This window comes from Phragmites australis, chromosome 2, assembly GCF_958298935.1.
Source record: "Phragmites australis chromosome 2, lpPhrAust1.1, whole genome shotgun sequence".
NCBI lineage: Eukaryota > Viridiplantae > Streptophyta > Magnoliopsida > Poales > Poaceae > Phragmites > Phragmites australis.
In genome coordinates this window covers 11323166-11395254 of record NC_084922.1, presented here as the reverse complement: position 1 = coordinate 11395254, position 72089 = coordinate 11323166, and the positions used below count along the sequence as shown (strand labels likewise).

Genomic DNA, 72089 nt, shown 5'->3' with positions numbered 1-72089 from the left:
CATCCCCATTACCTAATGCTTTTGATGATGAAGGCTTGGCTTCTTTAGTGGGGAGCTTTTCACGTTGCAACCCATCGGCCTTTTCAATTCAAGGCCGTTGGAGCTTTACTGGCTCGGGAAGTTCTCTCCCGTTCCTCAAATTCATATGTACCTCTTCCATGTCACCCTCCTCAGTAGATGCAGCTTCCGCTTCAAGAGCCTCACGCTCTTCGGGAGTAATAGCGATTCCCGAATTTGAGTCCTCCTCATCCTCACTCGCAGTGATAGCATTGCATGGCACCACCTCGAAGGACGGAGTAGTGTCGAGAACGTGTTCATCTCTTGACGTCGTTGGCTGCCCCCAGGTCTCAGGGAAGAATTGACCTAGTGTAGGCAACGTGGTGATTCTTCGTGGGAAAGACTCGTCTCCCTCCAACTCGGGAATGAATCGGGGAGGCATACGTCATTGACTTGGATCACGCTGTACACTTTGCATCAGCGCTGAAGGAGGATTAACTTGATAGCTTGATCGCCGAGCTCTTGGAGGGTGCCTTTGCGGTACCTGCTGCCACTGTTGCTCCTTCTCACGATGAGTGATGGGCGTGAGCCGAAGCCTCTCAAACTGATCTTCTACTTGGATGAATGGCACCCAATACTCTTCTTCTTCGTTTATATGGACGGACGATGACACATCATGCTTCACCGTCACCATGTTAGCAGTATGATAATCAGGGTTCATTGCTTCAGGTTTGAGGGATCTTTTCTCATCAACCGCTCTTTGCAACCATTCTTTGAAAGCAATACAATCCTCAATGACATGCCCTACATACCGATGGTATGGGCAATACAAGGGATTCTCAATCATGGCGACCTGCTCAGGCCTTGCCGGAGTAGGTAAATTTACAAGCTTTTGCTCGTTCATTTGTTCAAAGAGGCTCTTGATAAGGTCCTGTCGGAAGACATACTGTTTATTTAACATTTCCCGGACATTAGGGCGTACCGCTGGTCTTGGCCGCTCATTTTTTAGACCAAAAACTGGAACGGTACTCGTAGCATTTGACTCAATGGGTGCCTTCCCTTTGTTGCCATTCCCTGTTGGCTTGCTTGACGTCCCAAAGCGCCGAGTGTTATCAACAGAGCCCGCGTTCTTGTACATCTCCATGATATGGGGTACCTTTTCAAACTCCAACTTGGTGGCTGCAACAGCATCACCAAGCGAGCTAAACGTCTTGGGGTCATGTCTTGATACGCCGACCAACCAATGTTGCAACATGCCGTGGATGCACATTTGCACAGCATCTTCTGGATGCATCTCTCTTGCAAGTCGGACATAGTTGTTTCTGAAGCGGACGATGTAATCTTCAATTCTCTCGTCCCGCTTTTGTCTTATTTGAGACAACTCTAGAATCGAGATGTCTTTCCTCATGGAAATAAAATGTGATCTAAAGAGCTCCTTCATGGCAACCCAACTAGATACTGAACCTGCAGGTAAACGACTATACCAGTGGAAGGCGGCTCCCGTCAAGGAAGCCGAGAACTGGCGCAGTAATAATGAAGGGTTGTTGGCGGTATCTCCACATACCGACTCAAAATATACAAGGTGCTCAGTGGCGTCCCTGGTTCCATCAAACAGGCGGAACTTCGGCGGATGCCAACCTGCAGGGAATGCAACTCGGTCGTGCCATGATTCATATGGCTTATCTAGCTCGCTTTCTAATGTTCTTGGAGCCTGATCGGTTGCCAGCTGACGCATTCTCCTGTTAACCACATCTTCTGCAATACTGTGGTAATCTCTTAATGTTAAAGCCGGCACAGTGTGTGTAACTGAATTTGCTGGCGCTGCGATAATAGGCGGAGGAGTAGCGCCTATCTGGTAGCTAGGCGCACCCCCTGCCCCTAATGGAGGAGGATGGCGGGGCTGAGACACAGCCTCCATTTCCGCAAATTGCGGGTCAGCTTGAGCAACCTGTAGTGTATGAGGGTGCGGTGGCCGTGTGCCTCCTGACGTGAAATGCATCATCATGGCACAGAGTTGGTCCACTCTTGCAGACAGCTCACTCACTTGTCTTCCAAGGGCGCTATTTTGCTCCTCTTGAGCACCCGGTTGTGGTGGTACCTGCTGATTCTGCTCATTTGTTCCCGTCCCCGCGGATGGCTCTTGATGAGTACCATCATTTTCATTAGCCATGTTTATAGGCACAATGTTGTTGCCTTCTAATTCTCCTTCATCCCCAGACAAAGCGGAATGTGCTAGCTGGGAATAATGCGGCGACTGAGAGCGGGTTTCAAGAGAGTCCACTGTATGAGCCCCCGAGCTATACTGTCCCTCGTCTTCGGATGTACCGGGGCTACTCTCTATTCTTTGTTGAGCAGTTGTCTTCAAGCGTGTGTCGGGACCAGGACGTGTAGCCACCGTGTGTAACTGCCCCTTATCTTGTGGCAAGTGTGATGGAATACTCCTGTAAGTATTGTGGTGATCACGCGGAGATGACCCCCCGTCAAGTGATTTACACTTTCCAGATACCGAAAAGCAAGGGGCAATTATGGCCTCCTTTTGTAACTTTGCAACAAGTTGTGAGGATCTGTTGAACCATGCCTTGGGATTTGGCACAATCTCTTCATCAGAGGAGTACTCTAGCTCGTGTGTGATGGGCAGAGGCTCCCAGTCAGAATCCGACCCTTCGGGACTCAATACCCCGATTGTGCCACACATCAGGACATCTGCATTATCGGACTTTTTAGAGCTCTCAGACGTAGTATCATAGTTTGTCGAAGCATCTGAGTTTGGTTCTATAAGCTGTCGGGACCCTTTAATAGTAGATGGTGGTGTCACTTCCTCAGGGACATTTGCAGGTTTGTCCTCTGTTACTGGCTTTTCATTTTCTTTAGTAGTGATGACTTGAGAGGGCTGAGGTGGCTCAACCCTTTGCTGCTGCCTGGCAGGCCCTGTTGAAACAGGGATAACGCCATTGTCTTGTGTTTGACGCGGCTTTGGAGCCAGGCGTTCTAAGAGGAAATTGTATCTCGAATTTTGCTCGAGATTCGGCGTTACCCGAACGCTAACTCTTCCGTCCTCTGGGTGGACTTGGCCATCCGCCCGAACGCGGACTTGTACATGACGTAGAACTATGTCCTGTAATTCACGGAACCAGGCTTGCCAGTTTCTCTTCCTTCGCTTGCGCCTCCGTTGATTCTCGTTGAGAATATACGGGGCTGAGTATCTAGCTGATGAAGCGGGACGGCGTGCTGGTCGTATAGGAGCCTCATGCCTCGGGGCTTCGTAGCTGGAGGAAGCCGCCTCATAGGGAAGCCTCCGGTCATGCCTAAAGGTCCTTCTTGGATATGCGTAGTCTTGGCGATGCGACTCTTGATCCCAACGAGTGGGTGGCCGCATTTGTCGTGGCCGATATGTTGTAGGCGGAGGGCCTCTTTGTCGAGAAACCTCGGCGCGGTGATCTTGATGATGATTTGGAGGACGAGGATTGCCCCCAGTCCTTGGAGCTTCTAACGTAGTTGTACTGCGAAGTTGTCTTTCGAGACTGTTCATTTGGTTTCTAAGTTGTTGTAGTTGTCGTTGTAGCTCATCAGGTCGAGGTGCCGGTACTTCACTTCGGTACTTCACTTGGAAGCACGGCAAACTAATTTGTGTCTTTAGACGAAGAAGGGTCAGTCGTCACACCGATGTGAAAACAAGGCACCCAGTGCTGGCAGCCAGCGAGACTGGGGTTGTAGAGCCTGCGCCTCCTCTCAAGGCAATGAGACAAAAACTCCTCTACTGTGGCCTCTCGAGCGGGGAGTCTGGCTCGTGTTGCATGATGAGTCCATGCACAAGGCATGAGCTCATTCGAAGTCGCTTCTTCATCTGTGATGCAATTTGAAGTAAAATGGGAGGCGATCCGTTGTCGGAGCCTCTGAGTTTTAGCAATCTTTCGCCGGCAATTCCGGCGTGCGTGCAGTCTTCCATCTGAACGAGCAAGGGTCACACTTCGACGCAAATTCTCACAAACTGCGTCTAGTGCTACGACCAACTTAGCTTTTGTTTTACCAGTGAGGGGAAAACCCATCAACATGGCTTTTGCCTCGGCAATAATGTCGTGGCACTCCTCCTTGATCTGTGAAAAGGCTCTCTTTTGAGCCCTGTTTGTTACGGGAGCCTGAGCTGGCTCCTTCATCATTTTGGAGTAGATAGTACCCTCGTGTTGGATGATGACCACCGGCGGGAGTGTTCCGAACTGCAGGATCGTTGGAACCGAGTCGCGGGCAGGGATGAATCCACCTGCAGCCACAGCGTCTCTTGGTTAGTATTTTCCCGACTATTTCTTTGCAAGTAGCACTTGTAGACTCGGGAGACCATCTTGACGACCAGCGCAGCGCATCAAAGATGGGAGGAGAACCATGTCCCACCGAGCGTGCCATTTTGTTTCGCGGATTCGAAATACACTCTGGCACGTATACTTGAATTACTGTATATTGTAATTGTACTTGTATTGCAGACGTGCCAGTATACTGTCGTATACGAAAGAACAAAAGACAAATGTAATTGAAACACATGACTTTATTCATTCATTGCTGAAATCATAAAGTACAGTTTCATATGATTACAATGTCATACTCTGGTACAAACACACGCGCTATCTGACTAAACTTCCTGCGACTGTGTCCTGGTTCCCGGGGCCTCGTGAAGCCTCTGGTTAATTACATCTGCAGTGCAGAACTGCAGAATACCTCCGATAAAACTGCGCTGCTGGTCATCGTGTAAAGGTCATCTCCGAGTCTGCAAGGCTGTAGTCACGCGCATCACAGATAAAACAAAGTGAGCATTAGACAATAAAAGTAGAAGACGGGACAAACAGTCTAGCGTAAGCTTTATGAACTGTTTATACATCCCGGGTCATCATCGGCCGCACAGGCCTCAGACATGATAGCCCCTCATCATCGGCCATAGCCTCAGGAGCCAAAGGGAATAGAGGGAGCGAGAATTTAGGTGACTAGCAGTTTATCAGCTACAACCAGAAGGGAGCCCGATGAACTGCGCAACATCTAAAGCCTTTAGCTACAACCTCTATCCCTACCCGCATCCGAATCTCAGTTGCAACCCCACAAAGGCCTCACAAAGTCATCAACCTTTAACCCAAGGCAACAGGCAACACATGGCTGGCTACTATCCTGACAGAGGTGAAATCATCATCATTACCAGCACACATCACAAAGGGTGAATAATATCACCCAAGCTATCAGCATAGCAACATGAACTCGGGGCCTCAGTACCATCACTGACCATTCCGAAAGGCAACATGCAATGAGCCATGAAGGTTATGAGCCACAAAGGCACTGTGAGCACAGTAGCATAAGGTCCCAATATAGTTCAGAATAGGGGACTGAGTAACAAAATGTGACCGATCAAATAAGGGGCAATGTCAAAGCCCACAAACTAATGAAACTGAACAGCACCAAGCGCTAGAACCAGGGAAACAACCTCATGCCATCAAGGTGTTGAGCGACAGGGAAGGCCACACTCACAGGGCCATATCAGTAGCAAGTAAAAGGCCACAAAGGCAAAATGACAAAAAGGCAAGAATACGATCAATCCACTGTAAGCATCACAAAAGGGGCTAACAGCTAGACATCACCATTTGTCAATGGGAGCATAATAAGCAGGCCATCATAGATGTAGTTTAGCTATTATCAACACAGACAACAAAATGCCACATTCCCTCTGATCATCATGGGCAAGGAAATAGAACTCCAGCAACTAGAGTTCACATGCCTCAAACTACCATCACTAACATATCCTCAAGAAAGGCATAACAAAAGCTTCAATGGCGCCATTAGCGGAAGGCATGGACTTACTGACACAGCACTAGGCCACCAACACTAACACATGCCCTATTATCAGGAAGCGGTAAGATCATAGGGCCAGAACTTTACCCAACACCACAACTACATTAGGCTGGTCTTCACCTAATCATCAAGGTACCAGAACAACCTAAGCTTCCCAGTCGAACCATGTCACCAGGACACCAAAGCACCGCCAGCCATAACACGACCAACCTCGCCATCTTTCATACAAAAGCATCCAACCGGCGTAACAGCATATGCGCGGTGGCACTCGGTCCCTGGCCGGCGGTATACACACGGCAGCACCAACTCCCTACCGGCGGTAGAACCTAACAGCCCGGACAGAAAAGGGGCAACCAACCGAGCACAAAACCAGCCAAACAGAATGACACAAAAGGATGGTCAGAACACCTGGTGACCAAGACATGGCACAACTTCACCTCTTCTGCTATGGCGCAAAGGCTGGCCGGATTCGACCACCACCCAGGAAAACTAGTCAACATATCCACATCACGGACGCGGCACAAGGCCGGCCGTATCACCAATTGCCGGACGAAACACAGCACAAACTCCACCAATGAACCACCACCTTCAACAAGAACAGCACAGTACGAATACGGACGCGGCGACGATGCACCGGCCGGCCACCTCAATGAACGCGACTCAAAAGCCGGCCAAACCACACAAAGCCCCTGCATGGCGGCGCAAGCGCCAGCCGGCTTCACGTGCTCACTGCACGGACGTGGCGCGAAGGCCGGCCGGCCAAACCTATATGGAGGGGGGGGGGGAATAGATCACTGCGGGGGACCCACCGGTGAAGGCGGTGATGGCCATAGAACACCGGCGACGGTGAAAGCCGACGGCAAGCAGTGGATTTCTCTCTCTTTCTTCTCTCTAGCTTCTCCTTTTCTCTCTTCTCTCTCTCTCTCTCTCTTTCTCTCGCAGATCCGGCCTCCTTCCTTCTCCTTCGTCGCGGGGCACCCCTTCCCAACCTTTATAGCGGCGGCCCGGGGTCTCCTTCCGCGGCGAAAACGGATCGGCCGTTTGGATTTGGGGGAAGAAGAGATAAGGATTGGGGATAGAGATGGGAGAGGTGGCGCTCGGCTCGGCTAGAGCAGCAAGGGGAGCGGTGGAGCGTCTCAGGCGTGGTCGGGCGGCACGGGTGGCTTGGCCTGGAGTGGCGCGGCGTGGGGAGCAGCAAGAGAGGCGGCGGCTCAGTTGAGGCGGCCAAGAAAAGCAGGAGCAGGCATCGAGCGGATAAGAGAGAGGGAGAGAAGGGAGCGGAGGGGATAAGGTGGAGAGGCACGGGCCGGGCCGGCTGGGAGAGAAAAGGAGAGGAAGAGGAGAAGGGGCCGGGCCAGCTCAAAAAGAGAGATTGGGCCTGCCAGCTTTTTTTCTTTTCCTTTTCTCCTTTTTTTTTAATGTATGTATGCGGGGATCGCACAAATACACGACAAAATACCATCGTACACCATGAATGCTTAGCCTCTACAGGAAAGCTTAGCCTCTAATACATCATAGTGATTTATATTGGCCATGTGTTTCCAAATGTGAATGCTACAGACTGCATTGGCGATTGGAGGTATTGCTGCTTCTCTCGTCCGTGTCCCTACAGAGGTGTGCAATTAGGCTTTATTTTTTCTACACCAAATAGTGTTGTGCTTCATTCAAATTGACGTGTATTCGTGTACATTGCTGTGCTGTGCTGCATTCATTGCATTCAGGTGGTCAAACAAAGAATGCAAACTGGTCAATTCAAGTCTGCGCCTGACGCCGTTCGTCTCATTGTTGCTAAAGGAGAATTTAAAGTGCTCTATGTTGTATGTATATTATGACCTTTTGTATATGGAATATTATTTCAATTTAACTGATGTAACATTAACTTTTCTTTGAGGAATGGTGATTGCTGAATTGACATGTACATTTTACACCACCTTACGATAAATCTTGTCACATTATCCATTCTGACTCCGGTTTCTTTTGGTTTGTAGGGTTATGGTTCCTTTCTACTTCGAGATCTGTTGTTTGATGCCATTCAGTTCTGCATATATGAGCAGCTTCGAATTGGTTACAAACTTGTCGTACTCTCTTATATCTATTTATTTCCACGTCTGTAACAACTCATGAACAACTTGTTCAAAGCTGCAAAGCATTTCCTGATTTAATGTAAGATCGAGCATTCACAACTTGCTACATATTGTCCCTGGATGTCTTTTGTTCAGTAGGGTAAGATTTTGTGCCATGATGGGGCGATCAACATTTTGCTATCTCATATGCATCAGAATATTGCAGTGCTGATACAACCTGATGTCAATGCCTCACGCATGTGATTTGATGCTACTGTATTTTCATCAAAATGTGACTGAATTATGAATATTTTGATCATTTATTCATAGTATCCAGTGTTCCTAAAGAATTAATTGTTTGTAAACCGCTGCCCAATGTAACTGTAACTGAAATATTCAAGAAGTTTTAGTATTTATCACATTCTTTTTCACAATGCCCAGGCAAAGAGGGAGTTGAATGATCCAGAGAATGCATTAATTGGTGCTTTTGCTGGTACATACGAAATTCTCAGCCTAGCCGTGCTAACTCTCATGTTGCTTCCTAATCATCTGACTGCCCTGTCTTGGGTTCTTCTATTTCCTCTTTCTGACCAAAACACTGTTTTTTCTTTTACTTAGGTGCCATTACTGGAGCTATAACAACACCGATGTCCTGAAGACAAGATTGATGGATCAGGTGGATACCCTTTCTCACAATAAAACTTTTCACGCTGAAATCCCCATTTGTATTCTGCAGAAAAATTTGCGCAAAAAAAATCCCCATCTGTATCACTGATCATTTCCATATTGGTTGCACTTTCAGGGACAAGGAAACCAATACTCTAGAATAGTAAGCTGTGCTGAGACAATCCTGAGGGAGGAAGGCCCCAGGGCATTCATGGATATAAACAACTTCAATACTTCTAACGACAAAAAAAAACAGTATATGACCTGATGTGAACTTGAAACTTTTGGATTTGTCGTCGAATAATTTCTCAAATCTGACTTGTCGCTTCAGTTTGGTTTAAACTATGTTTTGGCCTAGCAAATGATGCACAACGGTATCTGACTTGCCGGATTGGATGATAAACTGATAATTGTGCAGACTTAGTGGTATATTAAACACAACAGTGGCAGCATAAGATTACATCTGAGATGATAAAATGGTTTGTTCTATCTATTGAAAGACTTTGAGTTAGCAACTTTGCATTCCTTGAAATAATCTTTAGAATTCAGTTCCCCTCTGTTGGAAACTGTCCTGTTTACATAGTACTCACATTCAGTACTATCTAAGTCATAGTTTTGACCTTTTGAACTCACGGTGTTCTTTTATGTAATATAGACAGTTTCTCCAAAGTATCGACCTGATAATTTTTTCTGCTTATAATATGATGCTGCCTTCTTACCTATGCACCACTTATTTTTTGGTTTCCTCATACATATTCCACCTACACTATAAAAGAAGCCCGTAATCAACTGCGGTTATAGCGTGTTTATATTTGAGCCTTCACTCCTCATGGCATCTGAAGCAAAAGAACTGCTCATCTTTTAGGTATATTATCCAGGTTGAAGACAGGCCAAAGATAATGTGAGGTGATTATGTAATGTGAAGCAGAAGCGCAGCTGGTTAGCGCTGGACTTCGCCATCTTATGGTTGCAAATGTACGTGAGGGGATTATGTAATCTGACGCAAATGCAAAGCTGTGTTGATTTGCTAGTCGAAAAATGGTTTACTTCAATGCTTTGTCCCAACCATGAGAGTGGCTTTAGAGGTCCCGCCAATTCTTGAGCTGTTGTTGAACTCTTGGACATCAGCAGGAGCTAGTAATTTTTATTTTGTAACTGTTACATTGACAAAATTATATGCATGTGCCTGAGGTAGTAATCAACAGGAGCTAGTAGCTAGTATATGTATGCATATAATCTTCTTTTGTAACCATTACACTTGGACATCGGTAGGAGCCAGTAATCTTCATATCAGCAGGAGACAGTACATGTATGCCTAGGTTTCGTTTTTATTTTTTGTGAGAGGCATATGTATGGATAGGTATTAGAAACCATGCAGCAACGGCACAAAGCATATAGCCAAGTATGAAATGCACTATTGTAGCGAAAATAATTCTATTAGGTTATGATTGTGATTTTAGTAATTAATGACAATATAGTTATTGGGACTAACATGTTTATCAATTATATGCTTTAGTAAGTCTCATGGATGAAATAAAAAAGAAGTCGTCAAAGCCGGAACAAAGAGGAATGAATTAGACTTGTTCCATGAATTTTGATGTGATCAAATGGAATGGATTTCTATATAATCTTGTAGAGCTCTTCACAAGCTTTCTATAGAGCCAAAGATCATCAAAATCGAAGTTTGGAGTGAAAAGTTATGTCCAAAATACATAACGCTGTTCTGCTGAAATTTGCCTAACTCGGTAGTGCGGTGCTCACATAAAAATTAGTCCGGTGCTACATAGGATAATCCGGTGAGTACAATAAAAAATAGTCCGGTGTTCACAGAAAATTTGAAGCGGAATCTTTTGCCTCACCGGTTGATCCGATGTTCACAAAATAAACACACCGGACTATTATTTTCAGAGAGCTCCAAAATGAAGATATGCACATAGAATAGTCTGGTGCATTTGTCCGGTGTTCAATAAGTTATCACAGGATAATTCGGTGTTCACAGATGAATCTGAATGGGTTCCAACGGCTAGTTTCTTCTGCTATACTCACCAGATGATCTGGTGTTCACAAAATGAACACACCGAACTATTATTTCCAGAGAGTATCAAAATGAACATATACAAATCCGGTGAATTTGTCTGGTGTTCAGTGAGTCATCGCAGGACAATCCGGTGTTCACAGAGGCTTGAGTGGGGTTTCAACGGCTAGTTTGTGAGAGTATACTCACCGAATGATTCAATGTTAATACTACTATTCTCACTGGATCATCCGGTGTTACGTAGAGCCGTTAGGTTAACAGCTAGTGCGTAAGTTTGAGGCTATAAATACCCCTCCACTTAGTCATTTGAGCATGTTGGAGTTCAGAGAAATTCATATACACCTGAGAAGACATCCAAGCCGCCAAAGTGCTTAAAGTAATCATCCAAGGTGATTAAGCACAAGATTAGTGAGTGATTAGTGTTTATAGGCCTAGAAAGTGAGTTGCTAGGTGATTACTACCTAGAGAGTGGATCAAGGAGTGATCCAACAGTATACCTCTTGGTACACCGGCACCTTGGAGTCTTGATAACTCGCTGGCAAGCTTGTTGACCCTCTGACTTGGTGTGGAGCAGCAGCAAGGCGATTGTGCGGGGACGCGGAGACCCTTGCTTTTGTGGCTCAAGCTCCGAAGTGATCACGGCAGCGAGAAACCGAAAGAGATGCTAGTGGTGAGACCTTGCCTTGGTGGCTTGGTGGCTCATCTGGGTGGAGGCCTTGTCTTTGTGACTTGGTGGCTCAAAGGCCGTGACCGTATGCCGCCCAGGAGCATATCCTTTGTGGAGCTCCAACGTGGACTAGGGATGACATTCATGCCATTGATACCATGGGAAAAAATTATTATGCTGAGTTTGCTCTCTCTACCTTATTTACGTTTTCGTATTTACTTACTTGCAATTTACCTTCTTAGATAGTTTGTAAGCGCTTTGATCGGTAGAGTAGAAACACTAGATAAACTTAGAGCATATTTAGATAGAAATTGATATAGGTTTGTCTTGTATTATTTTTGGAGCCAAAATAATTTTAAGTGTCCTAATTCACCCCCTCCCCTCTTAGGATGTCACCAATCCCTACAATTGGTATCAGAGTCTCGTGCTCTTGATAGGCTTAAAATCCTAGAGTTGTGACGTTTAGGGTTGAGATGGATTCCTATAGTGCACCACTTTTCGATGGCATAAATTTTCCGCGTTGGAAAATTCTAATGTCTTGTTATTTGCAAGCTAGAGGCTTAGGTGTTTGGAGAGTCACCGATGATGGGATGAAACCTTGCATCACTAACAAGGAGAGGCAATTAGATGCATTGGCAAAGAGTATCTGTCGGAGGATTAACTCCTGTCGCAGGGATCCCGAGAGACCCCTTTTTAGAGATTCGGCCGGGGGGATGATCCTGAATAAGTTCGTCGGAGAAATGAATGAGAGTAAACGCAACGGCCGGTGGTGGGGGTGATGACCTAGTGCAGAAAGAAGTAAATGCACCAGAAACTTAGACAGGTTCGGGCCGCACGGGGGCGTAATACCCTACTCCTGTGTGGATGTAATAACTGTCCTGAGGAAGTCCCTCAAAGATGTTGTTGGTTACAAGAATGTTTGTCTAACCAAGAGCTTGAGGCTCCTTGTTCTTGGGCAGGGACTATGCCTCGAGTTGGTCTATGGTTCGATTCTTGCGGTCTCTTGCTCGATTGCTTGTTCGCTTGATGGGTTGTTGGGTTCTTGGGTTGTTTCTTCTCTGTCTGTCTCAGGGCCTCCTTCCTTCTTGTGTGTGCTGACTTTTTTATGCACTCGCCGGCTGAGGCATGCCCCGAACGGGAAGGAGGGGGCACAAGTTCCAAGATGCCACGACTGGGAAAGGCGTCATCATTTCTTCTGGGCGAGGTGACCGGGGGGTGGGAAACGCGGCGCACGCCCGGTCACCTGTCACCATAAACGCCCTAGCAACGGGCGCCGTAGAGAGGGCCCACCGGGCAGCCACAGAGCAACCCGGCGTGCCCGCCCTGTCTTGTTCTTCTGCCACGGCAGGGCGGCAGACGGAATGCCTTGATCCTGGCGACGTTATCCCGAGACACATCGGGTGATACGGGACGGGACCCGTGCAATTAATGGCCCCACGCCTCTCTGCCAAAATGTGGCAGGAACTGACACTGCGGTGGGAGCAGTTGGGGATGTCAGGCCGCGCATACTCATTAAATGCAGCCTCAGACCTCTGACTGATTGACACCTCATCGGCGGGCCCCTCGGGGGCCTTTCTGGGTCGTCGGGGCACCGAGCGCTTGGGGGTACTGTTCACCTCCCCGAGCACTCTCTCCCGGGAATGCCTATCCTTGTCCTCGGGGCACCGGATGCTCGGGGGTGCAGTTTACCTCCCCGAGTACTCTCTCCCGAGCACTCTTGCGCGAACCTTCGGGGAACCGAGCGCTCGGGGGCTGCCACGTGCAGCCCCGCGCACTCTCTCCCGAGCACTCTTGCACAGATCTTTCGGGGAACTGAGAGCTCGGGGGTTGAGGGTGCTCAAGGGTGACCGGGCACCTCCCCGAGCACTTTCTTCCCGGTACTTAGACTCTGCGGATCATCGGGGAACTGGGGTTCTCGGGGACCAGGGACTGTGGCCCCGAGCACCTTCTCCCGGAACTTGGACTTTTCTCGCCCCACAGGAGGGACCTCGCGGGATGGTGACACGTGGCGGACTGCTGGCCTGGCCTCGGGACTCAGGGACCCCCGGTTCCTGATACACCGACAATATCCTTTTATCATCGATATGTGTTGATGCATTCAATCATGTTTATTCTCTCACCAATGCACATGATGTTTGGAATAGTCTCATTGAAATAAATGAAGGCACAAAGGATGTGCGCAATGAGAAATATCATGTGCTTGTTACCAAGCTTAATGATATCAAGCAACTACCCCATGAAAGTGCTAATGACATGTACTCACATTTGAATATTCTTGTCAATGAGATCAATGGGTTAGGTTTGACGTAAATTGAAGATGATCAAGTGGTGAGAAGAATACTTCAAGCTCTTATTCCAAAGTACAAGTTGATCGTCTCCATCATCTACGACAACAATGACATCAAGAAGATGACTCCAAGTCAAATGCTCGGCAAAATCATCGCCCATGAGATGACAATGAATATGGAGGTGGAAGCTCATACCTCATCCGACATCAAGAACCTTGCTCTCACAAGCAAGCAAGCTCAATGTCAACACATGAAGGCAAGGATGAGGAGACAAGAGTAAGAGTCAAGCTCAAGCGAAGATGATGGAGATCAAGATGAAGAGAGCTATGAAGAAGATGAGCAAAGCACCTCAAGCGATGAAGAGATGGATCCCGAAGTTGCCAAGCTCATCTTACAAGTGGAGAAGAACATCAAGAAGATTAATACCAAGATTGATCACCCAATCTCCATAAAGGACTTGGTTAAAATAAGTGATCATATCAAAAAGGAGAAGAAGAAGACCAAGAACAAGAGGAGACAAGGGGAAGAGCCAAGACATTCGCAAGCATATGAAGATGGGTGAGTAATGATGAAGATTCAAACTCAAGTGATGAGAGCATCACCATCCATTCCTCCAAGAGAAGCTCTTTCTCAAGGTCATCATCACACAAGTCATCTCGCAAACCATCTCACAAGTGCCTTATGGCCAAAGGTATGGATAGAGATGCAAGTGATGATGAATCCGATGAGGATTCTCCTTCCTATGATGAACTCCTTCATTTGATCAATGAGCAATAAAGGGCTCTTAAGAAATAATCAAAAGAGCTTAAGAAATTCAATGCACTTAATGACATTCATGCTACATTTATTTCTAATTATGAACAATTATTGTGCAAATTCAATTTGCTAAATAAAGAGCATGAAGAGCTTAAAGCTAAATTTGAATGCATTAAATCTTAAACTAAGGTCACTTTGAAGCAATCTACCTCTTTTTTCAATTACAATCATAAGGTAGATACTTCTACTTCTTGTGATGATTTATATGTTTTATCTAGCTCACCCCTTTGCAATGAGATTTGTGTTGAGAATATTGTTGTAGAACAATCTAATGAACACATTGCACAAGAAAATGATAAGCTCAAGCAAGAAGTGGAGAAGCTCAAGGAGGACTTGGCGAGATTGAAGGGCAAAGGACATGTCCAGCCTCCTCAAGATAACCATGCTTTCATGGTGAAGAAGCTTGCGGAGGGGTCAACCATGACATGCTTCAAATGCTATCAAGAAGGCCACAAGTCCTTCCAATGCAAGCAAGTGAAGAAGGAGACCAAGGAGAAGAAGAAGATGGAAAACCTCTCCAACAAGACCTCTAACCTCTACACCAAGCCCAACTATAAGAACAAGATCAAGAGCAACCACTACAAGCTCAAGAAGAAGAAAAATTGCAAGGTGGTTACACACATGGTTGGGAAGAAGAATCGGAGATGGAACCAACCCATTTGGGTGCCCAAGGAAGTCATCACCAATATGAAGGGGCTCCAATCGGTTTGGGTTCCAAAGAAGACTTGAAGCCCAAGGTGGCTATAGAGATTTGGACGTTTGGCTTACCAGATGAAGTGAAGATTCAAGCAAAGAAGCCAAGTGTACAAGATGAGTGTATTGATGAATATCATAATTATCACATACCCAAATCCCCATCCAAAGGTAAAAAGAGTTAAATGAGCTAAATGCAAAAATCTCTTAATTATTGTCTTTTTACCTCATCTAGGGTTGCATGTGTTTATTTCAAGTTATTGCAATGCCTAGTGTAGGTTTTCATATAGTAGGTTGCTTGTGTTTATCTCTAACCCATGAGCAACCTACATGGTTCATTAGTTGTAGTTTATTTACATGGCACTTGTCTTTCATTTGGTATCTTTTACGTGACATGATCCAATGTATAGGATAAGTCCCCATTGTTATCAATAACAAGTGCATATATCTCACAAGTATTCAATACTTGTATGCACACATTTAGGGGGAGTATATCCTATAGGTTGTGATTTTGAGACTAGCATGTGTTGCAAGTTGTATCTCTTATAGTCTCATGGAGCAATCAACATGTCCCTAGAGATATGCAATGCTTAAATACTTCAATTGGTATCACTGTGAAATCTTTGTTCATTTAAGCTATCTCCATGCATAATATAGCTTAAACTTCCTATCTTGACATATTGTCTAGTTGTGCATATGTTTCTTTCTCATCATATGTATGCACACATATAGGGGAGTTTAGACTATATTATGTGAGTTTCATGAATTATGATCAATGTGCTTTCATAGCTTTCAATTGGTATCATTACAATTGGTATCATATTTTTTGATCATGATTTGTGAAGCTCTCTCCCAAGTGCTCTAATGTTTTTCCTTTTAAGTTCAACATGTGCATACAGTCCTTTTTGGAAGATTATTGACAAAGAGGGAGAAGTTTGACCACCAAAGCAAGGAATGTGAGATGAACAATGAAGAGAGACTGTAGCAAGTGCAAGATACATGAAGTTAACAAAGGGGATAAGCTCTTGCTTAGGTCAAATCAAGGGAGAAAGTGGCAATGGAGAAACGGGGAGCCAAAACATAAGAGGAATAAGTGGTAATAATATGCATCCAAGCAATGTGGTAAGACTATGTGCTCATTAATGATCTTTACATTTGGAATCATTTGTTATTTGCCACTTGCTTTGGTTGTCTTGTCATCAATCACCAAAAGGGGGGAGATTGTAGTGAAAATAGTCCTATTAGGCTATGATTGTGATTTTGGTGATTAATACCAATTTATCATTGGGACTAACATGTTTATCAAGTATATGCTTTAGTAGGTCTCATGAATACAACAAAAGAGAAATCGCTAAAGCCAGAACGAAGAGAGGAATGAATTAGACTTGTTCCATGAATTTTTATGTGCTAAAATGGAATAGATTTCTATATAATCTTGTAGAGCTCTTCACAAGCTTTCCATTGAGCCAAAGATCATCAAAATCGGAGTTCGGAGCAAAAAGTTATGCCCAAAATACATAACACTCTTCTGCTGAAATTTGCCTGACTGGATAGTCCGGTGCTCACAGAAAAATTAGTCCGGTGCTATATAGGATAATCTAGTGAGTAGAATGAAAAATAGTCCGGCGTTCACAAAAAATTTGAAGCAGAATCTTTTGCCTCACCGGATGATCCGGTGTTCACAAAATGAACACACCGGACTATTATTTCCAGAGAGCTCCAAAATGAAGATGTGCATTTGTCCGGTGTTCAATAAGTTATCACAGGATAATCCGGTGTTCACAGAGGCTTTAATGGGGTTCCAACAACTAGTTTGTGAGAGTGTACTCACCAGATGATCCAGTGTTAGTACTACTGTCTCAGTGGATCATCCGGTGTTATGTAGAGCCATTGGGTTAACGGCTAGTGCGCAAGGCTATAAATACCCCTCCACTTAGTCATTTGAGTGTGCTGGAGTTCAGAGAAGTTCATATACACCTGAGAAGACATCCAAGCCACCAAAGTGCTTAAAGTGATCATCCAAAGCGATTAAGCAGAAGATTAGTGAGTGATTAGTACTTATAGGCCTAGAGAGTGAGTTGCTAGGTGATTGCTACCTAGAGAGTGGATCAAAGTGTGATCCAACAGTGTACCTCTTGGTACGCCGGCACCTTGGAGTCTTGGTGACTCGCCGACAAGCTTGTTGACCCTCCGACTTGGTGTGGAGCGGTGGCAAGGTGATTGTGCAGGGACGTGGAGACTCTTGCCTTTATGGCTCAAGCTCCGGAGTGATCACGACGGTGAGGAACTGGAAGAGAGGCTAGTGATGATACATTGCCTTGGTGGCTCATCTGGGTGGAGGCCTTGTCTTTGTGACTTGTTGGCTCAAAGGCTATGACCGGGTGCCGACCGGGAGCATATCCTTTGTGGAGCTCCAATGTGGACTAGGGGTGTCATTCATGTCATCGATACTAGGAAAAAAAATCCTTATGCCGAGTTTGCTCTCTCTACCTTATTTACGTTTCCGCATTTACTTACTTGCACTTTACCTTCTTAGATAGGTTGCAAGCGCTTGATCGGTAGAGTAGACACACTAGATAAACCTAGAGCATATTTAGATAGAAATTGATATAGGTTTATCTTGTATTATTTTTAGAGCCAAAATTGTTTTAAGTGTCCTAATTCACCCCCCTCTTAGGATGTCACCGATCTCTACAACTATGCATTCAACAGGTACAGGTACAGGTGTTCGCGTGTTTTGCATCCGGTGGGAGTCGTTACGAATTGTTCAGATAAATTTGTAGGTTTGATTTGCCTCTCAAACATGGTGTGGTGATCTGACATTCCACTTTCGAGGTAGAACATCATGTCTACGGTCATTACTTTAGTAAACAACCTTACCGAAGTATTGACACATCAGAGTAGCATAACAAAAGCAATGTAGTGAGACCATAGACAGAAGTCACCATCACTTAAAGTCACTTCATAGATGAAATACCATTAAGTTTATTTAACATGGTTCTGGAAGATATAAGTTCCATGCCTCAAGGGCAGATCGAAGTTCCCATCCTAGCCTATCCCTTAATCTTCTGGTTGGACTTAGAATTCCTTGAATATCTACGTCTCATATGGAACTCCTTCTCCAGGGTTTTTAATTTATGGCTCGACGCTATCTTCATAGTTGTCATGGTATTGAGGGTAGTTTAAGTCTACATCTTACCCCTCTATGTATCAAGGAGATAGCAAGTATGAGTACTAACGTAATCAGCAAATCCCATAATAGCAAGCACACACACAAAAGATTAGTCAAGGGGTTCACAGTGTTATCACTGTATTCTCAAGAGCTATCCAAGGTAACCAATACATTTTGCAGGAGTGTGGTTAGAAAGGTCAAGTTTTAAGGTGAGACTACTGGTTGAACCACCACAAAGTAGAACCAAGCAGTAGTTCTCTTTCATGTCATGAGCATAGCTTCTTAACCTAGAAGCAGGGAGTGATAGTCACATTCTAGACTCTAGCCAGAGGTGCATTATTGTACCCACACAACAACAAATGATCTATACAACTCACATTCTGAGATGTGCCTGACATGATCAATGCCAACATGACCTTTGTCACACTATCGGTAGGTTACTCTAGGACTGGACTGGTGGAATCAATACCAAGGCAGATCAATCACCATACCCTCTCATCCCTCAAAGACAGAGGGAGTAAGTCCACTGACCGCCAACCCACGAATGGCTTGCGTATATTTAATAAGCGGCAATATATAACTATAACTCCACATGGAGCCCCACCGTGAAGCTGGTCTCTTGAAGTGTTTACCGATAGGTGGTACTTAGTTAAGCTCAACTCAGTCAGATCTGTGATTAATGTGCAATTATGGTGCAAGGTGATCAACACAGGGGGTTGATTACTTAATCACAAATCGAGATACAAGTGAGGCATTCAGGGCAAGCAAGACAAGCATTGCCTCGCTAGCACTCATTCCGTATTTGAAGATCTCATGTTTCACAGTCATTAGTCAGTTCAACCAATTTCAGATTGATCGTGCATGTGATTACTTTTTAGTACTGGATTTTCAAAACTCACGCAATATAGCTGATCAAGATGAGCAAGGATTGGGACTTGCCTGGAACAACAAAGCTCTCAGAGTGCTGGAAATAAGACGAGGTCTGATACTCTAAGGCTTGTCTGATGCCTGGAAATCTAATTAAAGGATTCAATAAGATGATGTTCACTTAAGATATTCCATAAGGAACTAGTGTTCACATCTTAATGTCACACTCCTGAAACCTCTAACAAGTCATATACTGACTCTAGAAGGCTCCCTAGGTCTTTATGGAATTTGGTATTATTTTTAGAACTCAAGTTGGAAAAAATGCAATTAACAATTTTTTCCTATTTTCTAAACATTTATTAATGTTTAGAAAATTGATTCCATAATTTTAATCAGCTTCAAAGAATTTTCTAGGAATTAAGAAAATAATGGTGTATTTTTAAAACATTTATTTTCAAAATGGAAATTAGAAATTATAAAAGAATCAAGGAAAATCCTATTTATTTTTGAAATGGGCTAGTCGGGGTTTAGGTCCAAGGTTTTGGCCTAATTGGGCCCCACTCGAGTTGGTCCTTAGGGCCCAACTCGATTGGCCCTTCGGATTAGGCTGGCCAGCGACACCATCCGGCCTTGTGGGCCGACTCAGATTGGCCCATAGGGACTGATCTGTTGGTCCCCTAGGTTGGGTCGGCCTTTTCCCCGTTAACTTTGACCTATTCGGGTCAAGTCAAAGAGACCCAATTGACCCAGTCAGTCTCCTCCTTCCTTTCTCTCTCGCCCAACTCGGTCTCCTTTGCCCTCTCTCATGCTCGCTTGCCTCGATCGCGTTGAGCATGCCGCCTTGGCCTCTTCATTACCCTCTTCCAAGTCGGTTCTTAGCCGTCGTGGCCTCCTAGTGCTTCTTCGATGCACATCCCCCCCCCCCTTCACCCCAAGATTGGCCGTTCCCCTCTCTTGAGCCAACCCATGGTTAGCTATGGTTTAAACCTAGCCACACGGTCATCGCCACCATGGTCATTCCCTTTGTCTCCAATTGTCATGGTGGTTCTCGAGATGAGCTCCATCGCCATCGGCTCTTCGTCCCCTAGCTATGGATCGGTTCCTCCTACTCTACCCAGTGGGGTGGCTAAGCCCTAGGTCTTGCCGTCGGTGCCGCGAGCTCTAGTGAAAACATTGAACTTGAAGGAGCTCCTCTGGGCCCTGTGCCCAACCTCATCGCCTTTCTCCCTCTTCCCCAGCTTGGTGGTGGTCCTTGGTCGTGAGGCCTTGGAGCCACCGTCGCCTACACCGGTCGGCTTCCCGAGCGCAGGTGGTCGCAGTGGAGCTCGAGGAGCTCCTCTGTGCCATGTGCTTGACTTCACTGGCTACCTCTCCATCCTCCTCAGCTACGGTAGGGGCTCGGCCTTAGGGCCTTGCATCACCACCACACTAGTGGTGGTTTGGCAACCTCGACGCTACCACTATCATCTTGCGACAGTGAGGGCTTGGCCCTCCTCCACTTCGGTGACCTACGGTGGCCGTCGGCCATGGAACTTGGCTCCCCTATGGTTTGGTCTCTTGGTCCCTTCTAAATCAACCTAATCTCATTTTCTAATTGTGCCTTAATTCACTCAATCAAAATGCAATGATGCAATGTTAATGATATATATGCTATGTGATCTTGTGATGTGATGATATGTGTAAGACCTATTTCCTGGGATCTCATGTCTCCTATATCAGCCCCTGAATCAAGTAGCTGATACGCATAGTACAATAATTATAGCATCACAGTCACACATCATATATAAAAGTATTAAGATTACAATAGTACAAAAGGTCTTAAATCATATATATTACAAGTTTGGCCAACAAGCCAACAAAAAACACAGCGGAACAATAACCCAAAACCACAGGCAGCTAGGGTGCGAACACTACCACTAATCTACTCCTCATCTGCGCCTTCGTCTCAGCAAAATCGGCATCCATTTCCTCATCTGAATGATAGCAAGAATGAGTATGAAATGTACTCAGCAAGTCCTATACTATTGCAAGGGGGGTTGATAGATGCATAAAGGATGACTCAAGGATAAGACTTTACTATTTAGTTTTAAGCATAAAGTAGTTTATGCATGTATCCAATTATATTCTCTACTGTTAACTTTGAAATAGTGTAAACAAGGTAACAAGGTGTATGTGAGGGGTTTTTAGTCCTAGGAGGGGTTACACCTCACTCCGCAGTCCCTATCATTGTGTCTGATGCACCTCTAGTACCACACAACTCCTGACAGATCAAGCCAGCAACCTCATCATACTGACATCTAGTCCACACATTCACTCATCAAACATACACACGCCCCGAGTATAACCAAGTGAGGTCATTGCTTTGCATGTCTATGACCGTGGACACGATTATTTGAATAGATTTACACTATACAGAGGTTGTACACTATACCCACATGATATGCTCAGCCTCTAGCCATTGCAAGCGGAGGAGCGAATCATACCAAGACACTTCAATCACCTTCCCTTTGCTGGACTATACTACGAGACACCCTAAGTAATTCAAGGCTACGCGAGGGATGACAGGGTACCACCGAGACCTTCGAAAAGAGTCTGGTTCCATAACATTCGTGAAGCACTTGACAGACGTTTGGGTGCTGGTTGCTCCCCTAGCCTCTAGATAAAATGTCCAGCTTGGTCGGAAGACAGAAAGGTCAAGTCCTACCCATAACAGGACGCATGGTTGCACGGGGGTGGCTTAGAATGATGGCGCAATGATTTTGTACTGATAAGACCGGGATAGGCATCTTCAGCTAGCAATGAATACCATACAGGTAACTTAAGCCCCCAAGAGCATCCTCACTGGATGACTACTCTACTTGCCCCCGTTAAAATGATTTTCACCCATTTTACACACCCGCCATATCCCACACTACATCAAGGATTCCACAATCACCAAATATTCATGGCATATGAGTTGAATTGATTAATCAGTGAAGTGACATCTCTAAAGAGAGGTATTCTATAGTGACATCTCCGAAGAGATGTATTCCATCCTAAGCATGCTAGATATCACGGTGTCATCTAACGTTAATATAGATAATAATAGGTAATCTTAGGGTAATATGTATGCTAGATGATGACATTTAAGGCATGTCAATTATTTGATAGGATTTAACTACTGCAAATAGTTGAAAATAGCACAATACATAGTACATGCAATGATAAGTCAAATTTTAAATTGATCAATTAGATTATTAAAAACATAGGTTCAAAATGATCAAGAAGATAGAACTTGCCTTCTCCGAAGTCTTCTTCTAAACCTTTGTCGAAGTCTGGGTTATCTGGTTCCTCAGCGAATTCCTCCGGTTCTGCAAACACGATTATGATTAATGACAACCTATGTTAGAGAAGAATCAAATAACACCAATTGGAAAACCAAAAGAGCCCTAAAGGATATGACACTGAGATAGGAAGATAGATCTCAAATTTAGATGAATTTAAACGAAAGAATCATCTAAATTGGAGTTAGAACAGAGAAGTTATGACTCTCGGAAGATTTAATCTAAAATTAAATCAAGAAAATACTGAAAGGCACTATTCATGGGTGGGGCCCAGAGGTGGGACCCACTGAACAATCTTAGGATTCGTAGGAATCACAGTCGGCAACTTATGAAGTGCAGCAAACTTTGAAGAAACAAATGAATGAGAAGCTCCAGAATCAAATAATATAGTTGCAAGAGTTGAACTGATGGGGAACTCACCGAGCATAATCTCTATCGCTTCATGAGCCTTTTGCGCATGTATGTGGTTCAAGCGGCCTCGCCTGAAGGTCTGTGAAGTCCTCCGTGGCTGTCCTGTGGATTGGCTCCCTCCTCGTCCTGCTCCTATGGCTGAGACTCTAGGGGTTGCATGTGGATTAGAATGAGCTGGAGCATTGCTCCTATCAGCATTGGGGTAGTTTCTCATGAAGTGACCAGTTTGATTGCTATGAAGCATGCTATCGACGCATTTGCTGGCATTGGAGTGCTGCTCTACTGGGACTACTCTGCATTGGGATTGCGGTAAGCTGGCGCTGCTGTGCGGGATGTGGATCTTGGATTCTAATAGTGCATAGTCTGCCACTGTTGGTGTTGGGTTCTCTTTCGCGAGCTAGATCTGTTCCCATGGAACCTATTGTCCTGCTGCCTCTACCTTTGGTGAAGGAATTTCCTCTTTCTCTCTACTTCTATTGGTGCATGAGCTTCTTCTAAGAGGATTGTCTTGTTCATCAACGTGTTGAAATCAGGATAGATGACCGGCACCAGCTGGACATACAAGATGCGATGCAATCTCTTCTTGAAGCGATCCTGCTTCTTCTTGTCAGTTGACACGTCTTTGAGTGCATAACAGGAAAGCCTGATAAACTTCCTAGTGTACTGGTTCACCATTATCAGACCTTACTTCAGGCTACGGAACTCGTTAGCCTTTATTTCCATGGTTCCTTCTAGCACATTGTATTTCTTAAACTCCTTGCAGAACTCCTCCTAAGTGATAGCTTCAGCATCCACTGATGCTTCGCAGTAATTTTTCCACCATTCTGCCGTTGTCCCAAAGAACTGGTGAGCTGCTAAATTCACCCTATCACGACCTTCACACATAATGACATTGAGCTTCCTGGTGATGGCCCTAAGCCAGTCATCAGCCTTCAGTGGGTCTTCAGTGTTATCGAACGTTGGAGGCTTGATCCTCATTAATTCTGTCATCTTGCTTGGGGGTCCAAAACCATAACCATGGTTATTATTTGCTCCCTGAGCTATGGCCTCCATCAGATGGGTCTGGTTGACTATTACTATCATAAGGTCATTAGCTTGTGGTGGAGGCAGTTGGGTCCTCTGGCTGCTATTGTGGCTTTGTTGTAACTCTTCTTGACCGGACTCTTGGTCTTGTGCCAGGTCTTTCTCAGCCTTATTATCCTCCACATACTCTACCTATTCATATGATTCATAGCTGAGTTGGTTGTTGGTGGCTCTGCCTCTTCCTCTACCTCAGCCTACAACGGTTCTGGCTTCTCCTCAACCTCAGCTTGCAGCGGCTCTGCCTCGACCTCTTTGGCCCTGTTTGCCTCTCCCTCTTGCTCCTCTTGTGACTTCTAGTCCGGATTCACTCTCGTGGGCCATGTTGGTGAGGATCATGTGGCATTGCTGCTTAATGCAAGACGACTGCCTGACTGGCTCCATTTGTTCCCTGATGATAAGAGAGAAGCAAGAGTTGAGATACGAAGCTTCAAGATGGGGGCAAGTAAGATAGAAGGGCAACATTGCCATCACACAATCAAAAAGATAACAAGAAGCAGCACCACACACAAGCACAAACATACATAGATTATTACACAAGCCTAATACTATCTTCACTAGGTCACTACTGCAAAAGTTTTTGGATCTAGTACACGGCAAAAGCATGCTCACAAAGCATCAGACTACAAGGTAACTTACAACAAAAGCTACTAAAGGGACTACTCCTAAACTTATCATGACACGTCATCCTCAAACATCGGCTGGAAGCACCATGTATCCGCCCTCCATTGGCCAATCAGTTTAAACTAGGTTCACTAAACTATGGGTATCACACATAGTACCCACTATTTACAAACACGTTGAGTCCTTTTAGCGCTTTTTATTGATTTTTTATTTTTATATTTCAAAAATAAACAATGCAAAACTATATGTATGTTTGAAAAAAAATGCAAAATATGCTACGGTCACCCATTGGGAGGGTGACAACAAGGTGTCGCACTTCCAACAGGCGATAGGTTAAAAATATAAAAAAAAATATGTTCTATTGCTCTCAAAATTCAAAACACTATCAAAATAGTCACTAAAATTCAAAACATTTTTTTAGGATACTATTATCTAGCTCTAAAAAAAATTCAGACAAAAATATGATCTGTACAATGAGAAATAAAAAAAAGATAAATTTTATTGTACATAGTTTGCTAGAATGTGTACAATAAAATTTGTCTTTTTTGTTTCTCATTGTATAGGTAATTATTTGAGTTGAATTTTTTTTGGAGAGATAGATTATAGCATTCTCTACAACATATTATTTTCATAATTTTTTATGACTATTCCTATAGTGATTTGAATTTTGAGAGCAATGAAACACAATGTTTTTTAACCCATGACCCATTGAAAGGGTGACATCTTTATTTTTAAAAATGTGTCACCTGTTAGAAAGATAACACCTTGCTGTCATCCTTTCAATGGGCACAATAGTCTATTTTTGTAATTTTTTCAAAAGTAAGCCTAGTTTTACAATTTTTTATTTTCAAAATATAAAAATAAGAAGCTCCTTTTTATTCGTAGGCATGTGATTGGAGGCAAGGGCAGAGCCCGAAACTGTGCAATGGGGGTGCTGGCCTGCTGGGCTGAATTGAAGACTAGTTTAGATTGGGCTAAATCGAAGGCTTTGGTGGTAAAATTTGTATAGATTCCCCTGTAGTTTCCTGGGTTGAGGGGTATTGCAGCCCTCCCTACACCTCCGTGGATCTGCCCTTGATTGGATGCGCACTCGCATGTGTGAATGTGTTGTGTGTGTGGTGGCATGTGTGTGTTTGCATCAACCATGTGTCGACGATTTGTGAACCACTGATCTAACAAATTTGTTGAAGAGGTAGTGAATGCTACGAGTACATGAATCATAGGTAGACCTCCTTGAGGATAATAATCCTAAGTCATATTTATCTTGTGTTGATCTGAGCTTGTTACAATGGGGTATGTGGCTAGCCTAGATAGATCTAAATCTAGTCGATGACTTCCTTGCTCGGTTTCGAGTGTCTTCTAGCTTGTCGAAAGGTTTGAGTGACTTCTTCGACTTCTAATGGCTCTTGTCTTCCGCAGGGGTCCCATGCTCTATATATAGAGAGAGAGGTGTTGTACGTCCTCCGCATTCTTCCTTCCAATTCTTAGAGATAAGCTATCCAGTTTACGAGATACCCTGGGTACTTACAAGTAATTTTCTTTCATCCAGGGATCCCCTTCCTAGAAATAGAGATATGCCCTGAGAATTACAAGAAACCCTGCGGTGCCTAGATATGGTGATTATCCAGTATTCATCAGCAAGCCCCCTATCAGTACATGAAATGAGACTTCAATAGATCAAGTACATGGTCAACATAGATAAGCTATTTGCCTGACCATATCATCGAGTAAGACTCTGGTTCCCGATTAGGATGAAATATCTAATTAGGTTTTTCGGGTTCTCGGATTACCTACTCGGGATTCCAAACATCTCCCAGTTCTCAAGAGAGTTCCCGAGAAGGTGTTCCATCCGGATAGGTTTTCTGATTGGCCCAAAAATATCATATCATCACGAGCACGGAAGAGTTGTCGTACTGTCTTTTGGACTGTACCCCATGCACTAAAAAATCCAGCGGATAAACGACTACACCGGTGATTGCCTCTTTGTCTGTGAAAGTCAACTAAAAAGATGTAGCCTCAATGACCGTGCGTCCCTTGGGCATCCGTGGCTCATAATGTGGCAGCTTGGGAGATGAAGCGATGCGTCTCTTGACCCGTTGGCCTATTTAAACCTCTAGGGTCTAGAACTCAGTGCATCAAACTTGAATCTGATTATGGAACCTCCTCCTTCACCTAAAGACACACCTTTTTCTCCTGATTATTCCCCATCTTCCTCCGAGTACTCATCCCTTACCCCGTCATCATCTCCATCACATTAAAGATTGCAAGCCCCCAGCATCTTCAGTCCAAGCTGAGGTGGACTGAGATCTCTTGGAGGTGTAAATAGAGGAAGAAGAGGTGGTGGCTGAGGTGGTGAAAAGGGAGGCATCTGGCAGCGTCTCCGTTAAAGATGGCAAGACATCGACCGCTTCATCCTCTCCGTCCTCGTATTATTCTAGCAAGGACGACATGAGGGAGTAGCCGGAGCAGTGACACCGACAATGATGGCAAGGAGCCAATGCCTCTTCCAAACCTATCATCATTGAAGATGTCGATGATTGGGAAGCAACACCGGAGAGTTCAGTGGGGGGCCGTAGCGTTGATGACCCAATTCTCTTTATCGGCATCGATGGTTCGAGAGAGTCAAGGAAGTCTCTCCTTCCTCTTCGTCGAGTAGATCTTTTAGGACTTCTTGTAATCTTCTTTCCCTTATATTATCTGAAAAAAGCTCAAATTCTTGTTAAATGAAATATTCCTATTTCTACTGCAATGCATGTGTATAACTGTGAATCTTCTCATGAATGCAAGAAAAGTTCAAACAAGTGTTCAGCCTTTGTTTGTTTCAAGTAACTTAGGGGGTTTGGGGGGTTTCTTATTAGAATGTTCATCATGATCACCTTACGTTAGACTTCGAGTGGAAAACATCTTAGCTCTTAGGCACTCGGTGACATGATAAGATTTTCTACGGTTCCTAAAGATATTTCTTCCCTTCTTGTTAGAAATATGGCGCGCATGACAACTTTTGTAGTCCTAATGTACGTGAAACCCTCGACTAGTTATTGGGGAAGGATTCCTAGATGGGCCGTCTTAGAATCCCGAGTGCGCGTATGGACATAAGTTCCCGAACAATGGCTTATCTCATTTTTCTTTTTTGAGGCATTGGTTCTAAATAGATAAAAGACATATATTGATAATATGACAATTAGTATTTACAAAATATATCCTAAATATATGCACATAGAACTTGCGAAGCTGGTTGATATTCCAAGAATTTTTAAGGACTTGACCATCCTCCATAACTAACCTATACGACCCTGGTCAGTTAGATTCAACCGCCCTATAGGGACCTTTCCACCTCGAAGATAGCTTGTTGCTGTTTTTCTGACTCTGTACTTGTCGTAGGACCAAATCTTTGGGTTCGAAAGATCTTTTACGGATGTTCTAGTCGTGGTAATAATGGAGAGCTTGCTGGTACCCCGCTGATTTTATCAACACTAGTGTCCTTTTTTTCTTCAAGAACATTGAGTTCATCTTGTCTTCTCGAGATTTCATCCTTATCGAAGTACAGTTTGACTCGAGGACATTTGATTTTTAGTTCATAGTGCAACATTGCTTCGACCCCATAGACCCACTGGATGCCGTTCGATGTGCCCAGAGTACATTAGGCAACTCGGAAGCCCAAACTTTAGCATAGATAGATAAGCAGTTAAAGACGTGGATCTTGATTCCTTGAAGTACTAGACCGTTTGCCCGCTCGACCTATCCATTACTTTGTGGATGTGCCATAGACGCAAAGAGGTTGTAGTGCCTAGTTCTTCGCAGTAATTGATGAACGCCATTCTTGAGAACTGAGTGTTGTTTTCGGTGATGATCCTACTCAGACCGCCAAACCTTGTCATGACACTTTTCATGATGAATTTCTTGGTGGCCGCCGAAGTGATTATTTTGACTGGCTTATCTTCAATCGACTTGATGAAGGTATCAATTGCGATGAATAGGAACTTGAAGCACTCAAGCGCTATTGGGAAGGGCCCCAGAATATCTAGCCTTGAAGTCGTGAATGGCCACAATAGGGGGATTGTCTGTAGGCCTGAGCGGGTCAATGTACTTGTCTGCTATGAAATTGATGCCTCATATAGTTTTTTACTAACTCACTCACATTATGAAGAGTCATAGGCGAATATAAACCTTGTCTAAATGCCTTTTTGACCAGGGTTTGGAATGAAGTAATGGATTTCCTCAAGTAGTTCTCTGTCCTGCTTCTGAGAGATGCATTTCATAACTACTCCATGAGTGCCTCTTTGATAGAGAACGCAATCCACTAAGGTATATATCTTGGATCAACAGGAAATTTGCTCGGTTAGTGCATCGTGCTTAGGCACAACTCGATTTTGAAGGTATTTGTAGATTGGGTCCATCCACGAAAGTTGGCTTTCGAGCTGAGCCACAAGTTCCCTCGTGACTCCTTTTTGGGCGTCAGTCCCTGGTGAACCCCCGAGCTGGTTATAGGTCTCGGTGACCACTACTCCTTTGGTTGTGTCCTCTGATGATTTCACAGATGGCTTCGAGAGTTTCTCTATAAAAATCTCAGGTTGTCCTGGAGATCATGAGGATGCTAGGCAAGTAAGATCGGCGAGACAGTTTCCTTCCTTGGGATATACATGACCTCAAGTCCGATGAATTTTGTTTCCAGCTTCCTCACCTCCGCGAGGTAGTTTGTCATGATCTTATCTGAGGTTTGATACTCCTTGCTAACTTGCTTCACCACCAACTATGAATCCCCTTCCACAAGTATACGACAGATGCCAAGAGCAGAAGCTACTCGGAGTCCAGCGAGTAGACCCTCATATTGGGCTACGTTATCTGTGGCTGGAAAATCGATTTATAAAGTGTATTGTAGGCTTTCTCCCATTGGAGAGATAAGTATAATCCCAGGCCCCATGCCTTGAAGCGTAAGTGATCCATCGAAGAATAGAGTCCATAATTTAATAAGTTGTCGTCGTCATCATGGGGTTAATGGGGTTCTGTCCATTCGGCAATGAAGTCAGCGAGTACTTGTGACTTGTGCTGTTCGAGGCACGAAACGGACATCGAATTCTCTAAGTTCAATGGACCTCTTGGCGATTCAGCTGATTGCATCTCTGTTGTGCAGTATATCGCCAAGTGGGAATATTGATGGTACGGTAATCTTGTGAGCATGGAAGTAATGTCACAATTTGTGAGAGCCCATTAGTACACGATATAGTAGCTTCTACACCTGTGGATAGTGTTCTTTAGGACCAGGGAGCACTTCACTAATATAGTACACCGGTTGCTAGCTTTTCTCTCATTTGTCTTGCGCTTCTCTTTCCACCACCAATACCCCACTTACTGCACATGGTCCAGCTGTGATGTTAAGAGAAGATCTTCACTAGGATTAGAAGCGATTAGCACAAGGGGGGATAAAGATACCTCTTCAAGTTTTTGAATGCATCATCTACCTCTCTTGACCATTCAAACTTGTCATGTTATCTGAGTCGGGAAATAAAATAGCTAATGGCTGCCATGCATCCGATTAGTATGTGAAGTTCTCGCACTGACCTGTGAGGTTGCATCTCTTCAATAGCTTTGATCTTCTAGGATTGACTTTGATTCCCCGATAGAACACCAGGTAACCAAGTAGTTTCCCCGCCTCAACTCCAAACACGCACTTCTCTAGGTTCAACATGACTCAATTCTTGTGTAGGTTGTTGAACATTTCTTGTAGGTCAGAGATGAGATCTTCCTTCTTTTTGGTTTTGACGATGAGGTCAACGATGTAGGCCTCGATATTCTGGCTAATCTTATCATGGAGTGTTATCTGCATTCCCCGTTGGTATGTGGCACCGATATTCTTCAATCCAAAGGGCATCTTAACATAGCAATAGTCTCCAAAAAAGAGATAAAGGAGGTATTCTCCCCATCCTCTAGATGCATGCTAATCTGGTGATAACTAGAGTAGGCATCGAGGTGGATTAGATAGTCATAGCCAAAGGTGGAGTCAACTATTTGATCTATCCGTGGCAGAGGAAAATCGTTCTTAAGGTAGGCTTTGTTGAGATCGGTGAAGTCAACACACATTTGCCATTTGCCAGAGTTTGTGAGCCACTCGAGGTGATACACCTCCCGAATAAAGCCTGCCTTAGTGAGCCTTTTGATTTCCTCTTTAAGGGCTTCTTTCCGATCGGGTGTGAACTGTTGTAGTTTCTGCTTGATTGGCTTTCCGTTGAGCCAGATAGATAGTTTGTGCTCAACCACCTCCCAGGGGATCCTGGGCATGTCTGATGGTTGTAAGGAGAACATGTCGGTGTTTGTCCGAAGGAAGGTGATGAGCATGGGTTCCTATTTGGGATCCAGGTGGAGCCAATCCGAACAGCCTTGGATGGCTCTGTTGGGTCTAGAGGAACTGCTTTGACTTCATCGTGGGACTTCGCGACGACCTTAGGCTTCGAGTTTTTTTGTCTCCTTGTCGGGTTGATGCTGCGTGGCCATGTTCAGACTCTGTTTTTCACAGTGTAGGCCTGCTTTCGGGTAGGCCCAGACGGTGATGACTCTCTAGGTCATAGGATCTTCACGCACTGATAAGCGAAATACGTGATTGTCACAAATTTGGCAAGAGTAGACCTTTCCAAGATGGCATTATATGCAGTCTCGAAGTAGACCACGTCGAATATAAACTTTTCTATCCAGAAGTTGACATGCTTCCCGAAGGTAACAGAGAACAATATCTGGCCGATGGGGGTGGCCAAAGATCTGGGTACTATACCGTGGAAGGCTTGAGTAATGGGCTTGATAGCAGACCGAGAGATCTGCACTCTTTCGAGTGCGTTAGCAAAGAGAATGTTCAGGAAACTCTCTTCGTTGATAAGAACTCGAGTAACTCTGTAGTTATTTATTGTAGGCTTGACCACTATCGGAAAGCGGTCTGGCCGTACAAAGTTATCAGGACAATCTTCTTGACCGAAGGAGATCTCAATGCTTGACCACTTAATGGTCTGATGACCCTTGGGGATGGCAACTAAAACTTCTCAGGACCATCGTCTTGTACTACCTTTTGGACTCATAGGACGCAGAACCACCGAACATGTGGTCGATCGTCCTCTCGTCCGGCTGAAAAGACATCAAATCCGTGTCATCCTCTCTGTTGCTAGAGCTAGAATCCCTACTCTGGACCATGACCTAGATCTTTTTTACTTTGGCTGCTTTCTCGAACTCTGTTTGACCATCTTTTTCCAGAGGCGGCACTCGTGAGCTTGATGTAGAGCTCTTGCCCCGAGATTGCGTGGTCTTCTCCGATTAGCACCGTTTCCGACTAGGGCCAGATGAGAGTTCTCGGCCCAGATGATGACCTCTTTTGCTAAGTCGATCGTTGAGTTCATCCAAACCTTACCGGCTAGGGTCGCTAGATCTGTGATCGGAGGACGTATGAGGGCCTCTTGTAGAAGAAGGATCATCTTAGCAGTTGCAGATCTGAAGTGTTCAGCCCCATGCTTATAGGGATGACAATTTATCTCATTTACCCACGGGTAAATACCTGAACAGGGTAGGGTATGGGTAGCATTTGGTACACATGGGTACGTTCGTTGGTAGAAAACACTATCCAATGAGTACAGGTATGGGTAAGGTATACCCATACTTGTGAAACTCGTATACACATATAGATCTATGACAAGTGGGTTATTCCTCCAAACCCTAACATTCTACATCGTACAAATACGCAAGCAGTCAAATTCTCTGCTCTTCAACCACCTCTCCCCTGCCATTCCTAGCTGCCCAGCATGTCGCCCTTGCACCTTTGCCTGATGACCCGATCCCCAAACTACCCTCCCCCTTGGCGCCTCGCCCCCAATAGCCTGTGTTGCACCGCCCCACCTCGGCCCGCCCCACCACACCGTGTCGCTCTGCCGCCCCGCGCGACCCCGTCGTGTCGCACCGACCTGCCCCACTACCCCATCGCATCGCTGCCCCGCACCTGCCCGCCCCACTACCCTATCGTGCTGCCACCTCACACTGACCCGCCGTGTCACCCCGCCCTGGCCTGCCCCACTACTCCATCGCACCGCTGCACTGCCCTGACCAGCTCGTCACCCTGTCGCAACGCCCCATGGGTAAACAGGTTTACCCGCAGGTGACTGGTTTGGGGCTGGCTGAAGGGATCAATTATGTCCTAAGAGGGGGTGAATTAAGACACATAGAAATATTTTGCCTCTAAAAATAATACAAGATAAACCTATATCAAATTCTATCTAGATGTGTTCTAAGTTTATCTAGTATCTACTCTACCGATCAAAGCGCTTGCAACCTATTTAAGAAGGTATTGCAAGAATGTAAATGCAGAATGTAAATAAGGTTTTTGCATTTACATTCAACTGACGTCAAACATAACCCATTGATCTCATTAACAAGAATATTCAAATGAGAATACATATCATTAGCACTTTCATGGGGTAGTTGCTTGATACCATTGAGCTTAATAACAAGCACATGATATTTCTCACTGCGCACATCCTTTGTGCCTTCATGTATTTCAATGAGACTAATCCAAATATCATGTGCATTAGTAAGAGAATAAATATGATTAAATGTATCAACACATATAGATGATAAAATGATACTCTTAGCTAATGCATCTAATTGTCTCTTCTTGTTAGTGATGCGAGGTCTCATCCCTTCCTCGGTGACTCTCCAAACATTCAACCCTCAGGCTTACAAATAACAAGACATTAGAATTTTCCAATGTGAGAAATTTGTGTCATCAAAAAGTGGAGCACTATAGAAATCCATCCCAACCCCAAACGTCACAACTCACTAGACGGTGAGCATAACTGATCACAATGAGACTAAGGCTCAAATGCCACTTGAATTGACGAAACCTTGTGAAAGGTGTGAAGCTCTAACACAAATTAAAGAGCTAGATGTGAGCCCTAACTCTGATACCAATTGAAGGGATCAGTGATGTCCTAGAAGGGTGGTGAATTAGGACACTTGGAACTATTTTGGCTCCAAAAACAACACAAGTAAACCTATATCAAATCCTATCTAGTTGTACTCTAGGTTTATCTAGTTTATCTATTCTACCGATCAAAGTGCTTGCAACCTATCTAAAAAGGTAAATTACAAGAATGTAAATGTAGAAATGTAAATAAGGTAGAGAGAGCAAACTCGGAACAAGGATATTTATCCCGTGGTATCGATGGCATGAATCACCCCTAGTTCACGTTGGAGCTCCACAAAGGATATACTCACGGTCAACACCCGATCACGGCTCTTGAGCCACCAAGTCACAAAGACAAGGCCTCCACCCGGATGAGCCACCAAACCACCAAGGCAAGGGTCTCCGCGTCCCCATACACGCTTCTCGTCGCTGCTCCACACCAAGTCGGAGGGTCAACAAGCTTGCCAGCGAGTTACCAAGACTTCAAGGTACCGACGTACCACTTGGTATAAGGTTGGATCACTCTTTGATCAACTCTCTAGGCAACAATCACCTAGAAACACTCTCTCTAGGCCTATAACCACTAATCACTCACTAATCTTGTGCTTAACCGCCTTGGATAATCACATTAAGCAGTTTGGTGGCTTGAATGTCTTCTCAAGTGTGTATGAGCTTCCTCTAGACTCTATCGACATGCCACTCCTTCAAATAACTGAGTGGAAGGGTATTTATAGTCTCAAACCCGCGCACTGGCTGTTAACCCAATGACTCAGAAAAGTTGGTAACACTGGATCATTCGGTGAGTACACTCTCACAGTACACTCTCACAAACTAGCCGTTGGAACCCCATCCAAGCCTTTGTGAACACCAGACATTCTGGTGTATACTTCATCTCCATCACTGGACTATCCGGTGAGCGATCCAAAGTCATTCGAGCCAACTGTATCCTCTCTGTGTAAATTGCTCCGATGAAAGCATCTGGTGCACATCACTTCATCACCTGACTATCCGATAAGTTGATTACAGCTAACCGAGCCAATACAACCCTCTCTAGAAATAATACTCCAATGTACATAGTATCCATCACCGGACCATCCGGTGCCTTGAACTTCGTTCTTCAACACTTGGCACCCTATGTAAATTAGTTCGATGTTAAGCCTCCGGTGTGTACAACACATACACCGGATCTTCCGGTATGTTGACCTCCTTCTGTCCATTTGCATTGTTCATTGTCTGGTGTATGCAACACATTGATCATCGGACCATCCGGTGTTTTGATCTTCAACTTCAATAGTTGCAAATTTCTCTGGACAAAATGCTCCAGTGTGTATCTTCTCTGATCATCGGACCTTCCGATGAGTTCTTCAGGCTTCTCTCCCCTTTGTCAAATATGCTCCGATGAGTTCAACACTCAGAGCCCAGACCATCCAGTGAGTCAAATCTTCCTGAGACTTCTCCAATTCAGTCCAACTTTGTTCCGGCTGCGGTGGCTTCTTCATGTATTGAATCTATGAAACCTACTAACATATATTCTTGACAAACATGTTAGTCTCATTGACTATATTGTCATTAATCCCCAAAATCACAATCATATCCTAATAGGGGCATTTTTGCTACATCGGCCCTTCACCCAGGGGTATTCACGGGTATACCCGTGGGTGGGTAAAAAACCCGATAAGTATAGGTATGGGTGAGCACTATCCATACATATCGTACTCGATTGCCATCCCTACCTACTAATGGTCAGGAGATGGTAAGACAGGTGCTCCATTAAGGATCTGGGGAGTTGTGCTCATCTGGTGCTGACCGTCGCCTGCACCCAGAGCTGGAGGACCCTTTCATTTGTAAGGTCATCGTCGTGATTACCCAGACTGTCACCCCTATCTCCGATAGCAAAAACTTCTCAGGGGTAACCTCCGCTGGAGGAAGTGCCCTGATCCATCATTGATTTTTCATCAAATTGCTCCGGGTTGGTGTCTTGACAATCTATATTGTCAGAAGTTGCGGAGATTGATCCCGACTTGCTGTGAATCAAACATTCACAGTGTTCTTGGCAGCCGAGTGGTTCGAACTCGATATCGTAATCTTTAGCGCACTGATCCATAAATCAACTTACCTCATCGCTTGAATCGTCGCCGAAAAGTTCGTTATTGAAATTCACCCGATCAATCATCGGCTCACCGGGAAGAGGGGTAAAGTTGTTGTAGAACCCCTCATCTAAAAAACCAGTTCTCGACGAAGGCTTGGGTGACGCTGACGACATATTCTATGTAGACTCTTCAACGCCTACCGTGGGTTCAATCCCCATGGACGGCGCCAGTTGTCGATGATATGTGAATCGTCGATCTAACGAACTTATTGAAGAGGTACGGGATACTTTGAGTAGACGAATCACAGACAAACACATGGGGATTTTTATACAAATTCGGGCCTCCTTGAGGATAGTAAGCATACGTTATGTTTGTTTTGTATTGATCTGAATCTATTGTAAGGGGGTATATGGCTAGCCTAGATGTATCTAAACCTAGTCAACGACTTACTTGCTCGGGTTCAGGTGTCTTCTGACTTGTCGAAAGGTTTGAACAACTTCTTCGACTTCTAATGGCTCTTGTCTTCCGCAGGGCCCCAATCTCTATATATATATGGGGGTGTTGTACATCGAAATCTTTCTTCTCGTTCATAGAGATAAACCTTACTATTTACACGATACCCTAGGTATTTACAGGTAGTTTCCTTTCATTTAGAGATCTCCTTCCTAAAGATAGGGATGTGTCTCAAGAATTGCGGAAAACCCTAAGGTGCTCGGATATAATAATTATACATTATTCATCGTCACCATGTAATCGGGAAAAAAATTCAGTTCTCAAATTGAGCTAAGAAAATATTATTTAACAAAGAAAATTGTGCATTTGGTACAAGTTTAGCATAATAACCATTACATTAACTTGAGAAAAAGACATAAAACATCATTTTATCATTCCTCCTAGAAAAGAAACAAAACACCGAAATATTCCAAATAACTATATTTGTCACCTCTGGCAGGCGGCAGCAGAAAGGGAAGATTGGTAACAGATGGAGCATGATTTTGAACTCCAGCATGAGCATGTACAAGCTAATGATGATTTTCGCTTGGCTTGGGTTCACGAACTAGGTTGCCCGCTTCACAACCTCAACGCAGCGACATTTCAAACTTTAACCGGTACCAGCTAAAAGTCTATCGATATGAATTAACACGCCTAATGTATTTACTTAAGTGCTCCTTGAGCACTCAGGAACTTTAGACCAACCTAAATGTCAGAAGAAAAACTGGCAAGTCATTGCCAGGTTTGAGTTGATTGACGAGGTGCTGCTCTTTAGCAGCACATCAAGACAAGCCATCATTGACCATTCTTCGATATTCTCCTTGTTTGGAGAACACTTGATTTGCGGTATGATGTCACGAATTGGAACATCAAAACGACCAAACAGTAAGCTTCTCAGGTCCTCTCCTGAAATGACTGAGAACGCGAAAACGCTGCTGGATTGGCCTGCAGGGCCTGAGGAGGTTCTGGTGTCTTGCCATCTTTTGGAACCTTTGACTGGGAAGACTTGAACATGCATTTCTCATCAGGTTTGATACCTAGAGAGGCCCAGATGGAACTCTTTGCGGCCTCGTCTGGGTTAAAAATCCTGAGAGTTTTAGGGACCCATAAGGTCTTTTCTTTCTTTCCTTCTTCCTGCGATTTTGCTTCTCTCGAGTGCTTTCCTAAAGTCTGGGAATTGCTACCTGAACAAGTAATATTGTGCGGAGGAGACGGCAATGTAGCTCCACTACTTCCAGGCCACGGTGGACTCCACATTCCATTAGGCCAGCCAGGAATGCAGCTCCAGAAAGGTGGCACCAGAGGGAAGGGACCAACAGGTGCACAAACTCCTGGGGCTGGCATTATTGCTGGCTGCAATGGAAGAGGATTGGTCTGCCCGTTTTCCAACCCACGAACAGGCTCTGTTGAGAACTGAGTGGATGCCATGGCAGCAACATTGTTCCATCCAGGACTTACGGGAAACATCAAAGCAGGTCCAACAGGGTAAGACTGAATATGGTTATGAGGCTCTTTCACACCATTAAAGTACCCTGAAACGTTGTTTGGCTCTTTGTTAACTGTATTTTCTGGCTTCCAATTCTCGGAGCAACCAGATACTGCTGCAGAAGATGCACATGATTTTTCTTCCTTGTTGTCAGCAGAGGCCAAGGAAGCAAGATCGCTTTTATTCTGCTCTTTAGTATTAAGGACTGGAGTTGTAGACTTGCAAAGCAGAACTTCAGATCCAGATTCCGTAACTGTTTCATTTTCTTTTACTGGCCCTGGAAAGACAGAAGGCTCGACAGGAAGAGATTGGTGGTGGGTTACATCAGAAACATCTCCATTAGCAGCTACAATAGCATCATATGGCATCTTGGCACTGCGGTGGTGAGATGGATGCTTATTTCTGCGTCTACCAGCACCTACAGGGACATTCCTCATAGTTCCACCGGCAGTCCAATACCTCTGGCAGTTCCGGCAGTAGTGCCTTGGCTGGTTGACACTGTAATTGTTGAAGTAGCAGAACTTTGTTTCCATGCTATTGCAGCGAGGACAAGGCAGAATCTTATCTGGTTTCTTGAGTACCTTGTCTTGGCCAGATCCGTCAGACTCGGTCTTAACTTCCTCAGACTTGGAATCACTTTCCATTTTCCCATGCTGACTGCTGATAGCTTGCAAACCATTCTCGTTACTATTCTTGGAATAGTAGGAACTTGCTTCGACATTCAAAAGCTTGTCTGGGATGCGCAGTATGTCATTACTTCTCACATCATTTGCTAACTTGGTGCTAACCTGAAATAGATAGTTTATGACTCATGAACCAACAAATAGACATACAATAGACTAGACATGTGTGTCACATGACAAAAGATGAAAAAACAATATATCAAGTAAAATTTCAGTTTGATTTCGCTCCGAAACAGGCAGTCAAATACTAAAACTTTAGATAACAGTAATAGTGATCAACTACCAATGATGTCCTCTATTTGCCACTGGAGATGCAATTAATTACTATTAAGCGTATAAATATGGCAAATTGGAGATAATTTAGGTGCTGCCCTCACCAAAAAAAGGTCACGACAAATTTATTACAGCCGCCGCTCAAATTAAACGTGGGATCAAGACTCACAAGAACCACCCAATGTGATGCTTGATTTTCATTTCCATGCATCGAAATTGAGGGTTCTAAGAACTTGATCATTTCATCGAACTGTTAGTCCAACAACAGAAGTACACTAAAAGCATCCATGTCTCACCAAATCATGCTGAAACACAACTTTCACGTGACACCGGGGTTTAAAAGTTCATACGTCAGTCACCCAGCATGCTACTTACTACAAAACCAGTTACCAGTGCCCATATACATAACTATAATGCACACGTGTAGGCTTCTATTCTAAAGAAGGGTTTAAGTCTGCTTGCAGCTATGTTGCTAAAGAAGGGTTTAAGTCTGCTTGCAGCTATGTTGCTCACTAGTCACTAGACAAAAGAACTGTTAGCAAGACCGCAAGGACCCCTCTCATTCCATCGTCAGAGTATAAAACTATTTTCCAGGGCTCCAACTTTTTAGACTTTGTTGTGCTCCTAACTAGTACCAGAGAACAGACCAGTCCCTTCTTAGACGATGTGCTTTCATACATCCCTACAATTACCCAAAGGACCTTAAGGAACCAGAATTGCGACTCAATACCAATCCCTTTACTCATAGAACCGGAGATCTTTTTTCCCATACTATTGTTTCATACTATGGAACAAGACCGGGAATGCTCCTAGCATACATATTCCATTTTTCGAGATACATATACCATCGACAAAAGCAGGCTGTCAGCAATTAAAAATAAAACAACCATATCAATTCCCTGAAACCATCAAACATTATTAGAACAGAATTCTAAGCCAAAAACCGAAGGATCCAGCATGAAGCCGTAAACTTTTGGTCGGCTAAGGAATCAAACAAGGTTCTAAAACAAAGAATCGTTCAATAGCAACAGCGATCGGAATCCCAGCAGGAGCCATAGCCCATTCCACGCATTTGACAGCGCAAAAGCGGCAACGAAAAGGCGCATCCGATTCCGCTTTCTCGCCCTCCTTTTTCCCCGGAAACGGCCGGCAATGACCATCCTGCCCCCGGAAAGAACCCCTCGACAACGAATCATTCCAAAAGCTGAGGCCGCGGCTGCTCACCTCGGGGACTGCGGCGGCGGCTGCGGCTGCGGCGGCCGAGGAGGAAGAGTCGAGGACCGGGATGGTGCGGCCGAAGAGCTTAATGGCGGTGTCCCGGCCCGTAAGCCCGGCCATGGCACGCCGATCTCGGCCCGCCTGGTCACCGGGAATGGGCGGCGCGTCGTGCGGGTTACATGCGTCGTCGAGCGGCACGGGCGGCGAGGAAGGGAAAGGAAGGGATGGGAAGAGGACGGCGGCGGTGATGATTTGCGTGGGTGCGCGAGCGGAAAAGCTGCCTGGCCTGGTCTGGTCTTGTCTGGGGTAGGAGCAGGGGAGGAGGAGCATTCGGTGGGCTTTTGATGGCTGCGGGGAGGGAGGGAGACCGGGGCAGCCGGTGAGAACGCACAGCCGGCCAGCCGGGACACGTCACGCTGCCTGCGTTCAGGCGACGTGCCATTCACATTTTCGCGATAGGCATGGTGTGGCATGCCTCGGCTTACTCCATGGATGGAGAATATAGCAGTTGTGTCATTTACCTACTTGCTAAATTATCATAGAAGTCACCACAAGCTATCGGTGACGAAAGAGGAGGCGATAGCATAATGGTCAAGAGGAGGAAGGCGGCGTCATGGTCGGGTGAGGACGAAGATGTCGGTGGGGAAGGAGATGAGCGGAGGCGGTGGGTGGAGGAAGATGTGGCGGATGGAGGAAGACGCGGCAACCAATTGCATTTACGCACCTTTTGAATTTATGTTAGAATTGAGAGAAAAAAAATGCAAATAATAGTTGACTAAGATTTTTGCGGTTTTCAATAACATTTCTTACCTTTCGATTTTTTGCACAAAGGTCCCTGCGGTGTCCTCTTCACCTTTGTCTCTGATGCCACCGTCTCCCATCACGGTCTCTCCCAATCATTGCTGCTACTAGGTTGGGGCGGAGGTCCATCTTTTAGTGTTCGATGTTCGCTAGAGGCTTGAGCTTATAGGGACGGGGTGGAGGTACGACACCAGGTTACGACGACGATAGTAGTGGCTCAGCCGCCACATGGAGGAGGTCGATGAGTGGCGGAGGTTGGCATGGGCGAAAGATTTGAGTGTTAGCAGACGCCATTCAACGCCATGCTTCTGGCAATTCGGTTTCACATAAGGTTTCGATATGTGCCGAGAAAGAAGAGGTTGTGAGAGGACGTGAGACGATGGTGGGGAGATGATTGGTGATGACGGGGAAGATGGTGGGCCCTGTTAGCACCAAAGGCAACATGAGTTGGTAAGTGGGAGGTGGCACACATGAAGGAGGCAGGTGCAACATCGGCTAGGTGACCGTGGAGTGTGGATTAGGGATGAGCTTATGTAGCATAGGAGGGCGATTTGATAAAATGAAACTGACCATCACATTTTATAGATAGCTCATTAAGAGTTCAACCTATGCCATGGTGTCAAGAGTTAAGATGTTCTTCTCAATTCATTGTAACAGCAAAAAAAAAGAAGTGAAACAGTTAAGATTTTCAATCTCCAACATGTTTTGGGATGCAAGTAGGTTTCAATGGAGATTGAATTTCCATTCAATATCGTTTCACAAAATTCTAAATATGATTAAGCGGAGATTTGGTGTACACCTCATTGCAGAATGTTCCTTCGTTGGAAAAGTTTGGCGTACCTTAGGTACACAGCTAAATCAGGCTCACATCCTCCTTGAGCATGGTCACGTAGCTCCTCGGTGCTCAATTAGTGATAGGTTTGGCGTACCCTAGTTACACAGCTAAATTTGACTCCCATTTTCCATGAACCATGGCCACGCAGCTCCTCGGTGCTCAATTGGTGGTTTATTCTAGCCCATTGCATCTCTTCATCCAGAAAAGTCTTTCAATCCCTCATCATGCTAGTTACCTGGGAAATTTAGAAAGAACAAAACAAGCAAATCTTCAAGCACACAGAACAACTGGTATCCACCATTGTGAAACACATCAACACCAAGGCCGAGCTTTGGAGGAGGGGCACACCATTTTGGGTGCTTTCTGGCATGAGAATAGTTCCCCCTCTTATTTCAAAAGCTAAAACGCTTCATTACAGTTTGGCCGTTCTCTTCCTCAAAACTGTTTTTTTTTCTTTTAGTTATGTATTCTAGCCTATCGTGCTCTTCTACTTTTTAATATAACAGACAACTCTCTTACCGGTTATATTTTAAAAATAGAGATTAAATCCCCATTCTAAAATTATAACAGTACACATGTAATTTATTCACGAATTTTAGGTTAGAGTAACGTTGAATCTAAGGACTAAAATGTAGCCAAAACCATTGGAAGTGCAACATGAAGGAACAGTTGTTTTCCATGTGCGGCGTTCTGCTAAATTGCCACAGTTGAAAACAGTGAACATTCCATAACGGGAGCAAGAGAAAGGAAAGTTTTGCCAACCCCCAACCAGTAGAGTTTACTGCCACGCTCTGCGTGTGTAACGTACAAGGAAGAACCGGCTGCAGCCGGTCACGCAAGCCCCTCGCAGACCCACGTCACTCGGCCCCGTTTCCTAGGCAGCGACTGTTGTGGATGAACTTTTCGGCAACCAGGAGAGGTGGACCCGTCTGAAGTAAATGATTTCCTAAAAAATCTGAACTAAATGACTTCCCTAGAAAAAAATCTGACGTAAATGATCCGTCCCCACGGCTTAGCTTGGGCAGGGAAGATTGCGCAGACATTTATTATGTATCTAAAAATCTTAAGATTTGTTACGTGGAACATATTTTATTGATGGTATAAGATTGGAGGATCCATTTATAAAATATCAATAGTAAGATTGTCTAGACATTTATTATGTACTGGAAATCCCAAATGTAGAACATAGTTCATACATAGGACAAGATTAGAGGATCGATTTGCAAAATATCGATAGCAAAATTGTACATACATTTACTATGTACCTGAAAATCCTAAAATTTGTCATGTAGAACACAGTTCATTAATAGTATAAGATTGGTGGATGGATTTGAACAATATCGATGTCAAGATTGTGCAGACATTTATTGTGTATCCGGAAATCCCAAAAAATGTTATGTAGAACACAGTTCATTGATAGTATAAAACTGGAGGATCGATTTTGTATAATATCGATGGTAAGATTACATAGACATTTATTATGTACCCAGAAATCCCAAAATTTGTTAGGTAGAACCCAATTCATTGATAGTATAAGATTGGATGATCTATTTGCATAAGCTTGCAGGAGGAAAATGTTGGTCATATTTTTGGGTGTTGGATGCAAATCAAATATTTTTCACTCTCGGCGAACACGAAACATATCTCCTTTACATAAGCTAGCGGGACGTCCATCGACCCATGGTTGCGGAAGTATCCTGAGTGTGCCGTACTTGGAAAAGAGTTTGACAGCAGATTGTGAGTGTCAACTGAGCTTGAACTTCAGGATTAACAATTTTGTATGGTAAATTGGTACATATATTGGATATATGATACGATAATATTATTAACAATTTTGGATTTCACGTCCCTATAGGCCATCTTATGACAGATGATTTTTGAGTCGATACTTTAATTTGTAGTTGTATCACCTATATATATCTCACTACCGCTACCAACGCCACAATGGTAGCTATACATCAAAACGCTATCTTAAACTATAGCGTCCACGTACAGTCAGGACTTCATACTTATATCAGTTCAAACACGTGCACCGGAAATATAAATGCACCGTCGCAAAAGAAAAGAAATACATGTGCCATATGTTATATCTGTGTAGTATAAGCAAAATAATAGTTCTTGATCCACCCATGGCCTCATTTAGACTCTGAACTATCAAATTGGTTTCACCAACAATTCTTAAAATCAAAGGTGAATAATCCACCCTGTCTTAAATAAATTTTCTTTTGCAGCATTTAACGTGGCAAACCAATCAACAGAATTTGGCAACTAAATCTAAATATTGTATAGTAAATTCTAAATGTTGAGCGTGCATGCTCTAGTCGCACGCATGCTCGATCAGCCATCCACTGCCATCCATCCGCGCGTAGTATGTTCGTGGAAGTTTCAATGTCACGTAGCGTTCACACACAGCGACCGGCGTTCCACTCTGCAGTTAGGACCCACTAGATGTCATAGAACCTAAGAACAACGGCTAATACATTTCACCGCTCTCCTCTGTGTCCCTACAGGTTCCCCCTTCCCTCCCTCCCTCCCTCCCTCTCTCGCTCTCTCTCTCTCTCTCTCTCTCTCTCTCTCTCTCTCTCTCTCTCTCTCAGGCGATTTCGTTCCCTACTACCCAAATCAATCTGACTATTGCTTGGTGTTTGATACATCAAAAATCAAAAGCATGGTTGGGTAGGGGCACGCAGGGAGGGGTGAGTTTTTTTGTTCTATATTTGTATTCGGTTCAGCCCCAATCCCCAAACCAGTCCGAATTTTTGAGTGTTTTTGTTATGACGGAATGGGAAGCGAGGGCGGCCTTTTTGCGCACGAAGGTGAGTGCATGGGGATTTATGTTTTCGATTTGGGTTCGTTTTTCTCGGTTACACGAAATCAGTGATAGGGGTGCTAATTTGAACGAGGGGGGATTGCCCTATTTTGGGTTGTTTTTGGGTCATGCAGTTGAACGTGATCAAATCGAGTTTGGATTTGAGAAGCATTTGGTATGGAGAGGCGGAATTTGACCGGGTGCTCGAGAAAGATGAGTTCATGTCTCACAACCTTCCTCTCTCAATCTCCATTGAGATGGCCTTTGGAGGCACTAACACAGCCGTATGCAGGGGAGGATGTGTGCGTGTTTGTCATGTGAGGACGCAAGGTGAGCGATGGTGTCGCAAAGGACAATGGTCGATGGCGATGAGGCTGATTTGTTTTCTCTATTAATATGTATTTGCTTGTTAATTAAAACAAATTTTCTTTCTAGAGTTCATTGGATTTGCTTGTACATTAAAATAAAGTTGCCTTATATCTCTTTTACATAAGCTAGCGGGACGTCCATCGACCTATGGTTGCAGAAGTATCCTGAGTGTGCCGTACATGGAAAAGAGTTTGACAGCAGATTGTGAGTGTCAACTGAGCTTGAACTTTAGGATTAACAATTTCGTATGGTAAATTGGTACATATATTGGATATATGATATGGTAATATTATTAACAATTTCGGATTTCACGTCCCTATAGGCCATCTTATGACGGACGATTTTTGAGTCGATACTTTAATTTGCAGAAGTATCACCTATATATACCTCACTACCGCTACCAACGCCACATGGTAGCTATACATCAAAATGCTATCTTCAACCATAGCGTCCACGTACCGTCGGGACTTCATACTTATATCAGCTCAAACATGTGCATCAGAAATATATATGCCACCGGCAAAAGATAAGGAATACATGTGCCATATATTATATCTATGTAGTATAAGCAAAATAATAGTTCTTGATCGACCCATGACCTCATTTAGACTCTGAACTATTAAATTGGTTTCACCGACAATTCTTAAAATCAAAGGTGAATAATCTGTTAGCCAAACAGGACCATGCCGCACACCACCACCAACCCCTCTGGAGACTACGGCAAATTACAGGAGATAGTTTCTATGCTTAGGAGTTTAGCTTGCCATCTGTTAGGCAGATGTATTTAGCATGTATTGATCTGGTTTCCAACCGGATCACCTCTCTGTACTCTACATAAGCCAATGGCTCCTAATCAATCGCCAAGTGCGTATTCTCCAATGCCTTCATGGTATCATTTAGCATACGATCCTGATCTCCTTTCCTAGCCTCCTCTCCACCCATGACAAGTCCCATCGACGCTGCCGCCACCAAGGCTACCGCGACGGCCGCTGCGGCACAAGTTGAGCTCGACGCAGCTCTTGCCAAGGCGGACCTTGACGCCAAGGTCGCGCTCTAGACGCAGGCCGTCGGCATCTCGAGCGTCAAGCTCCTCACCCCCATCACTCTCGATCTGCAGGCCGACAACTACGCCCAATGGCGCGGCCTATTCGAGGTCGCCCTGCAAAAGTTCACCCTCGACGACCACATTTGCGCGTCTTCCTCCTCTTCCCCCGATGCGCAGTGGCTTCATTTCGATGCCCTCGTTCGCTCATGGCTGTACGCCGCCGTCACCCCGAACCTCCTCGCCATGGTGATGGACACCTCAGCCACGGCCTACACCATTTGGTCGCGCATCGAGGGCCTCTACCGCGACAACGCCAACACACGCGCCATCTACCTCGAGCAGGAGTTCCACAGCCTCATGCAGGGGTCCTTGTCGGTGGCGGATTATTGCCACAAGCAAAAGTCTCTTGCCGATGAACTGACTGTTGTGGGCACACTAGTTCTGGACAGGAGCCTCGTCCTCAACACTCTGCGCAGACTGAGCCCTCGCTTCGCGCACACGCGCACATTGATCTCCATGCAGCGTCCTCTTTCGTCGTTCTTGGAGACCTGTTCCGCTCTCCTCCTTGAAGAACTCACGTTCGGGACAGATGCATCAAGCGACTCCTCCAACCCGTCGGCTCTAGTCGCATCTTCGGCCGGCCTGTCCAACAAAAACTCCACTGGCGGATCTTCCTCCAACACATCGGGCGGCCACCAGTCTCGTGGTCCCTTCACCAACTGCGGTAGCAACAACTACCGTCGCCGTAACAATGGTTGCGGCAGCGGCTCCTCCAAAGGCGGCGGTGGCAACAACAACAGCCAGGGCTCCGCTCCCTGGCTGTCTCTCCAGAACCCGTGGGCCGGGTCCATCCAAATGTGGCCTGGACAAGGGCCCTAGTCCAACCCGAGCTTGCTTGGCCCATGTCCTCCTGGCGCATTCACTGCCACCGTCCCCATCATGTCGGGCCAAGGCACGCAGTGGCCCAGTGCGCTGACACATGCATCTTCACCTGGATCGGTTGCCCAGTGGACGAGCGCGCCTACATCCCCCTTCTACACGCCGGCTGCTTCATGGGACCAAAACCAGCTCATGCATGCATTCAACACCATGCAGCTGGCACCACCATCTTCCGAGTGGTATATGGACTCCAGGGCGTCCACTCACATGACATCGGATCATGGTAATCTTACCTCCACCTCTCGCAATTCTTCCGCTGCATCACAATATGCTATTGTCGGTAATGGTTCCCGCATTCCAATTACTCACACTCCATCCCATTGTTTTCAGTTAAACAATGTTCTTGTTATGCCTAACTTAATCAAGAATCTCACTTTCGTTCGTCATTTCACTTTAGATAATCACGTCTCAGTAGAGTTTGACCCTTTTGGTCTCTCTGTAAAGGATCTTCAAACCAAGAACATAATCGTCAGGTGCAATGGCCGTGGTGACCTATATCCTCTCCGTTGGCCGCCGCCCACCTCGCATGCTCTTGCAGTCACCACACCTTCCTCCACCTTGCGGCATCGATGACTCGGTCATCTTGGACTTCAAGCTTTATCGCATCTAGCCAATGCATCTTATATTTCATGTAATAAAGCCTCGGTAGACTCTTTGTGTCATGCGTGTCAATTTGGACGCCATGTACGTCTTTCCTTTTATGCATCTACTACTCGCACTAATAAAGCTTTTGAGTTGATACACTGTGATCTCTGGACCTCACCCGTCCTTAACATCTTTGGCTACAAGTATTATCTAGTCATCCTAGATGATTTCACCCACTATCTGTGGATGTTTCCACTTCGCCTAAAATCTGATGTGTACAACACCCTCCGCAATTTCTTTGCTCATGTAGGCACTCAATTTTCCACCACTGTGTGCAGCATACAATGTGACAATGGTGGAGAATTCGATAATCAAGCCATGCACCTGCACCTCCTCTCCCATGGCATCGCACCCCGCCTGTCATGTCCACACACATCTCAACAAAACGGTAAGGCGGAGCGCATCATCTGTACTACCAACGACATCCTACGTTCCCTTCTGTTCCAAGCCAGGATGCCACCTTCCTACTGGGTCGAGGCACTTCACACCGCCACTCATCTTCTTAATCTCCACCCCACAAAATCACTCAACTTCGGTATCCCACACCATACTCTTTTTGGCACTCCTCCCGACTACTCATGTCTCCGAGTTTTCAGCTGTAGGTGTTATCCTAACTTATCCGCCACTACCGCTCATAAGCTCGCACCATGTTCTGCGGCTTGCGTTTTTCTAGGATATTCGGCTAACCACAGGGGGTATCGCTGCCTTGATCTCACCACAAACAGCATCATCATCTCCCGCCACATCACTTTTGATGAATTTTCATTCCCTTTTTCCGAGCAGCCTAATCCCCCGGCCCCTACGGACTTCGATTTCCTGTCACACGCTACACAAGCACCGGTTGCCGTTTTACCACCGATTGCATGTCCTAGGGCACCCACAACCTCTCTCGTGCCTCACCTGCAGGCCGCGCACCCACCTGAGCCGGCGCCTGCGGCTACACAGCAGGCCGTGCAGACCTCTGCGCTGGCGCCTGTGGCTCCTCAGCAGGCCACGTAGCCCCCTGCGCTGGCGCCTGCGACCCACCAGTAGGACGCGCAGCCCTCTGCGCCGGCGCCTGTGACTTTGCCAGATGCTGCATCAGCACCTCCACCACCTGCGGCCCAAGCCATCACCCCGGTGGTCAATGATCACATGATGACCACACGTGGTAAGTGTGGTTTTCGACTTCCCGTGGACCGTATGAACCTCCACATGGACGTCCCCTCACCGATTCCATGAACCTACCGCGCCGCGCTCAACGGCGAGAATTGGTGTCTCACCATGCAGCGTGAATTTGATGCATTGCAGACTAACAACACATGGGTACTGGTTCCAAAACCTCCAGGTACTAATGTTGTTTCAGGGAAATGGATTTTTTGACACAAGTTGAAGCCCGATGGCTCCTTGGATTGATACAAGGCGCGATGGGTACTCCGGGGCTTCTCTCAACGCCCCGGTGTTGACTTCGGTGAGACATTCAGCCCGGTTGTCAAACCGGCCACCGTACGCACCATCCTCACAATCGCATTGGCTAATGGTTGGCCGGTGCATCAACTCGACTTCAACAACGCCTTCCTAAATGGCACGCTCACGGAGACTGTCTATTGTCAACAACCTTCTGGTTTTATTGATACGACATGCAACATGCACGTCTGTCACCTCAACCGGTCCCTATACGGTCTCAAGCAAGCTCCACGGGCTTGGTTTAGTCGCTTTGCGACCTAACTTGCCTCACTGGGGTTCACGGCATCCAAGGCAGATCCTTCTTTATTCATATACCGGCATGGCAACAACACCGTCTACTTCCTGCTGTACGTTGACGACATTGTGCTCATTGCATCATCTCTGACTCTTCTACGACAAGTGATTAGTTCGCTTGACCATGAATTTTCACTAAAGGACCTCAGCGACTTGTATTTCTTCCTTGGCGTCTCCGTCCAGCGCACCGCCTTCGGCTTCTTCCTCTTGCAGCGCCAGTACATCGAGGACATCCTCGCTCATGCCAGCATGACTAACTGCAACCCCTACAGTACCCTAGTCGACACCAGCGCCAAGTTTCCTACGATCGGCAACCCAGTGGCTAATTCCACTGATTATAGGAGCATCATCGGTGCCCTCCAGTACCTGACGTTCACTCGTTCGGACATCGCGTATGCCATTCAGCAAGCGTGCCTTCACATGCACGACCCGCGGGAGCCTCATGCCAATCTTCTGAAACGCATCCTTCGCTACCTCAAGGACACCATCGACCACGGCTTACAACTCCATCGGACTTCACCAACTTCACTCACTGCCTACATAGACGCTAATTGGGCCAGGCGTCCTGACACCCGCAAGTCCACTTCAGGATATGGTGTTTTCCTCGGTGATAACCTTATTTCATGGTTGTCCAAGCGGCAACAGACGGTCTCTCGCTCCAGCGCCGAGGCAGAGTATCGTGTTGTTGCCAACGCCGTCGCTGAGTCCTGCTAGCTTCGTCAACTACTCACCGAACTACATCGCCCCCTCAGCGTGCCACTGTTGTCTTTTGTGACAACATCAGTGTAGTTTATCTCTCGACTAACCCCATCCAACACCAGCGAACGAAACATGTCGAGATCGATCTGCACTTCATGCGTGAGCGCGTGGCTCTCGACGAGGTGCGCGTGCTCCATGTGCCCACAAGCTCGCAGTACGCCGATGTCTTCACCAAGGGTCTCCCTACAACTGTCTTCCGAGAATTTTGTTCCAGTTTGAACGTCCGTCCCTCTCCCGTTCCAACTGCGGGGGGGGGGGGGGTGTTAGCCAAATAGGACCATGCTGCACGCCACCACCAACCCTTCGGAGACTACGGCAAATCACAGGAGATAGTTTCTATGTTTAGGAGTTTAGCTTGCCATCTGTTAGGTAGCTGTATTTGGCATGTATTAATCTGGTTTCCAACCGGATCACCTCTCTGTACTCTACATAAGCCAATGGCTCCTAATCAATCGCCAAGTGCGTATTCTCCAACGGCTTCATAATCCACCCTGTCTTAAATAAATTTTCTTCTGCAGCATTTAATGTGGCAAACTAATCAACAGAAATTGGCACCTAAATCTAAATATTGTATAGTAAATTCTAAATGTTGAGCGTGCATGCTCTAGTCACGTGGCATGCACGCTCGATCGACCATCCGCTGCCATCCATCCACGCATAGTATGTTCGTGAAAGTTTCAATGTCACGTAGCGTTCACACGCATCGATTGGCGTTCCACTCTGCAGTCAGGGCCCACTAGATGTCATAGAACCTAAAAACAGCAGCCAATTCATTTCATCACTCTCCTCTCTGTCCCTACAGGTTCCTCCCTCTATCTCTCTCTCTCCCCCCTCTCTCTCTCTATATAAATATAACACTCTCGCTCTCAGGCAATTTTGTTCCCTACTACCCAAATCAATCAGACTATTGCTTGGTGTTTGATACATCAAAAATCAAAATCATGGTTGGGTAGGGACACGTAGGGAGGGGTGAGTTTGATGTTCCACATCTGTATTTGGTTCAGCCCCAATCCGAATTTTTTAGTGTTTTTGTTATGGCGGAATGGGAAGCGAGGGTGACCTTTTTTCGTGCAGAAGGTGAGTGCATGGGGATTTATGTTTTCGATTTGGGTTCGTTTTTCTCGGTTACATGAAATTAGTAATGGGGGGTGCTAATTTGGATGAGGGGGGATTGCCCTATTTTGGGCTATTTTTTGGTCATGCAGTTGAACGTGATCCAATTGAGTTTGGATTTGAGAAGCATTTGGCATGGACAGGCAAAATTTGACGGGGGTGCTCCAGAAAGGTGAGTTCATGTCTCACACCCTTTCCCTCTCAATCTCCATTGGGATGGGCTTTGGAGGCACTGACGTAGCCATATGCAGGGGAGGAATCACTGTTAGTGAACTCAAGGTGGTGGCCACACCACTGCATGCTCAAAGACTGCCGGCTCGATGACCATGGGCCAAATCCCAACTCTCTCTGGCTGGATTTGTGCGTGTTTGTCATGAGAGGATGCAAGGTGCTCAGCGACGATGTCACAGAGGACAAAGTTGATGGCGACGAGGCAGATTTGTTTTCTCTATTAATATGGATTTGCTTGTTAATTAAAACAAACTTTCTTTCTAGAGTTCATTGGATTTGCTTGTACATTAAAATAAAGTTTCCTTGCGAGTTTATATGGATTTGCTTTAATTTTAAACAAAATTTCTTTATGAACTTACATGGATTTTTTTAAAAAACTGAAATAATCTTTCCCTCTCGAGTTTGGATTCATATGGATTTGCTTGCAATCTGAAACAAATTTGCTATCTAAGATTGGTACATAAAAAAATTTCTCTCCAAGTTCGTACGGATTATGCATGTAAATTAGAATAAAATTGCTCTATGACTCCATATGATTATGCTTGTAAACTGAAATAAACTTGCTTCCTGAATTTGTATAAATTTGCTTGTAAACTAAAATAAATTTATCTTTTGTGTTTGGATAAATTTGTTTGTAAATCGGAGAGAATTTACTCTCTAAATTCATAAATGAAGCTGGCATTGATGCTTGTTATGTTGGTGGAGGCATCAAGAGGGGAAGGATACAGCATGAAAATTTCAAACCAACCTAAAAGCAGAAAGGGGAGGTTTACGTTCAAACCAAGTTTTACTAAATATGGGTGTGCATGCTAACATGCTATAGCATGCACGCTCGAAATTTAGCAGCCTCAGATAGACCAATTGGCCAATTAAGTAAAAAAAAGTGAACTTGTTTAAATTCTATATCCATGTGCTACCCTTTGCCTTCACCAAACAGTCAGTCTTGTGGCTCCAATGTTCCCGTTCCGCCGAACAACAAATCATATATAGACCTATTTGTTAGAGCTCTAGTTCTGAGATCCATACATAATTTGGAGTTTGTAGGATAAAATAAAGTTGTTTAAATATATGTTTCCAGCTCAAAATAAGAACAAAATGCTGACGATGAATAATGGATAGTTATCATATTTTGGGCACCCTACGGTTTTCCATAATTCTTGAGGCATATCTTTGTCTCTATAAAAAAAGGTCTCTGAAAGAAAAAAAACCACTCATAGATATACAAAGCATCCCGTAATTGGAAATATTTATCTCCAAAATAGGAAGAAGGACTCCAGAGGACATATGACAACCCCATATATATACGGTGTCAAGTGACCCTGCAGAGGACAAGTCAAGTCAGAAGAACTGATTAGAAGCCTAAACAAAGCGGTAAAAGCTAAGAGAGGCCAAAGATGAAGTTGTCAACTAGATTTAAGTCCATCTAAGCTAGCTACACACCTTCTTATAACATGTTTAGATCAACACAAGATAAACATGACATAGAGTTATTATCCTCAGTAAGGTCCAAACCTATCTAAAAACCTCTGTATGTTCTCTTATGATTCGTCTAGTTTAAACATCTCATATTTCTTCAACAAGTTCGTTAGATCCGTGATTCACCAATCGTCAACCGATGTCTTAATCAAAGACGCTTAATATGTCCATAGCCCTAGCTCCAGAAATTCTTAAAGTAGGCATATAGTAGCTAGCCACTCCATATATCCCTCAGACATCGGGCTTGACTTGTGAAATAAGGGAATCGATCTAAATATACAAATATTGCCTTAACAAGCGGATATTTTCATATAGCAGCTCGATCAAAACGGATTCCCCCATTTCAAGAAATGGCATTTCGGGGAATATCTAAATGGTCTCCCTTTTCTTTGTCTCTAAATTGTAGAACTCAGAGAGTATCTAGCAAAAAGAACAAAAGGAATCACCTGCAGCAGTGTGCAAATTTTGGTGCCACCTTTTACACACATTGCATGTGCATCTCTTTTGTATCGTTATATCGGAGGTCATAATGTCTAGCAATTCTTTCGAAAGAAATTAGGGGGGCAGCTTCCACAACAACCATTTTGAAAAGGAGGGAGGCGGTTTTTGTCCGAGCCTATAACAACTTTGCCACTTGGGTGAGAAGGGAGGCAAGTGCAGTGCAGACATGCTAAACCTTGGCATGAACAAATCCGTCGAACCCATTCAAACGGATTCCGTGCAGTTGGTAGCAACATTCCAACTTTAGCAGTCATACAGTGAGCAAATTTCTGAAATCCCTTCAGGCGATGGCCTGCCCCGGGTCCAGATCACAACTTGTGCTCCAGTGGTGGAGTCTCTACGGCTGGCAGGTCGGGGGAAGAGTCGTGGTTGGCTGCTGCGCCCATGGCGAGGCCCTTTACCACGATCTAGGACGCCGCCGGTGGTGGCTTTGGCCGAGTTTATAGAAGACAAGATTGCCGACATCAAAATTGAAAGTCCCAATCGGCGCCAATCCCTTCCAAAAGGACAATTTCAGGAGTACTCCCAAAGCTTGGAAACAAATCCTCCCTGCCATCATCTGGGGAGTGTAAATCAGGAAGGCTTTGTCGGACGAGATTTGGCGGATATCTTGGGAGACGGCGAGCTTTGCTTCCCCAACGTTTCCTCCAGAAATCTCTTCTTCCTCCAAAACACTCAAACCTTCGTTTGTACAGATCGTGATGGCAGGTCGTGGGGTCGGCAGCAACAAGCAGGTCCTGGGCGCCCAGTCTGGTGGTTCTGGTAGTGCCGAATCCGAGGGTTTGGCGGGTGGTTTTGGAAGCAGCAAGGCTAACGCCGCCGGCGCTGTGGCCGTGGGCACTTCTGGAGGTCTGAGTGACAATCACGGAGCAACTGCCGCGGGTGCGGCGAGCTTGGGGTTCCCTGGGAGGAAGAGGAATGGCCCAGCGGATGTGCGCCAACGATCGCCAACCTTCCATTCGCTCACGGCCGCCAATGCCGCGGGAGGTCGCAGCGGCTTCGGTGGTCAGGCTGGTCCTGGCGCCGCTACAGGCATCCATCCTTCTACGAAGCCTCCGCCGCCGGTGGGAAATTCTCCGGCCGGTTGCGGCGGGTTTCCCACGCCCAAAACGCTCTTCTGTTTTCCATGCAAGACGAAGGGACACTTGTCAGATAACTGTGATGCCGTGTTATATTGCGTCATCCCAAGCACAACGCTCACCCGTCGACCAAGTGCCCTCTGCTGCGACTTCCCAAGCCTAAGACCATTCCTATCCATATATTTTTTTATTTCGTTCCTCTTTCGATTTCTTTTTCCGTTCTCATTTTCTTTATTTTCTCTCATCTCCAACAGCTTCCCTTCGAGGGAATCGCGAAGGGAAAGGAGAGAGAATTCCGTTCTGAAGAGAATAATACTGAGAATTCCGTCGTGAAGGGAACCGTGAAGAAAAATCGTTAGAGCGCTAAAGTGAACGAAAATCCCTTCACGACGAGATTTTGTTCCTCGAAGAAAAGCCGTTGGGGCTAGCCTAACGTCACACTTTTTGGCTTCCGAAATAAGATGGGTTTCTTTCAAATCTCCACATCTTATCTTAAAGATGTTGATTCCAGGTGGCACCAAATGGTCTTGATCTCGGTCATGGGAGGACATCTGTCGGCCGATTAATCCAAAATGAACTCTTCACATGATTTGTCCTAAATGGAAATTGAAGGCCATTTCGAAAAGGGCGAATAGCTATCTTGTTGCTTTTCCAAACAAGACGAGCCACTACAGGAGACAGCTTCTTTGCCGAGTGCCTCAGGCACTCGGCAAAGGACGATATACACTCGGCAAAGGCTTTGCCGAGTGCTACACTCGGCAAAGGGCGCTCGGTAAAAAATTTGTCGGCAAAGACCTCTTTGCCGAGTGCACTTTACCGGGCACTCGGCAAAGGCTTTGCCGAGTGCTAAGCTGACACTCGGCAAAGGCCTCCGCTTTGCCGAGCGCCAGTGAATCAAACACTCGGCAAAGGTGGCCATCTGTGCCGAGTGCCACCTGGAGGACACTCGGCAAACAGGCCATCTTTGCCGAGTGCCTGGACCGTGGCTCTCGGCAAAGCATATTGTCACTTTGCCGAGTGTCATGGCCATTGCACTCGGCAAAGTGACTGAAAACAGCCTTTTTTATTTGTTTTTGACATCCCATCCAAACAAACAGATATATATATATAACAAACATCACCAACATCACATATATATCATCAACAGCACATATATATCACCAACAACACATATATATCACAAACATCACATGTCTCACAATATATCACAAATAAGTTCACAAGTAAGCCAAGTGCTCCATCATCTACAACCATAATTGCAAATAGAAGTACCATTAACAACCACAAGTATCATCACCAAGATGGTCAATGAAACTGATTTGGTGAAGGATTCGCTGAAGCATGAGGATCGTTCGATGCCGCCGATTGATTCTGCACAAAGGAGAAGAGATTGCATGTGTAAGACAAGATAAATATATACCATACATAAATAAAACTTTCATACTCCACTAGGTTTGACCGTAAGCATGAACATACAAACTAAAATATTTATACTCACAGGAGTAGAATAGTGAGGAGGTGGAGGTGAAGCGAATAGCGAAGGTGGCGGAGCTACACCCGTAGCGGCGCCAATACTTTGCATGTACTGAAGAATCTCCACCATCCTCCGCTGCTCGGCCTCCCGCTCGGCCTCCACCCTCTCCATCGTCGCCTGCATTTGCTCCCGTATCCTCCTCTCTTGTTCCAGCTGGGCCTACAATATATTCACCCTAATGTTACAATAATGCAAAGGAAAGGTATGAAAAAACCAATGAACGACGAATAAACCAGGAATAACCTCGAGTGCCTCCACCCGGTGGTGTGAAGTGTCCTTCCGAGGTCGTATGGCCGGGCTCGTGCTCGTGCTGCTTGCTCGAATCTGGGAGAGACTGGGAGTAGCGGCCGAGTCGATTGCGCCGTCGCCAATCCAGTATCGCCCATGCTTCTTGCCTCCTCCCACCCTCATGACGACTTCTCCATCAAGGTCCTCGGTGCTCGGATCGTACTCTGGCCCATGGACCTCCCTTGCCATCGATGTGTACTCACTAAGGCGGTTGTGGACGGTCGCATTGCTGTACGCCTCGGGCCCGTCCTCCGGGTTGTAGTCGACGTCGGACGTCGCCTTGCCCTTGTGGGCCATAGCAAATGCCTTGAAGATGGAGCAAGGCTGGCCACCATGTGACGCCGACTGCGAGAAAAACAGCAAGATGATTAGAAATCATGCAGAATTGAGCGTTAGAATAAATAAATGAATTCGCGTACCCATGTTTGTGCGTATCCGCTGAGGTTGCGGCTGCCTTGATGGTGTGCTACACCTGGCATCATCAAACGCCGCTCCCGGCACAAGTTGTGCGTCTCCTCCCACTCGCGTGAGCACCACTTGTCCACCATCTGTTCCCAGCACTGGGGATGCGCGGCGCACCAATAAGGAATCATCTACAGGCCATCAAGTACATGACATATCAGAAGATGAAATTAAGCCTACTTAATCTCAAAAGGAATCAGTATTAATGTTCTGTATTTACCTGCAGGTACTGGTCCCGGGTCAGCGTCATGGTTCTTGCGTCCCTTTTGGTGACCTTCGTTCCAACGACGGTCCCGTGGTAAGTTACGACGGCCTGGATGCGCGCCTCGTAATGCATGTCCACGACGAGTTTTTTGCAGCATTTGGTAGCCACCGCATCCGCCCTGGCCTCATGTCCGTCCTGGCATCTAAAGAAATCCTGCATACAAACACGAGGTATCCATTCATTATTTCAAGAATGTCCAATAAATACGATGTATTGAGCAATGTAGTGCGAGGAAGACTTACCCACAGCTCTTGCTTCACCCGCTCCGCCTTGTTGTTGAATACCCTGCGGGCCCGATCTGCAGCATCGGGGGCGGCGGCGTAGTGGTCAAACGAGTAGGCCGGCCCCGTCACTCCGGCGTACTCAACCAGGCCAGGGAAGTGCTCCTTGCACAGAAGACCGAGGATGCCATTGACTTGGCGTGTGTGAGCACCTCCACTCGCCACAATCGTCCAGTTCCTGCCCAAGTGATTAACAATCGTCCAATTTCTATTTTGATATTCAACATATCATATAAAGTAGTGATAACATCTAAAGTTACTTACTTTTCCCCCTCGGGTCGAATCAGCGGGTGTCTCTCACGAGGTATCGGTCGCTGAGGGAGGCTCGCGGGACCTCGCAAGTAGACGCTCGACGAACTAGAGGAAGCGGAACCCCCTGCTGTCGCCTCCTCCAGCGCGTCCTCCTGCGCCTCCTCCTGCGCGTCCTCCTGCGCGTCCTCCTGCACCTCCTCGGCGTCCTCCTGGGGCACCTGCTCCTCCTCCTCCTCCTCACGCGATGGGGCGGCAGGCGACGACTCCCTCCTGCAGCTGCTCCTCCTTGTCCTTCGGTACAAGGACGTTAGCTTCCTCATCCCACCGCCCACCATCTTTGTTCAATCACCTGCAATTAAAAAGAGTAAACCAATAAGCACAGATAAACAAGAAGTACTTAGAAAGAGATGCAAAATAAACAAAACGTAATTACAAAATAACATAGTATTACATGTATTAGAAATAATCTTCATGATCGGGATTAGCTGGATCATAAGTCTCATCATCACTATCAATCATGTCGAAATAATCAACACTATCCGAATGAGCAATGTTGCCATTGTCATTGTCTAAATGTAATCGCTCAAGCATTTGTAAGTCCTTCACATTTTGCACCTCATCTCCAACGTCCTCTTCAATAACCGTTTCATTGTCTACTTCCATTCCGATCGCTTCGGTTAAGTCTATCTCAAACCTCCCTTCAAGTCCCTCTTCTTGAAAGAACTCTCCGTCATATGTGTTTGGGTCTAAGTTGTAATCTTCATCGTTTGGGACAGGCACTTTACCGTGTGGCGATACCCTGTGCACAATATCCCAACCCTTAAGATGCCTTATGGTTTGACACGCATATGGGAGATAATAAACTTGCGTGGCCTGTTGGGCCACAATATAGACATCGTCTCCTGGTAAGACGGAATCCTGTCGAATTTCGACTAGCCCAAGATTACAATATGTCCGTCTCGTTACTTCAGGATCAAACCAATGGCATTTAAATATGACGGGATTAAAAGGTTTGGAACCATGAAACTTGAGTTCGTATATTTCTTCAATTCTTCCATAATACTCGACCTCATCAACGCCGGGCGTAAAAACTCCGGAACTTGTGGTTCTTCGATTGGGCCGACTCTGCTCGTAGCTTGTTGTGCGAAAGCGATATCCATTCACGTCATAACCAGAAAATGACCTGACCCTATAGGCAAAGCCATCGGCAACCTGTCTCAACTCGGCACACATAGACGCATCCCTCTGGCCCTGCAAGCTCAAGCAGGATACATCGTTATATTATTCGCACGTACGAGTAACTTGGAATGTCAAACTACGTACGAGCTAAATTGGACGGTACCTTCCGTTTGAACCAAGAAATGAAATCGGGCATTCCATTTCCCGCACCCTGTCTAAGAAGGGTATCTACCTGCTGCGGGGTAGGATCCCTTGATTGACGCCAGAATTCATGAAGAAATTCCCTGTACCAACGAGAAACAAGGGGGTTGGATGCAGAATAGTGACGGCGTATTTAACAAGTTCGTTGAGAACTTACTGCATGTACGGTGCCACTTCGTCAAGGTTGGTCAACACGTATAGCATGATATGGCGCCACTCTTCATGATTCAAGGTCTTGGGGGTCGATGCACTTGCGCTTCCGAGTTGGCCTCGGAAAAGGCTGAGGTTCGATTCATTTTCGCCAGCATTGTAACGAGGGGGTGGATTATGCACGCTAGGGAGGTTGTCACCATAGTATGTTGTTGTGAAGTTCGCCACCTCCTCCAGAATGTATGCCTCTGCAATGGAAGCCTCGATTTTGCATTTATTTCTACATTTCTTTCGAAGAACCTTTAGACATCTCTCGATTGGATAGCACCAACGGCCCTGCACGGGCCCCCCCATTCGTGCCTCGTACGGGAGGTGCAAAATCAAATGCTGCATCGGATTGAAGAAGCCGGGTGGAAAGATCTTCTCCAACTTCATATGTGGAGGCTGTGATAAAAATTTGAGAAGGTTTTGCGCAAGTTGTCACGTACGATGCTTGCAAACCGAAGAATCTCCGAAGAAACCTAGATAAACTTCTTCGGTTTGCAACGGTTACAAGCATCGTACGTGACAACTTGCGCAAAACCTTCTCAAATTTTTATCACAGCCTCCACATATGATATCATTACATCTTGACAAGTTTCATGATTTTCGGACTTCGTTTGCTTTTTATACAATTTAAAAACAACTCGCCCGCAAGTTCGTGGTCATGTTTCGTGAACAAGATGTTCGCAATTTGTGGTCTGTTCCTGGATACGGCCTCACATTATACTAAATAACATGAATATCATTTTTCCATTCATTTTTTTTCATTATTCGAATGACTAGCAGTTATAATTTGAATTATCCAAGAAAAATCAATTAATTGAAATAAATTAAAGAAATATAGAAGAAGTCCGAGAAATGTGCCACATTGGAACATGGAGTACCAGGTATTGTATGAGGACTGCAGAAAAAGTTTGGAGGTCAAAAGTGAAAAAACAATTAGGGTTTGCCGAGTGTCAAAAAATGACACTCGGCAAAGAAGCCTCTTTGCCGAGTTCTTTTTCTCTGGCACTCGGCAAATAGCCTCCACGAACTTGCTCAAAATTGAAAAAATAGGGTTTGCCGAGTGTCAACAAATGACACTCGGCAAAGGATCCTCTTTGCCGAGTTCTTTTTCTCTGGCACTCGGCAAATAGCCTCCACGAACTTGCTCAAAATTGAAAAAATAGGGTTTGCCGAGTGTCAACAAATGACACTCGGCAAATTGCCTCTTTGCCGAGTTCTTTATCTGTGGCACTCGGCAAAGAGGCTCTTTGCCGAGTGCCCGATAAAAAACACACGGCAAAGTCTGGGACACTCGGCAAAGAAGCCGTCTCCGGTAGTGAGCTTAGTAAGATAGTGTATTTGGAATTCTGACTGCAAGCTCACGGGTCGCTATTTCTATTGGAGAATGGATGCCTTCCAATGAGCCATCGCCTCATTTTCAAATACAGATAACTTGGGTGCATGTTACGAGAGTTCTGTATGCTTACGGTCACTATTCGGCCATCTAAGCTTTCACACTGTTTTTGGCGCTCTGTTAGATATTGACATGCAATGCCTATATATGGCGTCGGGGTATAGTGCGCCTATAGGTGGATCTAATAGGTGCAAAACTACTGTCCCTTAAAACGGATATTGTATTTGGTCGTCATGGTGATGAAGTTACTTTCTCCGTCAAGGACTCCAACTTCATCTCGAATGATGGCCCCTCTCTCTCGCCGGGGACATTAATGGAGATGAAGACGACTTGTTAGAGGAGGAAATGGAGGGATCAGATGACCAAACCAAAAAGAAAGCGAAGAATATTTCGTCCAACTCTAACGGCAAAAATCAAGCTTCTGATGATATGCAGGTGGACATGAACACCCTCGTGCGCTCACTTTCCCACTCGAGTGCGCGTCGTCTCAGCTCATCGCAGTGATGCCGTTCAATCCACGGCGGGCTTCTATTGCGAGAGCAGCTGCTACTCCTACGGCGGGCAATGTAGCGGCGCTGCCTGCGAACATCATCAAGGGGCATGAACGAACACCTCCATCGGCTCACAACCATAGGGCTGAGGGTGTCGTGTGGGGAGCAGACCACACCGACTTCTCCCACGCTAGCTTCCTCAGCCGTGAGTCAAGAGGTGCCGATGGGACTGCAAATGCTTGGTGCTACTGGGCTGGGGCGTCGTCATTCAAGGATGACCGGCCGCCTCTGCATCCTCAGTCTGACATTACTGACAACAGCAGAAGACTAAATCCCGGACAGGCCTCAGCTGGATTCAAGACGTATGTCCGCCGCGCCTCCAGAGCATTAGAAGGGCGCACCAACTCAGTTGCTAAGCAGGTCCAGCCGGGCGGTGGTCATCTGTTGGCCGAGGGGCCGACGACGGTCAAAAGCTCTCACGCTGATGCGGTGGCTACTGCCGGCTCGGCTCGGGCTGTCCAAAAAATAGCCCGTGATAATGCTGGCGACGCTGGTGGCCATGTGGTCCAGCCGTCCAGCAGGATGGGTTGAGCATGGCCGGTATGACAGGGCGGGGCCACTTTCCGATAGAGTCCCAGACAGCCGCAACAGCTGCCGTGGATGATGATGTTCAGACCGAGGGTAGCGACCAGAGTTCCCAGGGGCGGCAGCAGGCCATCACCCGGCAGGCTGAACTGTCGGATATCCCTCTGCCTGCCAATCAGGCCCTGGAAAAAGGGCCTCAATGCAAGCTTGGCCGGCGGTGGTCGCAACGACTCAAGGCAAGCTGCAGTCCACAACCGCCTCGACGTCGTCGTCATTGGTCGCAGCACAGTTGCGGCAAGCTGGGGGTCTACAGGCAGCTGACATCTCGGCACATCCAAGGAGCCAATCCCCGCCTAGAACTGCCTCAGCCCTGGACGTTGGTCCTGCCCAGGCAGGGGTGATGGCTGGGGACATCTCAATGCCTCAATGGAGCTTGATGTGTCCTGGCCGGCAGTTTCCCATTCTCTAGCGCCATCAAGCCGTACGCGCAAGGTTACATATCTTAGCAAGGCCGGACCTTCACAAGGGAGTTCTTCTCCAGCAGAACTGCGTACAAGCAGCCGTGAAAATGGCTAGGGCAATGCGGCGGACAGCAGAGAAGAACCTGGACATAAATAAGACTGGAATAACCAGCGCCAATACTGTCCACCAGCCGGCTCGGGGTCAAGTTCCTTTAGGTACGTCTCACACCAAGTCGTTTTCCATTCACTCTCTTCCGGATAACCGAATTTGTTCGAATATTCAAAGTCCAGGAATATCTATGGGTACTTTGGATAGCGAAGTAGAGCTTTCCTTGACTGTCCTGAAGAATATGGATTTTGATATATGCAAAGTAGCCCCTAAAAATACATTGCAAAGCAGTACGAAAATCAATGGAAACAATTTGTCTTATTCAAGTGGAGAGGAATCAGATGGTGAGTAATATGGCCACCTCTTAAAGCAACTTGTGAACGATGAGATAGAGGATGGCATGGATGAGGTGGAGCTAGGAGGCGGGATATGCGACCTAAAGCTACCCCTCGGAAATCCAAGTCGAACTCCTCGAAGAAAAAAGTTCGCAAGAACAGGTCTACTTGTAACACTACCGGATTTCGAGACTTTGCCGTGTGCCTTGGGCACACGGCGAAGGCCTTAAAACACTCGGCAACATGTTTGCCGAGTGTAATACTCGGCATATCACTGTCGGCATACACAGTGCCGGCAAACTACTGTTTGCCGAGTGTTTTATATCGTGCACTCGGCAAACATATTTGCCGAGAGCCAAATACGACACTCGGCAAAAAAAAGTGACCTAACGGTGCCAATGCGTTAACGGCCTCTTTGCCGAGTGTCTCAGAGATACACTCGGTAAACACGAGGACACTTTGCCGAGTGTCCGTGTATACACTCGGCAAAGTGAGCACAGAATAGCACCCAAATACGACAGTTTGGCGACACGTGCCACGCATTGCCGAGTGTATCCCGTGGATACTCGGCAAAGTGGCATCCAAAATGCCAGATTGAACAGCCTTGTGACACGTGTCCGTTTTGCCGAGTGTAACACTCGGCATAGCCTTGTTTGCCGAGTGTAACACTCGGCAAACTGTTATTTAGCAGGTCGACAATTGATCCATACCAGATTCAAAACTGTCACTGCAATTCAAAACAATATACATATATTTCACAGATTACCACCTTCACATAAACATCACATATTACGCAAACATCACATAAAGCGTCGCATAAACATCGCATATTACGCAAACATCACATAAAGCGTCACATAAACATCACATATTACACAAACATCACATAAAGCGTCGCATAAACATCGCATATTACACAAACATCACATAAACCGTCGCTAGTGACACAAACATGACAAATTGTCGTGACAAGATAGCAAAACATAGTCCAAACAAAAAGAAAATGTAGCAGGCCGTAACGGACTCAACACTTGATTACCACCTTAACCTGCATCAATTAAGGAGCAAAAACGCTAATTAAGAAGTATGCATTTGAAAGTAAACAGAAATGGTAAGTATGGATATAGGGTTACAAAAGTAAGTTTTCAAAGTGAGGAGAACAAACCAAAGTGAGGTGGAGTACCAAAGTGCGAACCTCCAGCTCCAGGCATATTCGATCCCTCTGATGGATACTGCACAAAGTAGATAGTTAGCACAACACTCTATGGTTGTAAGAATGGTAATAATGGTGATTACAAGGTTATAAACTAACTCACAGGAGTGTTTGGAGCCTGTGGAGCAAGTGGACGAGAAGGGGTTGGCATCGGTGGCGGAGTTTGACCCATTGCAGCATAAAGGGGCGTCATCATCGCATACCACTGGGATCGTTCTGCCGCCAGTGTTTGGAGCCTGTGGAGCAAGTGGACGAGAAAGGGTTGGCATCAGTGGCGGAGTTTGACCCATTGCAGCATAAAGGGGCGTCATCATCGCATACCACTGGGATCGTTCTGCCGCCATCCTCTCCTCGAACGATCTCTCTAATTCGTGCCGAAGCCTCTTTTCTTCATCCAGCTGGGCCTACAGTATGTCATCGCAATCTCATCATCGTTCCAATGCAAAGCATGTAAAGATAGTGGAGGATGAATGAAACAGAACTAACCTGCATTTCGTTCATCGCAATCCGTGTAGGCTCTAGGCGAGGGCGTATACCCGGACCTGAGCTTGTGCTCTGAGCTCTAAGCTGAGAGAGAGAGGGAGTGGTGGCCGTATCGAGTGTGCCGTCGCCAATCCAGAACCGGCCATGTTTCTTGCCTCCTCCCGCCCTCATAACCACTTCCCCATCAAGATCCTGCTCGCTCGGATCAAAGTCTGGGCCGTGGACCTCCTTTGCCATCGATGTGTATCCATCCAGGCGAGCCTTGATGTTCTCGTTGGTGTACGCTGAGGCCGGGTCATTCGGGTCATAAGCAACCCCGTGCATCGCCTTTGACTTATGGGCCAAAGCATAAGCCTTGAACTGGGAGAGAGGCTGACCATCATTTTTTGCCGACTGCAACAAAAAAGCAATAACATTCATAAAGGGGACGCCCGCACAGAAATTAAGGAGAACTGAGCTTGGGAACAACAGATGCTATTGCATACCCATCTAGCCGCGAAACCAGTCAGGCTGAGGTTGCCTTGATGGTGTGGCGCGCCAGGCATCAACAATCGCCTTTCCCGGCAAGCATTGTGACTCTCCTCCCACTCGGGAGCGCACCACTTGTCCACGATCACAAACCAGCACGGAAGGTCTCCGGCGCACCACCCCGGAGGCACCTAAATAATCAAGTGCATGATATATAAGAAGAAGAAATTAAGTGTTAGTAATCTAAGGAACAATAAGCTTTATTGTACTTTACCTTCAGGTACTGCTCCCGGGTCAAAGATATGGTCCTAGCGTCTTTTTTTGTCACCTTCGCTCCAAGGTGTTCCGCGTGAAATTTGATCACGGCCTGGACGCGCGCCTCATAGTGCATATCCTTAACAAGTTTCTTGGCAGCTTTGTCGATGACAGCAGCTGCCCTAGCCTCCAAGCCCGGCTCGCATCTAAAAAAATCCTGCATATAGACGCGACGGATCCAGTCATTAGTTAAATAATTTCCATGCGATTAGTATTGACTAATGTAGTGCGAACGAAACTTACCCACAGCTCGGCCTTCACCCACTCGGCTCTATTGGGAAACACCCTTCCCTCCCGGTCACGGGCGTCCGGCGCGGCTGCATAGTGGGCCCATGTGTATGCCGGCTCGGTTACTCCGCCCAAAGTAACCATGCCAGGGAACTTCTCCTTGATCAAAAGTCCAAGGATGCCGTTTACATGGCGTGAGTGGTCACCCTCTCCAACCCTCAGCCAGTTCCTGCACAAGTGTAAAGGCAATTTATTAGTATGTGTTGAAATATTGAAGATACAAAGGCAAAAAAATAATGAGAGTAGAGAGAGCCATTTACTTCTCTCCATCTGGTCGAATGAGCGGGCGTCTAGCCATTGGCACCGGTCGCCTCGGGAGGCTCGAAGGACCACGCAGCCACACACGAGAAGAAGTAGAGCTAGAGCTACCCCCCTGGACAACCTGCTCCTCCTCTACCTGCTCCTCCTCATCCCCAGACTGAGTCGCAGCCGTAGGTATAGGCGAGTCAGACTCAGACTCAGCCGCACCTAGAGGCGACTCAGTCTCCTCCTCAACAGCAGGTATAGAAGCACCTCCTCCACCCCTGCCTCCGCCTCTCGGCCTTCCTGGAGGTCTTCCCCGGGGTCTCTTTCCGGACCCGTCACCTGCATCCGTGGCTTTCCCCGTCGCCTTTTTGTATAGCGACGTTAACTTCCTCATACCGCCCACCATGCTATGAGAACAAGTAAACCAATTAGTACGGATGTTACAACTTGATGTAAATAAATGAAGCATACTAAAAAAAACATGCTATGAGAAAGAATAAGTCATACAGTTATTACAAATAAACATACAGTTATTAGAAATAATCATCATCATCGGGATCAGCTGGATCATAAGTCTCATCATCACTATCACGCGTGTCGAAATAATCATCCTGATGCTCGGGAGGAGGAATGGCGTCATCACTGTCATTGTCTAAATGTAACCGCTCAAGTAATTCCAAGTCCCTTGTATTCTCAACCTCGTCTTCTTCGTCCTCGTCAGCACCAGTTTCATTGTCTACTTCCATGCCCTGAGCTTCCGTCAAGTCGATCTCAAAATTCCCTGCGAGCCCATCTTCTTGAAAGAATTCTCCATCATATGTGTTGGGGTCTATGTTGTAATCTTCATTGTTTGGGACTGGTAGTTTACCGTGTGGCGGTACCTTGTACACAACATCCCAACCCTTAAGACGCTCAACGGTTTTGCACGGGTACGAGAGATAATAAACTTGCGTGGCCTGTTGAGCCACAATATAGACATCGTCTCCTGGTAAGACGGTTGATTGTCGAATTTCGACTAGCCCAAGATTAGGGGTCCGTCTCACTACTTCTGGATCGAACCAATGGCATTTGAATATGACGGGATTCAGAGGTTTGCTCCCATCAAAATTTAGTTCGTATATTTCTTCAATTCTTCCGTAGTACTCAGCCCCATCTAAGCCTGCAGTAAAAACTCCGGTATTTGTTGTTCTACGATTGGGCCGACTCTGCTCGTGGCTTGCTGTGTGGAAGCGATATCCATTCACATCGTAAGCCTTAAATGACCTGACCCTATAGGCACAACCATCTGCAACTTGTCTCAAGTCGGCACTCATAGACTCGTCGGTTGTTCCCTACAAGTTTAAGCGGTGGTGTATTAGTCGCATGTAAGAAATGAAATCAAGTTGGTGTAATAGCCAAGTTAGAAAGTACTTTATGTTTGAACCAAGAAATGAAATCGGGCATGTCATTTCCCACACCATCTCTAAGAAGGGCCGAAGCTTCCTCGAGGGTAGGTTCCCTTGATTCATGCCAGAATTGCTCATTGAATTCCCTATAGCAATGAGAAGAAGCGGAGTTGGACACAAACTTGTGACTAGTTGAGAAATAATGTATTGAGCACTTACTGCATGTACGGCTCCACTTCGGATAGGTTGGTCAAGACATACAACATAATAGTGCGCCACTCTTCATGTTGCAAGGTCTTGTTAGTCGCACCACTTGCACTGCCAAGTTGCCCTCTAAAGATGCTAAGCTTTGATTCATCTTCGGGGTTTCCAACATTGTAACGAGGGGGTGGATTATGCACACTGGGAAGATTGTCAGCATAGTATTTTGTTGTGAAGTTTGACACCTCCTCTAGGATGTATGCCTCGGCTATGGATGCTTCAATTTTGCATTTATTTTTACATTTATTTCGAAGAATCTTTTGGAATCTCTCAATTGAGTAGCACCAGCGGCCCTGCACGGGCCCCCCCATTCGTGCTTCATACGGGAGGTGCAAAATCATATGTTGCATCGGATTAAAGAAGCCGGGTGGAAAGATCTTCTCCAACTTGCAGAGCAACACAGGCGCCAGTCTTTCCATGTCTGCTACCACGGTATGAGATAACTCTTTGGCACAAAGCTGGCGGAAGAAATTGCTCAACTCCGCAAGCACTAGCCAAACATCCTCGGGGACATAGCCTCGAATCATCACCGGCAGTAGCCGCTCAAGCCATATGTGATAGTCATGACTCTTGAGCCCGTTGATTCGCAAAGTAGCTAAATTCACTCCCCTCTTCAGATTCGCTGCATACCCATCAGGGAACATCAAGGTTTGGAACCACTCAAGTACTTCCCTCCTTTGGGCCCTTGTATGAACGAAATTGGCCTTTGGCGGTGCAGGGCCGCGGGCCGAGGCGGCGGAGGGGCGCGGCGGCGGAGGGGCGGCGGCGGGCCGAGGCGGCGCTGGCGGCGGAGGGGCGCTGCGGCGGATGGGCGCGGGGGCGCTGGCGGCGAGGGGGGGGGGCGCCGAGGCGGCTGTGCTGGCGGCGGCGGTGGAGGGGGGGCGGGGCAGGCCGAGGCGGCGGCGGCAGGAGGGGAGTCGCGCGCGGGACAATTTTCGATCTGTCCCCGCGCGCGGGGTGGGGAAACCCTATATTCGCTGCTTTGCCGAGTGTGATATCTTTGCCGAGTGTCAAATCTAGAACACTCGGCAAACAACTGGTTTGCTGAGTGTGAGAGCAAGGCACTCGGCAAACACGTGCTTTGCCGAGTGTAAAACAAAGACACTCGGCAAACACCTGAATTTTTTTTTTGACTACATATTCACTAAATGAATTAGAAATAGCAAACGGACCCAGAAAAATACCAAATTTTAACATCAAATATGCTATGTTGTATGTTGAGTGTAGAAAAGGTTTCAAGGTCAAACGACGATTCAAACGTCACTTCGGGTTCAAACCTAATCCGTTCCCTCTCGAAACCACGATTCTTCCTCGGAGATGCTTCGATTTCTAAGCATCGTACGTGACAACTTTTGCGAAACCTTCTCAATTTTTTATCTCAACCTCTACGTATCATATCATGCCACTATGACAAGTCTCATGTTTTTCTGACTTCGTTTGCTTTTTTTAGAATTAAAAAACCAATAAGCTACATGTTGCTGGTCGAGTGTTGCCGCCCAGATGTTTCAAATTTCTTTTCATTTCTTGGGTATGGCCTAAAAATAGACTCAACAACATGAATATGATTTTTCTACCCATTTTTGTTCATTATTTCATGTACTTGCAGATCAACTTTGACTTATATCCATTAAAAGCCTAGAAATGCACTTAATGAATTAAAAATAGCAAACGGATCCAGAAAAATACCAAATTTTAACATCGAATATGCTATGTTGTATGTTGAGTGTAGAAAAAGTTTCAAGGTCAAACGACGATTCAAACGTTACTTCGGGTTCAAACCTGATCCGTTCCCTCTCCAAACCATGATTCTTCCTCGGAGATGTTTCGGTTTCTAAGCATCGTACGTGACAACTTTTGCGAAACCTTCTTAATTTTTTATCTCAGTCTCTACGTATCATATCATGACACTATGGCAAGTCTCATATTTTTCTACCCATTTTTGTTCGTTATTTTATGTACTTGCAGATCAAATTTGACTTATATCCATCAAATAATTTCTTATGAAAAAGAGTTGTCCATAAAGTTAGATTTCGATGGAACATAGCAAACATGTTATCCATCCAAGAATCGCCAAATGAAGTCGCTTTTTTGTTCCACCACTTCTCACTATGCTACCAGCTACCTCCTCTGATGCACTTAACGATGAACCAAGCAAAACCCATAGATCAGAAGGGCAGCTTAGTGTGTCAAGCTGATCTGCTTTTGCTTCTTCCACTTGGCAAGCATTGAAAATTCCTTCTTTGTCTGGATGACAGCTGGAATGATAGTATATAGTCGAGAAATTCCTTTTTTAAGGCAAGGAAGAAGAATTGTTATTATCTTTCAGAGCACAACTGATTCCAAGGGCTGCTCCCAGGAGTCCACATTTGCTGCATCTCAATCTTAAGCACGACTGAATTCTAACTCCAAGTTCATAACAATATCATTCTTAAACCATACTGTAGTAATATCGGAATCGATGTGTGGCGGTCTTTGGTTGGTTGTTATTACGAGAAAGAAAAGAGAACAAAAGGAAACCAAAAATAAACTAAAGAAAAAAAACAGTTTGCCGAGTGCTTAATATCGAGCACTCGGCAAACATTTATGTTTGCCGAGTGTCCGTTAGACGACACTCGGCAAAGGGGCGACTCGCCGTCAGCCGCCGAACGGAGGGACACGTGGCGCGTAGTTTGCCGAGTGCCCGAATTCGCCGAGTGTTTGTTTTCAATTTTGCCGAGTGCTATTGTTTGCCGAGTGTTTTTTGAGGTATTTACCGAGTGCCTATTTGTTTGCCGAGTGCTTTCGTCAGGCACTCGGCGTAGGTGGTTGTTTGCCGAGTGCCCGATATATTGCACTCGGCATACACGTAGGCACTCGGCATACACATCGTTTCCGGTAGTGTAAGAGCCAAAAAAACTAACAAGTATCAAATAAAAGATATATTCTGGAACCACAGAACTCTTGGTGACTTAGCTAAATTCTGGTTTATAAATGAGAGTGCTAATGACAATAGCTTAGACTTTATCGCCCTGCTAAAAACGGGAAAAAAGAGGTAGAAGCCAGGCTCGTGAATACTAGTGGTTTAGACCTATTTTGGCATTGCCTCCCCTCACGTGGAAGATTGGGTGGCATCCTGCTTAGGTTAAATACATCTAAATCATCGAATGTTCGGATGGGGAATTATCTGGGAAATGTCATCTTCGAAACAAGTCAGATGTGTTTGTACGGACTCTTATATCAATATACGGTCTAGACCAGGCGGAACAAAAATCTAGCTTCCTTGAAGAGCTGTTCAATCTATGCCGAGACAATCCATACCCGATTTTGATTGGCGGGGACTTTAGTTAGGAGAAAAATAATGACATGTTCTCGAATCGGTGGCATTTCTTGTTCAATGCAATCATCGACAGCTTGGACTTATGAGAGATCAAACTTTTGGGAAGAAGATATACCTGGTCAAACAACCTTGATAACCCTACCTTTGATAAACTTGATCGGGTCTTAGTGACTCAAGAGTTGGAATTATAATACCCATTGGTAACCATATATGCTCTCGAGCGGATGTCTGTCATACCATACCCTGATCATGTTAGATACCTGTGACTTGTCTCCAAATGGAGGTAAAAGACCTTGAGCTATGTTGGCTAACTCGCGAAGGATTTGCAGAACAAGTTAAGGGGTTATGGATTCGTCCATTGAGGGGACGGACCTCCACACAAAGGAGGACGAAAAAATTTATTTCACTGAGGTGGCACCTGAAAGGATAGGTCATGCACACTAGTGGTACATATAAACAAGAAAAGAAAGACCTCTTGGTGATAATCGACGAACTTGATAAAAAATCTGAGTTTCGATGTCTAACAAAATGAGATTAATATAAAAAACCAATCGAACGAAAAATTGGTTAAACTACTCCGAGAAGAGGAGACTAAATGATACCAATGTGCCAAGGTAAACGATATTCTCCAATGAGACAATAATACACACTACTTCCAAATGATTGCAAATGACATAGGAAGCAATGCATCTTCTACCTATATCAAGAAGAAGGAAAATTTGAGGGACAATCCCAGTTAAAATCATACATAATCAAATATTATAAGGAGTTATTTGGGTCACTTATGAATAGTCATTTCACAATGATGGAGCCACGGATAGATGATATCACTAAGGTGACAGATGTCAAAAATAACATCCTTACAGCCTATTTCATTGAAAAGGAAGTAAGGGATGCTATATTCCAAATGGAACGAAATAAAACTCCGGATCCTGATAACTTCCTGGTAGAGTTTTACCAGACATTCTGGGATATCATCAAGGGTGATCTGATGAAAATATTCCAATAAATGCACTATAAAAATCTCCCGATATATAGCCTAAATTTTAGGGTAATTACGCTCCTCCCAAAGATTAAGGAAGCTTGTCGTATTCAGCAGTACAAGCCAATCTGCCTGCTAAATGTCAGCTTCAAAGTTTTTACTAAAGTGCTAACCAATCAAATAAATAGTATTGTAGACCGTATTATCCATCCCACACAAACGACATTCAAGTGTGGAAGAAATATCCTAAAGGGGTGGCCATTTTGCATGAGACATTACACGAACTCCATTGAAAAAAGATGAATGGTGTAATCCTCAAAATTAACTTTGAGAAAACCTACGACAAAGTAAAATGACTATTCTTTTTACAATCCCTTAGGATAAAAGGCTTTTCACCTAAATGGTGCACATGGATTGAAAACTGCATTTTGGGGGTAGTGTAGCAGTGAAAATCAATGAAGAAATTGGTCATTACTTCCAAACAAAAAAAAGGGACTATGCCAAGGTGACCCTGTCTCTCTGATTATGTTAGCAGACTAGTTTAGAGAGCAGAAAATACCATACAAGTTGAAGGAGTTAAAACCCATTTGATAGAAAGTGAGCTATCAATCCTTCAATATGCCGATGACACGATCTTATTCATGGAGGATGACTTGGAAAAGGCCAAGAACACGAAGCTGGTGCTTTGTACTTTTCAACAGCTTTCAGGGTTAAAAATAAACTTTCATAAAAATGAATTGTTTTGCTTTGGGGTGGCCCAACACAAGGCCGATAAATATGCAAAAAAATTTGGATGTGCAATGGGCGAGTTACCCTGATTCATAGGGATGAAAACGGAACGGTAAAACCCGAACCAATCAGTATCATTTTCTAGTTTTTCTCGATCGTTTCTGATTTCTCTACAACTTATATAAAATCGGATCGATTCCGAGCCGACGAATACAAAAACAATATAGCCTGATTTCTGATCATATTTTCAAAATACCATATTTCACCGAAAATTCCGGTGTAAACTCCGAGCCCATTCTAGTTTTTGTAGGCCTCGACTCCATACCAA

The 72089-nt window shown here is 45.6% G+C and overlaps 4 protein-coding genes and 1 long non-coding RNA gene across 5 annotated transcripts; 4 read left to right on the top strand and 1 right to left on the bottom strand.

The window, feature by feature from the left end:
• The first annotated feature begins 7946 nt into the window (after positions 1-7946).
• Positions 7947-9822, top strand: LOC133899565 (uncharacterized). Its single transcript, XR_009906374.1, has 3 exons — positions 7947-8376; positions 8502-8559; positions 8686-9822. It is a non-coding gene; the product is annotated as an uncharacterized LOC133899565 (long non-coding RNA).
• A 26544-nt stretch (positions 9823-36366) lies between these two features.
• Positions 36367-40145, bottom strand: LOC133899555 (cyclic dof factor 2-like). Its single transcript, XM_062340555.1, has 2 exons — positions 39706-40145; positions 36367-38313 (listed from the first exon to the last, which is right to left on the bottom strand). Exons 1-2 carry the CDS (start codon positions 40027-40029, stop codon positions 36934-36936), a joined length of 1704 nt encoding a protein of 567 aa, XP_062196539.1. The 5' UTR covers positions 40030-40145; the 3' UTR covers positions 36367-36933.
• A 5308-nt stretch (positions 40146-45453) lies between these two features.
• Positions 45454-46437, top strand: LOC133902809 (uncharacterized). Its single transcript, XM_062344174.1, has 2 exons — positions 45454-45558; positions 45631-46437. Exons 1-2 carry the CDS (start codon positions 45454-45456, stop codon positions 46435-46437), a joined length of 912 nt encoding a protein of 303 aa, XP_062200158.1.
• Positions 46438-46497: 60 nt separating this feature from the next.
• LOC133902793 (uncharacterized mitochondrial protein AtMg00810-like) lies at positions 46498-49596 on the top strand. The gene is made up of 2 exons (XM_062344173.1): positions 46498-46720; positions 48884-49596. Exons 1-2 carry the CDS (start codon positions 46498-46500, stop codon positions 49594-49596), a joined length of 936 nt encoding a protein of 311 aa, XP_062200157.1.
• A 4067-nt stretch (positions 49597-53663) lies between these two features.
• Positions 53664-54572, top strand: LOC133902777 (uncharacterized). The gene is made up of 2 exons (XM_062344172.1): positions 53664-54045; positions 54553-54572. Exons 1-2 carry the CDS (start codon positions 53664-53666, stop codon positions 54570-54572), a joined length of 402 nt encoding a protein of 133 aa, XP_062200156.1.
• The last annotated feature ends 17517 nt before the right edge of the window (positions 54573-72089 follow it).

Bases quoted from the DNA above. Each gene is read 5' to 3' on its own strand.
- LOC133902793 (XM_062344173.1), top strand. From the start codon at position 46,498: ATGTCGGGCCAAGGCACGCAGTGGCCCAGTGCGCTGACACATGCATCT. The intron at 46,721-48,883 runs GTAATCTTACCT...CATCCAAGGCAG, and splicing joins TCACATGACATCGGATCATG to ATCCTTCTTTATTCATATAC.
- LOC133902777 (XM_062344172.1), top strand. From the start codon at position 53,664: ATGGCAGGTCGTGGGGTCGGCAGCAACAAGCAGGTCCTGGGCGCCCAG. The intron at 54,046-54,552 runs GTTGCGGCGGGT...TGTTGATTCCAG, and splicing joins GGTGGGAAATTCTCCGGCCG to GTGGCACCAAATGGTCTTGA.
- LOC133902809 (XM_062344174.1), top strand. From the start codon at position 45,454: ATGACAAGTCCCATCGACGCTGCCGCCACCAAGGCTACCGCGACGGCC. The intron at 45,559-45,630 runs GTCGCGCTCTAG...CTCGATCTGCAG, and splicing joins AGGCGGACCTTGACGCCAAG to GCCGACAACTACGCCCAATG.
- LOC133899555 (XM_062340555.1), bottom strand. From the start codon at position 40,029: ATGCTCCTCCTCCCCTGCTCCTACCCCAGACAAGACCAGACCAGGCCA. The intron at 38,314-39,705 runs GTGAGCAGCCGC...TATCTATTTCAG, and splicing joins CCGCCGCCGCAGTCCCCGAG to GTTAGCACCAAGTTAGCAAA.